This window comes from Hyla sarda, chromosome 7 (assembly GCF_029499605.1).
Source record: "Hyla sarda isolate aHylSar1 chromosome 7, aHylSar1.hap1, whole genome shotgun sequence".
Lineage (NCBI taxonomy): Eukaryota > Metazoa > Chordata > Amphibia > Anura > Hylidae > Hyla > Hyla sarda.
The window spans coordinates 42,499,058-42,571,146 of NC_079195.1; the positions used below are offsets into that span (position 1 = coordinate 42,499,058).

The window sequence follows — 72,089 nt, forward strand, 5'->3', positions numbered from 1 at the left end:
TGGAGATGACTCATTGACTTCTATTAGAGAGCTGTGACCATAACCTGTTAAGAATGGCCTGATCCCATCTTATCTATATACTGTAACCTTTCATTGTAATCTTTGTGGTGATGATAAGGAGACGACTGCTGAGGACTTTCCTCTACAGAACCAGATCTTATTATTAGGCCTAGTGATGAAAATGGCATGATTTAAAAATATAGATAGAAAATGGAAAATAATAATAATTAAAAAAAATCACCATAAATTATTTAGAAATAAGTTTAACAGAAAACTTGATTTAAAGGGCATCTGCCACCCACCGTAGCAGTGCCAAACCCTAAAAATTATGTTTTAGATTGTGAGTGGTTTCCAATGGTTTCAATAGGCGACAGATTCCCTGTAAACAATTGGCCATTTTCTAATGACACTTTACCTTTCCAGTCACAGTAGGGACATTTTCATCAAAACCCCCATTTTTCATTATAATTCCATTACAGGTTACCCGAGTGTAATTTCCTCTGCTGGTGTTGCCCAAATATTAGGAAATCTGAGCAGACTTCAATGTTGTAAATCAATGGGTCAACACTGTATGGCCAACAAAGAGCTATTATCACCAATAATGGATGCTTACCATGATGATCTGTATCAATACCATATAGTAAACCTGCTAAAATCCTATTAAAATATAAAGTATTCATCATTCTGACAAGAGTAATTAATTTTGGAGCAGATGCATCATCGACGTATTCTGTGAGATTAGGGAAATGCTGCAATTTTGGTTAACTAAAAAGTCTCTATTGCGTATCATGAGTGATATGTAACATTATGGCCTACAAATGGCGGAGTGGGAACCTGCGGTCCGGAGATCCTGAGCTTAAAGTGCTATTTGCTGCTGTGGACGATACTAATGAGTAATGTCAGAATATGTGTAGCAAGTAGAATTAGGACATCACATTGATCTGTAGCATGTGCTTCTATTCCTATTACAGTATAGCTTACACAAAAAACCTAATTTACAAAGTCCACTGCATTTAACGGCCATCCCCATCCTCAAGTCGGCTAATGATTTAGCTTAGTGTATTGGTAACATTTTTATTTCATTACATAAAAACGGATCTTTTGATGATGTCATCAGAGGTTTCAGAATTGGCTGCCACCAGAAAGTAAAGCAAATTTAGTACTCACAAGGGCTGTCCAAATCTAGATTGATTCAAATTCTTAATTTGTGAGAAGAACCCTACTGCAATTTTCTTTTTTAGATTTCTAAATTATATTGTGTTATTATTAAAGAGTACCTGTCAACTTTTGACGTGTCGGTCAGACATGTCAAAAGTTGTTGATAGCACCAGGTCCCACTCCGGAGACCTGCTGCAATTGTGAGTTATAGGCTGGAGAAATAAGTGGCATTGTGTTCTGATCGCTGGCCGTCTGAGAGATCTGTACATTTATCTACATGGACATCTAAGTCTACACTCAGGAAGAAGGGGACAGGAGATGCAGTTGAGATGCCTCAGGTACCAGGAAGGCTATTTCTGCACCTCCTATGGCTGCACCACTTTCCCTCTTTACAAGCACAACAGAGCATGATAACACTCAGGGTATGAAATTCAACACAACACGAACCAAGGACAACATCTACATGGAGACTGAATGCTTTCTGTGTATTTGTGAAGGTTTCCACTAGGTTCTACAGTTTCCTCACACACTCCAAAAATACAATGATGGATCAAATTTCACTAATTACCAGCTAAGAACCTCAAATTGGTCTCCAAGGTCTGTTTATTAGAACCTTATACAGATCTCTAAGGTCAGTTCAGTAGAACCTTATACTGATCTCTAAGATCAATTCAGTAGAACCTTATACAGATCTCTAAGGTCAGTTCAGTAGAACCTTATACTGATCTCTAAGATCAATTCAGTAGAACCTTATATAGATCTCTAAGGTGAGTTCAGTAGAACCTTATACTGATCTTTAAGATCAGTTCAGTAGAACCTTATACTGATCTCTAAGATCAGTTCAGTAGAACCTTATACTGATCGCTAAGGTCAGTTGAGTAGAACGTTATACTGATCTCTAAGATCAATTCAGTAGAAACTCATACTGATCTCTAAGATCAGTTCAGTAGAACCTTATACAGATCTTTAAGATCAGTTCAGTAGAACCTTATACTGATCTCTGAGATCAATTCAGTAGAACCTTATACTGATCTCTAAGATCAGTTCAGTAGCACCTTATACTGATCGCTAAGGTCAGTTCAGTAGAACCTTATATATCTCTAAGATCAGTTCAGTAGAACCTTATACTGATCTCTAAGGTCAGTTCAGTAGAACCTTATACAGATCATTATGATCAGTTCAGTAGAACCTTACACTGATCACTAAGGTCAGTCAGTAGAACCTTACACTGATCACTAAGGTCAGTTCAGTAGAACCTTATACTGATCACTAAAGTCAGTTCAGTAGAACCTTATACTGATCGCTAAGGTCAGTTTAGTAGAACCTTATATATCTCTAAGATCAGTTCAGTAGAACCTTATACTGATCTCCAAGGTCAGTTCAGTAGAACCTTATACTGATCACTAAAGTAAGTTCAGTAGAACCTTATACTGATCGCTAAGGTCAGTTTAGTAGAACCTTATATATCTCTAAGATCAGTTCAGTAGAATCTTATACTGATCTCTAAGGTCAGTTCAGTAGAACCTTATACAGATCATTAAGGTCAGTCACGCCCCCTGAAGAAGCGGCATAACAGCGAAACGATCGTTGGGGTTCAGGTGTAGGTATGGTTTGGCACCCTTTATTGCATATTTTTGGCAGGCATCACCCTTGTATCCTACCAGCTATTGTGGCATTTATTCCTTATACTTCTATATTTTGATGTATTTGTGTCCTACCATTGTCCTATACCTTTGTATGTCCACCAGTGCCTATTTATTCCCTCTTTTTTCAATTTTTAATATATTTTTTATTACTAAATTGTATTAATAAAGATTGATTTTGTATATTCTACTATCTTGCTGTTTATTCTGTGGTATGGTTCTCTTTTCGGTGTTATAATTACTATCACATACCTTTACCTACTATATATGTAGGGTTATATGTACCTTTGGTGACAACCTTATATATCTCTAAGATCAGTTCAGTAGAATCTTATACTGATCTCTAAGGTCAGTTCAGTAGAACCTTATACAGATCATTAAGGTCAGTTCAGTAGAACCTTATACTGATCGCTAAGGTCAGTTCAGTAGAACCTTATACTGATCTCTAAGATCAATTCAGTAGAACCTTATACTGATCTCTAAGATCAGTTCAGTAGAACCTTATACTGATCGCTAAGGTCAGTTCAGTAGAACCTTATATATATCTCTAAGATCAATTCAGTAGAACCTTATACTGATCTCTAAGGTCAGTTCAGTAGAACCTTATATATATCTCTAAGATCAGTTCAGTAGAACCTTATACTGATCTCTAAGGTCAGTTCAGTAGAACCTTATACTGATCACTAAGGTCAGTTCAGTAGAACCTTATATATATATATCTAAGATCAATTCAGTAGAACCTAATACTGATCTCTAAGGCCAGTTCAGTAGAACCTTATATATATATCTAAGATCAGTTCAGTAGAACCTTATACTGATCTCTAAGGTCAGTTCAGTAGAACCTTATATATATATCTCTGAGATCAATTCAGTAGAACCTTATACTGATCTCTAAGGTCAGTTCAGTAGAACCTTATACAGATCTCTAAGGTCAGTTCAGTAGAACCTTATACTGATCGCTAAGGTCAGTTCAGTAGAACCTTATACAGATCTCTAAGGTCAGTTCAGTAGAACCTTATACAGATCGCTAAGGTCAGTTCAGTAGAACCTTATACTGATCACTAAGGTCAGTTCAGTAGAACCTTATACATATCACTAAGGTCAGTTCAGTAGAACCTTATATATATATCCCTAAGATCAGTTCAGTAGAACCTTATACTGATCACTAAAGTCAGTTCAATAGAACCTTATACTGATCGCTAAGGTCAGTTTAATAGAACCTTATATATCTCTAAGATCAGTTCAGTAGAACCTTATGCTGATCTCTAAGGTCAGTTCAGTAGAACCTTATACTGATCATTAAGGTCAGTTCAGTAGAACCTTATACTGATCGCTAAGGTCAGTTCAGTAGAACCTTATACATAGCTCTAAGGTCAGTTCAGTAGAACCTTATACAGATCTCTAAGGTCAGTTCAGTAGAACCTTATACTGATCACTAAGGTCAGTTCAGTAGAACCTTATACAGATCTCTAATGTCAGTTCAGTAGAACCTTATACTGATCGCTAAGGTCAGTTCAGTAGAACCTTATACTGATCACTAAGGTCAGTTCAGTAGAACCTTATACTGATCACTAAGGTCAGTTCAGTAGAACCTTATACATAGCTCTAAGGTCAGTTCAGTAGAACCTTATACAGATCTCTAAGGTCAGTTCAGTAGAAGGTCACCCGGCAGATGTCTAGTGGTAGGCCAGTTCTGTCCAGACACCTTCAGCATCTCCTCGGATATGGACTCTACTGTGTCAGTGATGTTTTGTTTCAGGTCGTACAGATCCTGTGGCTGGGGGAATACACTTGATGTAGCCCCCCACAGAAAGAAGCCACAGGGTCTTTGATCTGGAGATGGTGGAGCCCGGCACAACATTGGTGAATTGTTGTTTGCCGCTTGGCCGATCCAACTTTCTGATAGAGTTTCATTCAGGTATCGGCAGACATCCAAATTGAAACGTGGAGGTGACCATCCTGCTGATAGACTATGTTTAGCAGATCTTCCTCTATCTATGGTATAACCATTCCTATAATATGTCTAAGTAGGAGCGGTGATAATATCCTCCGTAAAGAAGAAGGAATCATAGACTTTGCACAGAACATGTTTTCTTTAGTCGAGTCCATCATGTGCTCCATAAGGGCACATTGTCAGGCCCAAGGCCTGATTATTAAAATCCTATATGTGTATTATAAATTATAACTGTGTGTGATACATTATCCAAGACATGGATGAGAGGTCATTCAGACGGTGTATCCTTTGTTTTTTGTGTATTGCATTTTATTGGGGGTCTGGCTGTTTGTCTGTATCTCCTTTGAAGTCATGCACTCTGGTCTCATCATATAATCAAAGAGATAAGGGGGCCAGGAAGAGAGAAGATCCCCTGGTCAGAGGGGAGGGGGGAACGGAGTCTCCCTCCCAAGAAAGCAGATATGATATTTAAAACAATGCTGGACTCAAAGTAGTGTGTTCAATGCTGTGCAACAAGCTGACAAGACCTTCCTAAGAACAGCTGGAACTCACTCTCATGGACGGCTATATCATCATGCTGAAAGAACTTCATCTTTTGTTTTCTGAACTTGCCTTGCTAAACTCTTTTATATATTTTTGTACCTGTATGTCATTTGTTTCTGTATTTTTACATATATAGCACTGTGATACCTTTTATCAGATTAAATGTTTAATTAATCAGCTCTGGTCTTTGATATCGAAATATATGAGCTCACCTTTCTGAAGGCAGCTCTGGTGGAAACACATTTATCTAAGGGTTAATTTGGTGACTTGCTGGGACTAGTAATGGATACCCAGAGGTCTGGCGGCTTTAACCCTTGCACCATCACACTCTCTCTAGTGTTTTAGCTGGACCGATAGGGTGTGATCATGACAACTGGTGGCAGCGTCGGGATATATTTAGAGATTTTTAGTGCTTGCTGGATTTTAGCTGTAAGGAAATCTTAGCACTAAAAAGAAATTGCATACATATTCTTGTGTGTAAATTCCAAAGATGCTGGTTTAAAAGACATACAAAAAGAGTGCAAGACAGTTCTGTCCTCCCCATCTCCTGTTTTACCTCCTCTGTCTCATCTCGGAAATATGGAGGCATATCGCAAGCAGTCCAAGCCTGCACTGGAGCTAATGTGCCAAGAAAAGGACATCCCTACTGCAGTAAAGAACAAGGAACAACTTATTGCTGATCTTGTGGAGTATGATGCCCGTGCAGAAGAGCTGAGTGACATGAGGCAAAGTCCTGCAGCTGGAACTGCCATCCAGGGACTGATATCTCCTGGAGAATATAACATTACTGCCCATCAGGACAGTACTCCCCATGAGGCCTTGGACTCTTATATGCGGACTGCCTTACAACACCTTGGGAATGTGGATGCCAATATGAAACTCCAACTGATTCTCCAGTACCAAACTGCAGAGAGGGAGGCCCAGGCATGAGCCGCAGAGAGAGGGAGGCGGCAGAGAGAGAGAGAGGCCCAGCGGAGGCATGAACTGGAGGTTCTGAGGCTGAGAGGGGATGCTTTATCTGCACGCAGTGATGTGAAGGATCAAGGAGACCATAAACCCTGCTTGGAACATTTCCCCATGTTGGAGAAAGATGGTGATCTGGATGTGTTCCTGAGGGGATTTGAAAAGGTTTGCCGGCAGTTCCATCTACCTAAGGAACAGTGGGGACGATATCTAACCCCACGGCTGCGAGGGAAAGCTCTGGATGTGTTTGCTTCGCTTCCCTCTGAGAGTGACCAGGACTATGAGGCAATAAAATCTGCCCTGCTAAAAAGTTTTAATCTGACTCCAGAGGCTTATCGGAAAAAGTTTCGGACTTTGCAACAAAGTGCCACAGAAAGCTGCACTCAACATGCAGGTCAGCTAAGGACTGCATTCAGGCAATGGACTGGGGGCCTACAAGTCACTACCTATGAGGCCCTGGAGGACTTGATGGTTCTGGATCAGTTTCTCCAAACACAGAGCTTTGAAGCCAGAGAGTGGATTTTGGACCGCAAGCCCAAGACAGCCATGGAAGCAGCAGAACTAGGAGATGACTTTGCCAACAACCGGGCGCCAGCAGCAAAGCGTGGATCTGCACAAGCTGGAGAAAGTTCCTGGAGGGGAGCCACACAACCACAAAGCACCACCAGGTCAGCCGAGAAATTCTTGCCATCATTCCCAAAAGCAACAGGAGCCACATTGGGTCAGGGGGACACCCGCCGATGTTACAGATGCAACAATATTGGGCAACTGAGTGCCACTTGCCCCAACAAAAAGAATTCTCCACCAGTAGCTGGAGGATACACAGACGTTCTTCTGGTGTCCGGAGAGGCGGAGAAAAGAGTGGATAACCTGCGGAGTGTAACTGTGGGTGACCGGGTGACAGTGGGTTTGCGAGATTCTGGAGCCTCCTTTACCTTGATGCGGCCTGAAGTGGTGGATACAGAGGACATCATCCCTGGAAGAACCATGGCTTTAAAAGGAATTGGAGGTGTGCGACCTGCTGTGCCCATGGCCCATGTGTACCTGGATCTGGGTACAGGCAAAGGTTTGCAGGAGGTGGGGGTCTCTGAGGACATCCCTGTTAATGTCCTGCTGGGGAATGATTTGGGTCGGATGCTCTGTCATTATGCTCCAGAGGACACTACCTGCACACCGGATGGGCTAGGAGAGAGCCCTGTTCATTCTGAGGTACTGTGCAAGACTTTGGGAGACACTGCAATATGTGGTAACTGGGAGGGGTGCAGGGGATTGATAATTGTTTACCTGTGACTGAACCAGTAATGTTTTCCAAAAGTGGAATGGGGTGTATTGTGAAACGTGGTAACTGGGAGGGAGTGCAGGGGATTTATAATTGTTTACCTGTGACTGAACCAGTAATGTTTTCCAAAAGTGGAATGGGGTGTATTTTAAAATGTGGTGACAATGCATTACCAATGCCAAAACCTAGTGGAGATGGGCTAGGGGGAGGGGTTGGTGTGCCCCTGGTGACATGTAAGGATGAGGGACCAGCAGTGAGTGATATGTCCCAATCCTGTGAGCCTAAGGAGGAGGAGGGAAGGAGTGATAGCCCTGTGTATGATGCCTGTATTGTTATGTCTGGAACTGAGGGGGAGGAAGGTAAACACCAGGGAGGCATACCAATGGTGGCATTGGTAACGCGTCAGCAGCATGCCAGGGCTGCAGCTTTAAAAGGAAGGGAGGATGGTGATGCAAGGTGCAAGCTGTGTGACTTGCAAGCCCCAGCAGAGGAAGGAGGAGATGCTAGTTCACCTGGAGAAATGTGCTCCCTGATGCCCCAAGATTGGGGAGGGAAATTAGCATTTCCGGGAAGCTCTGCGCAGTGACCCTTCCCTTGAAGGGCTGAGACAACGTGCTGAGCATACAGATGTTGACACAGAGGAGCATTGGGTATATTGGTTATTGGAATATTGGCCGTTATTGGTCCCTAGGCAGTACAGGAAAGAGCTCCTGAGGTTGGCCCATGAGACCCCCCTGGCAGGACATTTGGGAGTGGCTTATGCGGTCATAGAGAAGGAATGTCTAGCTGTAGTTTGGGCTTTGCAAAAATTACAGCCATACCTGTATGGCAGGGATTTTACTGTCATAAATGATCACAACCCTCTACATTGGTTGGACAGAGTGTCCGGTAACAATGGCACCTTGAAACAAATGCTAAAAACATTTGAAGAATCGGAGGGCAGAGACTGGGAAAATAATTTACCCCATCTGTTATTTGCTTACAGGGAGGTACCCCAAGAGCCTACAGGTTTCTCGCCCTTTGAGTTATTATATGGTCACAAAGTGCAGGGACCCCGAGATTTAGTTAGGGAAGAATGGGAAGGGGGGCTACATGCCCCTGAGACTTCTGTGGTGGAGTATGCTCTGAGATTCAGGTACAGGATGCAGACATTGACTGGGCTGGCACATGACAACTTTAAAACAGGGTTAGATACATTCCTGGAACAAAATAACATTAATGCTTATGCAGAATTATAAAACTACATCCCTTTCCCTTATCCCCTTACACCCTTCCCTTCAATCCCCTGGCTGGACTTGATGGACGTATGTCTTTTTTCAACCATACTAACTATGTAACTATGTAACTTCACAGCAGCACAGTTCAGGCAGAAGTACTGGTACGATCGCAATGCAAGGGACCGGGTCTATGAAGTGGGACAGAAGGGAATGATTCTGAACCCCATCAGGCAGAATAAGTTGCAGGCTGCCTGGGAGGGTCCCTTCCCCATTCTGCAGCTCCTAGAACCCACCATATATGTAGTAGCCCTTGATGAGAAAAGTCAGAGGCAGAGACAGTACCACATTAATATGGCATTCTATGACCCTGAGAAGGTGGTACTCAGTGTATGCAGTGCACCAGAGGAAGGGCTGGGTAGTGATCCCTTACTAGACCTAGTGGAGGAAGCTAAGAGCCAGGGATCCCTTCAGGGTGTGGAGATCAATCCACAGCTCTTAGCTGCAAAGAAAAGGCAGCTAAATGAGGAAATAGGCCCCTTCAGTGCCATATTTGCCTGGGAATGCAGGGCCTGTGGTGTCAAGAAAAGAAATAGATCTTTAAGGGAGACAGATCTATCAGCCTGGAGAGGCAAGATCTCTCTGTCCCCATCTTAAGGGGGAGGTGTCAGGCCCAAGGCCTGATTATTAAAATCCTATATGTGTATTATAAATTATAACTGTGTGTGATGTATTATCCAAGACATGGGTAAGAGGTCATTCAGACGGTGTGTCCTTTGTTGTTTGTGTATTGCATTTTATTGGGGGTCTGGCTGTTTGTCTGTATCTCCTTTGAAGTCATGCACTCTGGTCTCATCATATAATCAAAGAGATAAGGGGGCCAGGAAGAGAGAAGATCCCCTGGTCAGAGGGGAGGGGGGAACGGAGTCTCCCTCCCAAGAAAGCAGATATGATATTTAAAACAATGCTGGAACTCACTCTCATGGACGGCTATTTCATCATGCTGAAAGAACTTCATCTTTTGTTTTCTGAACTTGCCTTGCTAAACTCTTTTATTCATTTTTGTACCTGTATGTCATTTGTTTCTGTATTTTTACATATATAGCACTGTGATACCTTTTATCAGATTAAATGTTTAATTAATCAGCTCTGGTCTTTGATCTCTAAATATATGAGCTCACCTTTCTGAAAGCAGCACTGGTGGAAACAAGTTTATCTAAGGGTTAATTTGGGGACTTGCTGGGACTAGTAGTGGATACCCAGAGGTCTGGCGGCTTGAACCCTTGCACACTCTCTCTAGCGCCTTAGCTGGACCGATAGGGTGTGATAATGACACACATGGTTTTTCTGAACCCCAAATTCTAATGTAGCAATTGACTTTCCCACTAAGGTGAACGGTAGCGTCATTGCTGAACACCGGCCTGTCTGCAAATTTGTCTTCTTTGATGTATTCGTAAGCTACGCCATACCATGGTTTTTGGCAGTATTATGCTAGTCAGTCTGGTTGACTTTCTAGGACCATGTATCGCAGTTCTATTTCTTTTTCTCCTCTATTTGTGGGTACTACATAGCAATTTAGGGACAAAATCTGTTCTTTAGCAGAATCCTAATGCTGCTTGTTCTTGTTCTTGAGACATTGGTGGTATGGGGACTGGGGACATGCCAGGATTAGAGGCAGGGCTGCCATCAGAAATTTCAGGGCCCCTTACACCTCTGATTCCCCCGACTAGGGCCAGTTCCAACTCCACCCCCAAGACCTCCACAACCCTAGGACCTATATATATATATATTTTTTAACTACAAAGAAAGTAAAACTTTAGTATTAAAGGGGTATTCCAGGAAAAAACTTTTTTATTTCTTATATCAACTGGCTCCAGAAAGTTAAACAGATTTGTAAATGACTTCTATTAAAAAATCTTAATCCTTTCAATATTTATCAGCTGCTTTAGTTGAGTTGTTGTTTTCTGTCCGGCAACAGTGCTCTCTGCTGACATCTCTGCTTGTCACGGGAACTGCACAGAGTAGAAGGGGTTTGCTATGGGCATTTGCGTCTACACTGGGCAGTTCCCGAGACACGTGTCATCAGAGAGCACTTAAACAGAAATGAACAACTCAACTTCAGCAGCTCATAAGTACTGAAAGGATTAAGATTTTTTAATAGAAGTAATTTACAAATCTGTTTAACTTTCTGAAGCCACTTGATATATATAAAAAATGTTTTTTCCTGGATAACCCCTTTAATTGGATACCATTTTAATCGTATGGACCCCCAGTAGTTGCAAAATAATGTTTTTTATTAAATTTTACTAGTGTTGAGCGTGAATATACGCATTTTGAATTTTTATCGCGAATATTAGAGATGAGCGAACTTACAGTAAGTTCGATTCGTCACGAACTTCTGCTCCACAGGAAATTCTTTTTTTTTTTAATTTCTTTTCTGTCTGACCACAGTGCTCTCTGTCCATGTCAGGAACTGTCCAGAGTAGGATCAAATCCCCATAGCAAACCTCTCCTGCTCTGGACAGTTTCTGACATGGACGGAGGTGTCAGTAGAGAGCACTGTGTTCAGACAGAAAGTAAATTCAAAAAGAAAAGAACTTCCTGTGGAGCAGACAGCAGCTGATGAGTACGGGAAGGATTAAGATTTTTAAATAGAAAGTAATTTGCAAAATACTTCTAAAGCAGTGTAGAGCAGTGTTTTTCAAACAGTGTGTCTCCAGCTGTTGCAAAACTGCAACTCCCAGCATGCCCGGACAGCCGAAGGCTGTCCGGGCATGCTGGGAGTTGTAGTTTTGCAACAGCTGGAGAAACACTTTGTGGAAAATACTGGTGTAGAGAGTCTATGAGTTGAGTCAGTGGTGGCATTGGTGCACTATAGGAGGAGGGGTGATGTACGTTACTTGGGATATCAGTTCGTGTTTGCACAGGACTCCTGAAATAGTTACAATTGTGGCTGTTTCTGGCAGTTTCTGTATTGTTAGCGCATTTCCTGCTCCGATCCTGTTGTCTGGCGTCACTGAGGCCTGCCGTGCAGTGAAAGGTGAGCACATCCCTTAATGCACAGGGCGAGCCCACCACCATACATCACCGGGGAGGGTTTTATTGTCCCCCACAGGACAAAAAGCATCTGTGTCTGCCCATACCTTTGTAAAGAGAAGGCGCTGCATGTAAGATTTGCGCTGTTTGTTTTTAGTCCCGATTCTTTGAAAACAATAATTCCTCAACACACCTTTACGTCTCAGACATTTTCTACTTTCAATTGACTCGTGCGCAGAGCGGAAGCTGCAACATATCACCCACGAACGAAATGTTGTATGCAGTGACAGCTAGAAAGAAAAAAAAGGACTGTGAGTTATGATGGAGTCCGGGCAGGTGTTACACTGTCACAAACAATCAGGTGTGCGCTGTAATCGTACAGCTAAGGGGGGGGGGGGGGGTGTATCCTTGATCGTCCTGACCCTGTTGGTTCATGAAAGATTATCTGAATTAGGGTTATTTAGTTTCGAAAAAAGACGGCTGAGGGACGACCTAATAAATATATATATATATATATATATATATAAAAGGGTGTGGTAACAAGGTGTGATGAGGGCAGATGTTGTTACCTTAGAGGCCAATGGAATCAACTCCTTGTATTCGTGATGCCAGAGCATGGTATACCTACCGAAGGTATACCGCCAGATCCTGGGCTAGGCACGGGGGGGGGCAATAATGACTCCGATGGCAAGTTACAGATTACGATAGCTTTACTGAGGGTAGACAGATGGTAAAGTCTACACAGTCACCCACGCAGGTGACCAGTGACTCAGAGACCTAAAAGGGGTACTCTGTTGCTCAGCGTTTGGAACAAACTGTTCCAAACGCTGCGGCCGGCGCCGGGATCTTGTGACGTCATAGCCCCACCCCCTCATGAAATCATGACCCACCTCCTCAATTTAGTCTATGGGAGGGGGCGTGACAGCAGACCATAGACTTGCATTGAGAGGGCGGGGTGTCACGTCATGTGGGGGCGGGGCTTTCTGGCACAAACTTTATTTGCATCGACATGCGATTTTTGCAGACAGTACTGGACACAGTTCAGACTGGGGGGAGGACTTGTGGCATAAGGTGCATCGCATATCCTGTTCGTGAAGGCAAAAGTTGTGGTGGCATGGTGTGTGGTGCAGGGCAGATGTTGTTACCCTAGGGGCAGATGGTATTTGTGACGCCAGGGCATGGTTTATCCTCGATACCACCAAAAGGTATACCGCTGGATCCTGGGCTAGGCACGGGTGCAATAATGACTCCAACGCCAAGTTACGGATAATAGTAGCTTTACTGAGGGTAGACAGATGGTAAAGTCTATACAGTTCAGCCAGGGCCCACCGAGGTGACCAGTGACTCAGAGACCTTAAGGGCTTGCTGGAACTTGTAGTAGGACTGGAAAATTTTGATGCAGGCCACGCTGACTTGACAGTTGCTGACAGGGACTGACTTGACTGACGACTAACAAAACTATGACTGTAGCTTACTTGCAAATGACTGTGGCTGCAGACTTGACTCACCCCTTGGATCACCTGGTAACAATTACATGGTACATTTCTTAAAGCAACAACACATTATATATTATTATACATAGCAAAACATATATACAGGTGGGAAACAAGTACAAGGGGTCCAGGGGACACTGAAGGGAGGCTGCCGGACATGGCAGCAAGGATACAGGGTAACACCTCCCGTACTGGGACACCACAAACTCCCCCTCTTAAATACAGTCGTCCTCGATGCCCAGTCTTGGAGGGCGGATGACCGATGTGGCCACTGGGGGCCTAGTGACAGTTCCTGGGGCATTATGCAAAATGACATTTACAGGTCTGGTTATGAAAATCAAAACAGGGGCGAGTCCATGTAGCACTTGTAAATGTCCTTACAGGCTCTAATATTTTATGGCAATAAACATGTGGGGGAAACGGACCTTGTAAGTGCATTAGTAACACATTTAAGACACCAATACACATAAGTTTCAGATTGAGCTGCCGGAGGCTATCTTCCCTCGGCTGCTGGGGCCCTTCGGTTCTCAACACTTCTCCCCATAACTCAACATACATTGTTATTCTATACAGTTTTACATTTATATATTAGACTCTGTCTCTATACGTGCTTTTACCTATATCTCAGGGGAACCATCTGGCCAGAAGAGTACCCTGTACACATGGACAGGAGAGAAAACATTAGACATATATATGCATACAATGAAGACTTGTGGACTGGGACTACAAATTATGTTACAGTCCTAACTTAGATATTTACATGTATGAGGACTATTTTGATGATGTATTGACTAACTATGTGTGGTACATAACTTTACACATTATATTGGGAGCTAAACTTTGTACCTTGCAGGAATATGTCCTTGTGTTGACCTTGCGTAGGGACCTACGCAACACCACTTTGGGGGAATCTGGACCTCTTGCGTCTTTTGGAGCTCTTGGAACCTCTGAAGCAGCAGCTAACTCCTCCTCGACGAATTCAAGAGCGGGTATTGGTCCAGGTCTAGCGGGACCCAGAGTCACTGGTGTCCGCACTGGAGAGGCTGGAGACGAAGTTGGTACTCTAGAGACTGGTGTATAGGCCGGAGCCAATGATGACAAGACTGGGACTGGTGTAGAGACTAGAGTAGGTTAAACCAGCCCTGGTGCTGTGAGACACAGAAGAGACGCAGACTGGGTTGGAGAAAACATGGGGAAATCCATGGATGGGTGGATTCCCTCGCCTGGAACATACTCTCTCGCAGGTCTGACAGCTGGAGGAGGTGGTGCTGGAAGCACTGGTAGATCTTCTTTCAGACATAACTTGATTTGTTTTGATGAACAACTTGAGGCTTGTACCCAGGCTTTTGTACTTCGTATACATCAGATTCCGGATAGAGTATCTCCGTCACCGTGTATGGTTCTGTCTCCCAGATAGAGTCTAACTTGTGGGTCCTTGGAAACTTCCGCAGCCAGACTTTATCGCCCAATTGAAGTAGTTTGGCAGAAGCATGACGGTTATAGTCCTCCTGTTATCTCTGCTGGGCCTAGTCCATCTTCTTGCTGACAATTTCTTTGGCCCCTTGGTTTCTTCTCTGGTGGTCAGAGAGCCACTCCAGGGAGGCTTGCGGAGAGTTGTTGAACAGGGCTTGGAGCCCAAATGTTAGGTCTTTAGTCATCTGCCTATGTCGCCCCATCATCAAGTAGAAAGTGGTGTACCCCGTAGAACAGTGGACTGTGTTATTATAGATATACCATAGTTCGGGCAGCAGTCAGGGCTACTGTTCTTGTCTTGACACAGAGGCTGCTTGCAACTTGTAGTTAAAGACTTGGTTGATGCGCTCACAAAGCCCGTTTCCCTGGGGGTGATAAGCAGTAGTCCGGAGTTTCTTGCAGGCATGGAATTGACACCCAATTGGAGTAGAACATCTGGGCCACTGTCTTTGCTGTGAGATCTTGGACGGTGACAATGACAACCCATTAAGAGTAGTGATCGACCATGGTGAGAGCATAAGTGTAATCGAACCGGGTAGGAGACAACTTGACATGGTCTAGCATGACCAACTGGTTAGGCCTTTCACTCTGGATGGAATGGAGGGGTGCTCTTGCGTCCTTGCGTACGTTCTTGGTGAAGTTACAGACAGCACATTCACTGCAACATTTCTCAATGTTGCTCCGCATTTTGATCCAATAGAATCTTCGCCTGACAGTAGCTTCGGACTTGTGGACACCAAAGTGTACCAACTGATCATGGTATGCATTGAGGACCATCAACGCATCTCTTTGGGGGACCAGAATCTGATGAAGTCAATCACCAGAGAACGGATCCAAAGAATTTCGGGAACAACAATCCTTTGTGCACAAACAGTTGCTTCCTCTGTTGCCACAGACGTTTTAGCTCGTAGTCACACTGGGCCCGGCGTAGATGGGTTGGTACCTTTTTCGCCAGAAGGTAGTCGAACAAATCCCCCATGACTCAACTTTCTTCCTGAAGAGTCTTCCAGGTGTATAGGTCTTCTTTAGCCTTTTCGGACCTGGGTTCACCGTCCATGAGGGCAGTCACAACATTCTGGTTCACGAACCGTTGGTAGAATGGGGCCATCTCCACGTCTTTCCACACGTTCTTGACAGGGGGTTCTTCACTGGGGGTCATCCTAGATAGTACGTCGGCATTGACATTTGACTTGCCGCTTCTGTACTTGATGGTGAAACTATAATTGGCTAATCTTGAAGCCCAGCGCTGCTCGATGGCACCCAACTTGGTAGTGTTCAGGTGAGCCAATGGGTTATTGTCCCTGTAGACAGTAAATGGCGTGACAGCCAAGTAGTCTTTGAACTTTTCGGTCACGGCCCACACCAGGGCGAGGAGTTCCAACTTGAATGAGCTGTAATTTGCATAGTTCTTCTCTGCTCCTCACAGGTTTCTACTGGCATAGGCAATTACTCGCTCTTACCCTTCCTGGACTTGGGACAGGACAGGTCCCAGACCTTCAAAACTGGCATCAGTATACAGCTGGAATGACTGACTGTAGTCTGTATATGCCAAGATGGGTGGTTCTGACAGCAGATGTTTGAGAGCTCGGAACGCCGTCTCTTGCTCTTCGGCCCATTCAACAGGAAGTCTTCCATTCTAGTTCTCCTTCACCGTACCCCATAAGAGAGCTGTGAGGGATTCTGCAATCTGGGCGAAGTGGGGAATGAAACGGCGGTAGTAGCCGGCAAACCACAGGAAGCTCCTGACATCTTTCACTGTGCGCGGGTTTGGCCAGTTCTTGACAACTTCCACTTTTTCAGTATTGGGCTGGACTCCTTCTACACTGACAACATGACCCAAGTAGTATACCTGAGGTTTGAGCAAGTGACACTTTGATGGTTTGATCTTCAGCCCATGCTTGACTTAGAAGACGTCTAACAGGTGGCCAAGGTGTTCCTTGTAGGACTTGGAATACACAATGACATCGTCCAGGTACAATAGGACACTTAGAAAATTTAGATGGCCCAGTCACCATTCCATCAGAAGCTGAAATGTAGCAGGGGCATTACATAGCCCAAATGGCATACTTTAAAACTTGAACAGTCCCATGGGTGTCACAAAGGTGGTCTTCTCCAATATCCACTGGTTAAGTCAAGGGTGGAGAAGTAAGTAGCTGACCCAAGGGTGGGGAGTGACTCCTCGATCCTTGGCAATGGAAAAGCGTCCTTGTTTGTGACATTGTTCAATTTCCTGTGTCGGCACAGAAGCGGATGGTTCAGTCCTTTTTCTTGACTAGGACAAGTGGCGCCGCCCAAGGGCTCTGACTTTCCTGGATTAAGTCTGCTTCTTTCATGTCGACCAGGATCTTCTTGACAGTCTGATACATGCCAGGTGCGACCGGACGGTGTCTTTTCTTGATAGGTGGGCTGTCATCTGTGAGGATTCGGTGCTAAATCATTGAAGTCTGCCTGAAGTCTGTGGGGTGCTTGCTGAAAGCCTCTCTTGGCAACATTGATGATTCTCTTGACTTGGTCCCTTGGGGTAGTGTCTTCTAACCGCACCGGGACCCTCCCGTTAGTGACAGTGACAAAGTTTCTTGCAGATCGAACAAGAGGATGATCTTCCAATTGCATGGGTTCCAACAAGGCTTGATAATCCTTATACTTGCCTCCGGGAAGTGCACGACACCAGATGATGGTCTCCGTGTTGGGTTGTAAGGTCACCGACCTAATGTCTTGAACTCGCTTGTTGGCAAACTTCTGCTGCGCCTATAGAACTTACAAGTTGTGCTGTGCAGCCCTGGCCTGAAGGTGATAGATTATGAAGAGAGGCATGCAAGGCATCTAATATTTCAGCAAAACAATTTCATAATGTTCATCCCCCAATATAAATTCAGCAGACCCCTTATCTGTCACATTAGTTACAATCACTCCCTGCCCGGTAAGTACATGCTTTCCCAACTGAATGGTTGGCTCTCAGTATCCATGTCTGGATTGGTTGCCCATTACCCGCTACTACTCGGAAGTTAACATCATCATACTCACACATTAAACTAAGATCCCAATGCTGATAGAAAACACTTTTAGGTATAGTAGACACTTGCGACCCTGTATCTATCAACGCCTCCAACAGTACACCTTCTACAACAATTTTTACATAGGGGCAGGAGGTGACATAAAGTGAGAGTCCTGACTGAGGTCATTCGGGGTTTGGACATGGTGACTGTTTTCCTGACCCCAGGGGAAATCATTTAAATCCCAGCACTGCATTTTTCAATGTCCTGACTTATTACAATAAGTGCAAAAGGGTCTTTGAGTCACCGAGGGTCTATAGGGCAGAGGATTGCGGTAATTGAAATTGCGGGGAGCAGGAGCAGGGGCAGGTTCTCTAGGCAGGGACGGTTTACGGTCAGTTAGAGCAGCCCGTGTGGCAAGTTCCTTCACAGCCTTAGTCAGTTGTTCAATGTCCTGCCTAACACTCCGTAAATCTGAGGCTGCAGTCGCTGGCAAAGTAGAGGACACAGAGGCGGGGGCTGGGGACGGTGGTGGTATAGGTCTGGCTACCGCCCCTAGTGGCTCTTGAATGCGTGTACAAACTTTCTCTAACTCAGTCCTGGACTCAATCACTTGAATAGCAAGTCTTTTGAAAGCGGTGAATGACATGTTGGGGTTTTGGACTACTAACATTCTCAGCTGGGCTTTGTCCCACTTATTATGAGCCCCATCAATAAATCTGTCCATTAACACCTTGTTGCCCTGCTTGGGAGTTATACCATCTAATTTTTGGATAGTCTCTACGGCATTCTGTAGGGCTACGTTGCCTTTCATACAGCCGGAGACATACCTCTGACAGAGAGTGTGACTCAAATACCTAGCACAGTCCCTCAAAGATTTGCTCTCCAGTCGCCTTCTCAGAGGCTGGCCAGGTACGGACTTCCTCCAACGCTGGTCCCTGGAGTTGTCCTGTGAGCAATTGCACCTGTTGGTAGGAGGTAAAGAGTAAAAGACAAGGTGCTTTCCCCGTTAAGATGATTGCTAAAGTGCTGCAGCGGCTTGGACTTGGCTAATGGGGATACTGTAATGGATGCTCCCCCTCTATTTTGCAGGCACCCTGTTGTAAATAGTCTTGCGACCAGACTTGCACGCACTATTGGGTTAATGATAACAGGTACTGACACCGGAGACTTAATACTGACATTCGTTGGTGTTTGCAGAGTCTGCGCTGCAGCGGGTGCTTGATGCGAGGCGGACGCAGCAATCGGAACCTCCAATATGGCTGCGCCAAGTTAACTTCCTGTTTTGGTCCGGTCGGCAAAGTCTTCCCCTGTGCAACACAGGGCGGCTCTTTGGTTCCTCCTCTCTGTGCTGAAGAGGCGTCACCTCTGGGACTGACAGGGCGGAGCTGCGACTGCTTGCGCGCTCGGGAAACACCGGACCACGTTAACAATTTCAGGTATCGACTCTCTACAATCCACAATGGCAAATAACAGTCTTTTCTTCACCTCCCCCTCTATTTCACAAGCGCCACGAGTAAAACACTTTCCTCTGACAAAGTCCCATACCCTTTCTGGCACAAACTTTATTCGCATTTTTTTTTTTGCAGACAATATTGAACACACTTCAGACTAGGGGGGAGTACTAGTGGCATAAGGCGCAACCCGTATACTGTTTGTGAAGCCAAAGTTGTGGTGGCGGGGTGTGTGGTGCAGGGCAGATTTTGTTGCCCTAGGGGCAGATGGAATTAACCCCTTGTATTCTTGACGCCAGGGCGTGGTTTATCCTCGATGCCACCCAAAGGTATACCGCTGGATCCTGGGCTAGGCACGGGGGCAATAATGACTCCAACGCCAAGTTACGGATAACGGTAGCTTTACTGAGGGTAGACAGATGGTAAAGTCTATACAGTCCAGCCAGGGGCCAAATGTTGATGCAGGCCACGCTGACTTGACAGTTGCTGACAGGGACTGACGACTGACAAAGCTATGACTGTGGCTTACTTGCAATTGACTGTGGCTGCAGGACCTGATTTGAGGCCTCCAATGACTCTGGGCACACAGACTAGGCACGACTGCACTGGACCTCAGCTTAGCAGAAGAGCAGAGCTCAAAGAGAGTGAGCTAGCTCCACCCAGGGAAACTAGCAGGGAGCCCATAGGTCACCCCTGGGATCACCTGGTCACTGGTACCTCCTGGGTAACAATCACATGGTACATTTCTTATAGCGACAACACATTATATATTATAATATATAGCAAAACATTTATACGGGGGGAAACAAGTACAAGGGGCCCCTAGGACACTGAAGGGAGGCTGCTGGACAGGGCAGCAAGGGTACGTGGTAACACTGCCTGTACTGGGCCACCATAGGGGGCAGTACAGAGATCTCTTCCATGATCTTTTCATACCCAGGACTGTATTTATAACAAGGGGGCATCTTCTACGTCTAAAGGGTTTCTACACCAGCACAGAAGGGGGTTATTTACTGTAAGAGCAGCAGTGAGACTATCACCCTTGTACACTCCTCTACACCCCTCTGTCACCCATGTACACTCCTCTACACCCCTCTGTCACCCATGTACACTCCTCTAGACCCCTCTGTCACCCATGTACACCCATCTGTCACCCATGTACACTCATCTACACCCCTCTGTCCACTCCTCTACACCTCTCTGTCCACTCCTCTACACCCATCTGTCCACTCCTGTACACCCCTCTGTCCACTCCCCTATACCCCTGTCACCAATGTACGCTCCTCTACACCCCTTTGTACACTCCTCAACACCACTCTGTACACTCCTCTACACCCCTGTCACCCATGTATGCTCCTCTACACCCCTCTGTACATTCCTCTACACCCCTTTCACCCATGTATGCTCCTCTACACCCCTGTCACCCATGTACACTCCTCTACACCCGTGTCACCCATGTACACTCTTCTGCACCCCTATGTCACCCAAATGGAGAAGAGAAGGCAATGATGCAAATTAGAGAAGACGTCATTGGTGAGTTGCTGTATAAAGCAGCACTTTAAACTACATACCCACTGATAAATAGATATAGTGCATTGCGTTTTTAACCGTTTTTCCTTTTTTTTTTTTCCTGCTCGTCAACCTCGGTAGCGGTGCCCTGTGGAAAAAAAAATTTCCGAGGTGTGCCCCGACCAAAAGGTTTGGAAACACTGGTATACACACACAGTATACACACACAGTATACACACACAGTATGCACACACAGTAGACACACACAGTAGACATACACAGTATACACACAGTATACACACACAGTATACATACACAGTATACACACACAGTATACACACACAGTATACACACACAGTATACATACACAGTATACACACAGTATACATACACAGTAGACACACACAGTAGACACACACAGTATACACACAGTATACACATACAGTATACACATACAGTATACATACACAGTATACATACACAGTAGACACACACAGTATACATACACAGTATACATACACAGTATACATACACAGTATACACATACAGTATACATACACAGTATACATACACAGTAGACACACACAGTATACATACACAGTAGACACACACAGTAGACACACACAGTATACACACAGTATACATACACAGTAGACACACACAGTATACACACAGTATACACACACAGTATACACAAAGTATACACACACAGTATACATACACAGTATACACACACAGTATACATACACAGTATACACACAGTATACACACAGTATACATACACAGTAGACACACACAGTATACACACAGTATACACACACAGTATACATACACAGTATACACACAGTATACATACACAGTAGACACACACAGTATACACACAGTATACATACACAGTATACACACAGTATACACACACAGTAGACACACACAGTATACATGCACAGTATACATACACAGTATAAATACACAGTATACACACACAGTATACACACAGTAGACATACACAGTACACACACAGTATACACACACAGTATACACACACAGTATACACACAGTAGACATACACAGTACACACACAGTAGACATACACAGTACACACACACAGTATACACACAGTAGACATACACAGTATACACACAGTATACACACACAGTATACATACACAGTATACACACAGTATACACACACAGTATACACACACAGTATACATACACAGTATACACACACAGTATACACACACAGTATACACACAGTAGACATACACAGTATACACACAGTATACACACACAGTATACATACACAGTATACACACAGTATACACACACAGTATACATACACAGTATACACACACAGTATACATACACAGTATACATACACAGTATACACACACAGTATACACACACAGTATACATACACAGTATACACACACAGTATACACACACAGTATACACACACAGTATACATACACAGTATACACACACAGTATACATACACAGTATACACACACAGTACACACACAGTATACATACACAGTATACACACAGTAGACATACACAGTACACACACAGTATACACACACAGTATACACACAGTATACATACACAGTACACACACAGTAGACATACACAGTACACACACAGTATACACACAGTATACACACACAGTATACATACACAGTATACACACAGTATACACACACAGTAGACATATGCTTTGAACAAGCCCTCGATTAGGCTCAGCATGATCAGGTTATTTAGACAAGAGCTCTCCATACTAATGTTCTACAGGGTTAGAGTCTCTAAAGATACATTCATGTGGGAGAAGACCACCCAGGCTTCCTTCTATGTTCTTCTGAATGCAGGAATAACAGACTGATCCGTACCCACTGTGCGCAGAGCCTGTTACACCAGGTCCCCCCCCCCCAGTATATCTCCGAGCTGCCACTTCCATCCACTTAGGGAGTGACAGATGAATACAATCCGTGTCTCACCAGAGTCCACCTGGTACCATTGAGGCAGGAGACGGGCTCAGCGATTCCGACACTGATCCACTTAGCAGTAAAATAAAGCAGCCACGTTAAAGTGTACCTGTCATGTTTATATAAGGTATATAAGGTAGATAACATCATGGCCGGAGGAAGCACGATCACCGTGCGAAACGGAGCTTGGTCGCCATCCTGTGTCCCCCCACTACCCTCTTCCCATGTAACATATTTGTGAGTATGAAATAAAAGAAGATTTATTCAGCTGGTTGCGGTGAGTTGCCGATTATTTTCCTGCTTCTCTTAAATATCACAGCGATGTCCCGCCTTGGCCGGTGATAGGCTGAGCGCACTGTCATGTAAGGAGCTCTGGCCGGGCACCACTAATCACTGTCCTTGCCCTGTAATCACACTCTGTAGGTGTAATTGACAGGTAAAGAGGCTTCTACGTCCTGATAGCAAGTGACATACACCTGCAGAGTGTGATTACAGGGCAAGGACAGTGACTACCATCTCCTTGCCCTGATGCCTACTTGGGGCTAAGTTGCATACAGCGCATGCATTAATAAAACTATTATTTCCGCCATTTTGGATAACTAAAACAACCCTACAAGACATGGTAAGGAAGCTTGTCATTACACCTATAATGCTGTTCCAGTGGTTTCATATGCTAATGTATTTTTTTAAAAATCCATAAAAAATTCAAAACATTCCCTATTTCCCCCCCCCTTTTTTTTTTTTTTATTAAAAAGTTCACGCACAGAAATGTCTGTACTATTAAAATGTAGTGTTATATAGCCTGCATGGTGAACGCTATCAATAAAAGTACAAAATGCAAAACAAACAAAAAAATATATATATATATATTTTATATATATATATATATATATATATGTATATATATATATATATATATATATATATATATATGAGTTTTGAAGACTTGTATTTTGTTTTGGTTTCCTTTTTTCAATTTCATCCCAGAAATTGTATTCTTTTATTCATTTCCTTTTGCTTTCCATTTTTTGGGTAAAATGAAAGAGGACATTAAAAAGCACAATTGGTCCTGCACAAAACAAGCCTCATATGGGTTCATTGATAGAACAAATAGTTATGGCCCCAACTGATCATAAAGTGGCATCAGTTGTCTAGGATCCAGCGCTCATCATTTGGGCAAGGGAACACAGAAAGATGGGTCCCCCCCCCGTCCGAAGTGTCCAACCATCTGGTGTCCAAGTTGAGGCACTGGATGACTGTGATCAGTTCTATCATCCATTTTCTTCCGACACTGTTTCTACAGGACCATAGGGAAGCGCAGCCAGATTGCCGGATATATGTGAAGGGGCCTTAGAGAGCGGGGATTAAAAAACAAAAGTGGAAAAATGAACATTTTCCTAGTCCATAGAAGGTTTAGATCATGGAGCTGCAGTCTCCTATCCCAGCCAAGCATGTTCATACAAACTCTATTGGCATATGCTTAGAGAATTTAGTGAATTTCTTTCCAATATTTGATGCCAGGAGTAGAGATGAGCGAACTTACAGTAAATTTGATTCGTCACGAACTTCTCGGCTCGGCAGTTGATGACTTTTCCTGTATAAATTAGTTCAGCCTTCGGGTGCTCCGGTGGGCTGGAAAAGGTGAATACAGTCCTAGGAAAGAGTCTCCTAGGACTGTATTCACCTTTTCCAGCCCACCGGAGCACCAGAAAGCTGAACTAATTTATACAGGAAAAGTCATCAACTGCCGAGCCGAGAAGTTCGTGACGAATCGAATTAAGTTCGCTCATCTCTAGCCAGGAGCATGGAGCAGATTTAATAGCTGATCCTGCTCCATACATAGAGAATATTGGATGATAACTGTAGGTTATGCCCATTGCCAACAGCAGGGATCAGAGATAACTCTAATACCAGCCCTTTAACCAACTACATGCTGAGGTCAATTGCACTATAGCATTTAGGGGGCTAGATGACATTTTCTGGTCCCTTCTGGCCTTTGGTTGCAAAATATGTAAAACAAACCGCTCAGCAGTGAGAGATGGGGTCACTATGATCTTGTGATAGGTACAAGTCCCACAGCTGGGAACCACATCTTTTAGACAATTGTCGCATATGTGCTGTAGATAAAATGTCCAGATTCTGTAGATATCCCATAAATGTCCAGATTCTGTAGATATCCCATAAATGTCCAGATTCTGTAGATATCCCGTAAATGTTCAGATTCTGTAGATATCCCATAAATGTCCAGATTCTGTAGATATCCCATAAATGTCCAGATTCTGTAGATATCCCATAAATGTTCAGATTCTGTAGATATCCCATAAATGTCCAGATTCTGTAGATATCCCATAAGTGTCCAGATTCTGTAGATATCCCATAAATGTCCAGATTCTGTAGATATCCCATAAATGTCCAGATTCTGTAGATATCCCATAAATGTCCAGATTCTGTAGATATCCCATAAATGTCCAGATTCTGTAGATATCCCATAAATGTCCAGATTCTGTAGATATCCCATAAATGTTCAGATTCTGTAGATATCCCATAAATGTCCAGATTCTGTAGATATCCCGTAAATGTCCAGATTCTGTAGATATCCCATAAATGTCCAGATTCTGTAGATATCCCATAAATGTTCAGATTCTGTAGATATGCCAGAAATGTCCAGATTCTGTAGATATCCCATAAATGTTCAGATTCTGTAGATATCCCATAAATGTCCAGATTCTGTAGATATCCCATAAATGTCCAGATTCTGTAGATATCCCATAAATGTCCAGATTCTGTAGATATCCCATAAATGTTCAGATTCTGTAGATATCCCATAAATGTTCAGATTCTGTAGATATGCCAGAAATGTCCAGATTCTGTAGATATCCCATAAATGTCCAGATTCTGTAGATATCCCATAAATGTCCAGATTCTGTAGATATCCCATAAATGTTCAGATTCTGTAGATATCCCATAAATGTTCAGATTCTGTAGATATCCCATAAATGTCCAGATTCTGTAGATATCCCATAAATGTCCAGATTCTGTAGATATCCCGTAAATGTCCAGATTCTGTAGATATCCCGTAAATGTCCAGATTCTGTAGATATCCCATAAATGTTCAGATTCTGTAGATATCCCATAAATGTCCAGATTCTGTAGATATCCCATAAATGTTCAGATTCTGTAGATATCCCATAAATGTCCAGATTCTGTAGATATCCCGTAAATGTCCAGATTCTGTAGATATCCCATAAAGGTTCAGATTCTGTAGATATCCCATAAATGTTCAGATTCTGTAGATATCCCATAAATGTCCAGATTCTGTAGATATCCCATAAATGTCTAGATTCTGTAGATATCCCATAAATGTCTAGATTCTGTAGATATCCCATAAATGTCTAGATTCTGTAGATATCCCATAAATGTCCAGATTCTGTAGATATCCCATAAATGTCCAGATTCTGTAGATATCCCATAAATGTTCAGATTCTGTAGATATCCCATAAATGTCCAGATTCTGTAGATATCCCATAAATGTCCAGATTCTGTAGATATCCCATAAATGTCCAGATTCTGTAGATATCCCATAAATGTCCAGATTCTGTAGATATCCCATAAATGTCTAGATTCTGTAGATATCCCATAAATGTCTAGATTCTGTAGATATCCCATAAATGTCCAGATTCTGTAGATATCCCATAAATGTCCAGATTCTGTAGATATCCCATAAATGTCTAGATTCTGTAGATATCCCATAAATGTCCAGATTCTGTAGATATCCCATAAATGTCCAGATTCTGTAGATATCCCATAAATGTCCAGATTCTGTAGATATCCCATAAGTGTTCAGATTCTGTAGATATCCCATAAATGTCCAGATTCTGTAGATATCCCATAAATGTTCAGATTCTGTAGATATCCCATAAATGTTCAGATTCTGTAGATATCCCATAAATGTCCAGATTCTGTAGATATCCCATAAATGTCCAGATTCTGTAGATATCCCATAAATGTCTAGATTCTGTAGATATCCCATAAATGTCCAGATTCTGTAGATATCCCATAAATGTTCAGATTCTGTAGATATCCCATAAATGTCCAGATTCTGTAGATATCCCATAAATGTCCAGATTCTGTAGATATCCCATAAATGTCCAGATTCTGTAGATATCCCATAAATGGCCAGATTCTGTAGATATCCCATAAATGTCCAGATTCTGTAGGTATCCCATAAATGTCCAGATTCTGTAGATATCCCATAAATGTCCAGATTCTGTAGATATCCCATAAATGTCCAGATTCTGTAGATATCCCATAAATGTCCAGATTCTGTAGATATCCCATAAATGTCCAGATTCTGTAGATATCCCATAAATGTCCAGATTCTGTAGATATCCCATAAATGTTCAGATTCTGTAAATTTCCCATAAATGTTCAGATTCTGTAGATATGCCAGAAATGTCCAGATTCTGTAGATATCCCATAAATGTCTAGATTCTGTAGATATCCCATAAATGTCCAGATTCTGTAGATATCCCATAAATGTCCAGATTCTGTAGATATCCCATAAATGTTCAGATTCTGTAGATATCCCATAAATGTTCAGATTCTGTAGATATCCCATAAATGTCCAGATTCTGTAGATATCCCGTAAATGTCCAGATTCTGTAGATATCCCATAAAGGTTCAGATTCTGTAGATATCCCATAAATGTTCAGATTCTGTAGATATCCCATAAATGTCCAGATTCTGTAGATATCCCATAAATGTCTAGATTCTGTAGATATCCCATAAATGTCTAGATTCTGTAGATATCCCATAAATGTCTAGATTCTGTAGATATCCCATAAATGTCCAGATTCTGTAGATATCCCATAAATGTCCAGATTCTGTAGATATCCCATAAATGTTCAGATTCTGTAGATATCCCATAAATGTCCAGATTCTGTAGATATCCCAGAAATGTCCAGATTCTGTAGATATCCCAGAAATGTCCAGATTCTGTAGATATCCCATAAATGTCCAGATTCTGTAGATATCCCATAAATGTCCAGATTCTGTAGATATCCCATAAATGTCTAGATTCTGTAGATATCCCATAAATGTCCAGATTCTGTAGATATCCCATAAATGTCTAGATTCTGTAGATATCCCATAAATGTCCAGATTCTGTAGATATCCCATAAGTGTCCAGATTCTGTAGATATCCCAGAAATGTCCAGATTCTGTAGATATCCCATAAATGTCCAGATTCTGTAGATATCCCAGAAATGTCCAGATTCTGTAGATATCCCATAAATGTCCAGATTCTGTAGATATCCCATAAATGTACAGATTCTGTAGATATGCCAGAAATGTTTAATTTTTTTATGTCAGAGCTAAATTTTCCTTCACCCAGGTAAAAGATTCCAATTGCTGCCCTAACCCTGTATTTATCCTGACATGCACATGCCTCAGTACAGGGCCAACTCCACCTATAGGCAAAATAGGCAGCCGCCTAGAGCGCCCTCTTGATGGGGGTGCCGTTCTGCCCTCCGCAAGAGACTTATTTCTCCAGGTCCTAACAGCCGCAAAGATGTCACCCTAGTATTAAGGAGATTACATGGGGAGGAGGTTTGTTACAATGTGTCATCCCAGTCAGTAGTAAGGAGATTATATAAGGAGGAGGTTTGTTACAGTGTGTCACCCCAGTAGTATGGTGATTAGATGATGACGAGGTTTGTTACAGTGTGTCATCCCAGTAGTAAGGTAATTACATGAGGAGGAGGTTTGTTACAATGTGTCATCCCAGTAGTAAGGAGATTACATGAGGAGGAGGTTTGTTACAGTGTGTCACCCCAGTAGTAAGGTAATTACATGAGGAGGAGGTTTGTTACAGTGTGTTACCCCAGTAGTAAGGAGATTACATGAGAAGGAGGTTTGTTACAGTGTGTCATCCCAGTAGTAAGGAGATTACATGAGGAGAAGGTTTTTTACAGTGTGTCACCCCAATAGTAAGGTGATTACATGAGGAGGAGGTTTGTTACAATGTGTCACCCCAGTAGTAAGGTAATTACATGAGGAGGAGGTTTGTTACAGTGTGTTACCCCAGTAGTAAGGAGATTACATAAGAAGGAGGTTTGTTACAGTGTGTCATCCCAGTAGTAAGGAAATTACATGAGAAGGTTTTTTTTACAGTGTGTCATGAGTAAGGAGATTATATGAGGAGGAGGTTTGTTACATTGTGTCATCCCAGTAGTAAGGTAATTACATGAGGAGGATGTTTGTTACAGTGTGTCACCCCAGTAGTAAGGAGATTATATGAGGAGGAGGTTTGTTACAGTGTGTCACCCCAGTAGTAAGGAGATTACATGAGGAGGAGGTTTGTTACAGTGTGTCACCGCAGTAGTAAGGAGATTACATGAGGAGAAGGTTTGTTACAGTGTGTCATCCCAGTAGTAAGGAGATTACATGAGGAGAAGGTTTGTTACAGTGTGTCTCAGCAGTAGTAAGGAGATTACATGAGGAGGAGGTTTGTTACAGTGTGTCACCCCAGTAGTAAGGAGATGACATGAGGAGGGGGTTTGTTACAATGTGTCACCCCAGTAGTAAGGAGATTACACGAGGAGAAGGTTTGTTACAATGTGTCACCCCAGTAGTAAGGAGATTACATGAGGAGGAGGTTTGTTACAATGTGTCACCCCAGTAGTAAGGAGATTACATAAGGAGGAGGTTTGTTACAATGTGTCACCCCAGTAGTAAGGAGATTACATGAGGAGGAGGTTTGTTACAATGTGGCACCCCAGTAGTAAGGAGATTACATAAGGAGGAGGTTTGTTACAATGTGTCACCCCAGTATTAAGGTGAATACATGAGGAGGAGGTTTGTTACAATGTGTCACCCCATTAGTAAGGTGATTACATGAGGAGGAGGTTTGTTACAATGTGTCACCCCATTAGTAAGGTGATTACATGAGGAGGAGGTTTGTTACAATGTGTCACCCCAGTAGTAAGGTGGGGCGTGTCAATGGGAGGAGTCAAGGGGGTGATAAAATTAGCTTTTGCCTAGGGTGGCAAAAATTATTTCACCAGTCCTGCCTCAGTAGCTACCCAGCAATGACCCTGTCCTATAAACCATAGCCATGTGCCCCTTTTTTCTATTACTTGGTATATATGTCATAGGCGTACAGAGGTTGTTCACTTTGGACAATCCCTTTTTCTAAGGAGGGTCTCTCCTGTAACCTTGGCACATGGTCTTCTGCAGATGACATTCCCAATGGTTCCGCTGTATTTAGTGGTAGAATCTTGTAGCAACTGTTCAACTCCCCAACAGCGCCACCACAGAGAAAGTGGAAAAAGGATGCATTACACAGTTACATTGAAGGGCAGAAAGTGATGCTCTTTGTAGCTGTTCTCCCCTCTAGATTCTGATCAGTGGACCTCCATAGAATTAGCAGCTTATCTAATGTCTATGGTAGTGTTGCAAAACTATAACTCCCAGCATGCCCGCACAGCCAAAGGCTGTCCGGCCATGCCGGGAGTTGTAGTTTTGCAACAGCTGGAGGCACCCTGGTTGGGAAACACTCATAACCCGTGTGGTTAGTGGTTGCCTCCAAAAGTCAACCCCAAATGGGACTGACCTATACTTGATCAGATTTGGAGCATGCTGGGAGTTGTAGTTTTTCTAGAGCTGGACACCCCCTGGTTGGGAAACACTCTATCACCTATGATGATAAGAAAGCTGAAGGTGACTATGGTGCAGGACTATGGATCACATGGTTTTTTTGTATGCCTCAAAGATAACCAGTCCCTGACAACTGTCCACTGGAGTACCCTATATCTATGGTCACCTATGGACATACTCCATATCTATGGTCACCTATGGACATACTCCATATCTATGGTCACCTATGGACATACCCTATATGTATGGTTACCTATTAACATACCCTATATGTATGGTCACCTATGGACATACTCCATATCTATGGTCACCTATGGACATACTCCATATCTATGGTCACCTATGGACATACTCCATATCTATGGTCACCTATGGACATACTCCATATCTATGGTCACCTATGGACATACTCCATATCTATGGTCACCTATGGACATACCCTATATGTATGGTCACCTATTAACATACCCTATATGTATGGTCACCTATGGACATACTCCATATCTATGGTCACCTATGGACATACCCTATATCTATGTCACCTATGGACATACTCCATATCTATGGTCACCTATGGACATACCCTATATCTATGTCACCTATGGACATACCCTATATGTATGGTCACCTATGGACATACCCTATATCTATGTCACCTATGGACATACTCCATATCTATGGTCACCTATGGACATACCCTATATCTATGTCACCTATGGACATACTCCATATCTATGGTCACCTATGGACATACCCTATATCTATGTCACCTATGGACATACTCCATATCTATGGTCACCTATGGACATACCCTATATCTATGGTCACCTATGGACATACCCTATATGTATGGTCACCGATGGACATAATATTATCTGTCTTTATTACAGACCAGGAATGATGGAGATATAGATATATAGATCAGTGCAGGGGTCAAGTCCTGGGGGAAAAAAGTGCAGGAACTAGCCCAAGATTTCCACTCAAGGGCTGGTCCTGCAGAACTACTGCTAATGGGAACTGTGTTCCTACTGTGGAAAAAGTACAGGAACTCAGTTCCCACGCGTTCCTGCAGGACCTGAGCCCTGGATCAATGTTTCATTAATTGTTGGACTGAGGTTTCTTTGGACCACCAAGGAAGATGGTTTCTGAGCCCCTCTTTTTATTTACAGAACATGTTATCAGTAAGGTCTAAAACAGTGGTCTTCAACCTGCGGACCTCCAGATGTTGCAAAACTACAACTCCCAGCATGCCCGGACAGCCAACGGCTGGCCGGGCATGCTGGGAGTTGTAGTTTTGCAACATCTGGAGGTCCGCAGGTTGGAGACCACTGGTCTAAAATAGAGATGAGCGAATTTACAGTAAATTCGATTCGTCACGAACTTCTCGGCTCGGCGGTTGATGGCTTATCCTGCATAAATTACTTCAGCTTTCAGGTGCTCCCGTTGGCTGGAAAAGGTGGATACAGTCCTAGGAATGTATCCACCTTTTCCAGCCCACCGGAGCACCTGAAAGCTGAACTAATTTACGCAGGATAAGTCATCAACTGCCGAGCCGAGAAGTCCGTGACGAATCGAATTTACAGTAAATTCGCTCATCTCTAGTCTAAAAGGTTATATTGTAAATCCATCAGTCATAAACAGACCTGTGTTTCGCAATTACCGAGCATCCAGCTGTTGCAAAACTACAACTCCCAGCATGCCCGGACAGCCGAAGGCTGTCCGGGCATGCTGGGAGTTGTAGTTTTGCAACAGCTGGATGCACAGTGGTTGCGAAACACTGAAGACCCAGCTTTGATATCACCATAGTTTAGTGTTTCCCAACCAGTAGGCGTCCAGCTCTTGCAAAACTACAACTCCCAGCATGCTCTGATACTCTGTCTGGGCATGCTGGGAGTTGTAATTTTGCAACAGCTGGAGACACCATGATTAAGAAACTACCCTTGGCCCCAAAAGTTAACACCAAGTGGGGCTGACCTCCCAATTGGTTCTGGCTACTGGATCAGAGATAGGACCCATTGGGGGGTTCCCTGGTGGGCCAGTCCATGTAAATTACATATAAATAAATAAATAAAATACTCTTTTTTTTACATATTATAAAGAGTTTTAAGGCCCCACCTGATCACTGTCATAGGGACACATTGGGATCCTATGGTGAAATGTTTAGATTCTAGCTCTGGTTTGGGATGTGGGGGCAGCAGATGAGGAGGAGCCCCCCCACTATAAGCCCTGCCTGCCTCCTTGCAGGGACTGGAGCAGTGTAAAGGACTGGCTTCCTGCTATGGGAGTCCCAGCCCAGCATTACATTACACATCTGCCTGCAGGGGAGGGGATCTGTCTGTGCTCGGCTTCTGCACCAGTCACCTCCTGCTCCAGGCACGTTTCGGATCGTACAAGCATCGGCTGCTGGGTGAATGAATGCCCGACCATGTCGCACAGGAGCGTCCACCCCACATCGTTCACAATCCGGGATATATTAAACATGGGCTGCACTGATTGTAGCAAAGACAGAAGCTCAGACTCCGGTGATCCGGGGCAGCCCAAGGCAGAGACTGACACAGAACACCGCTGCCCGACTGCATCGCCCGACTTATCGGCTGCCGAGACTCCGAGCGATAAAAGGCGGACACCCAGCCCGGAGCAGGGCAGGCAGAGCCGGGGGGAATCGCGATGGTACAGCGACCAAGAGCCGCAGTCAGACGGTGCGTATTGTCCTCTATGTACTGCATTGTATAGAAACAGAGAACCGTCCGAGAATATGTCCGATATTGTTACAATGTGTCAAATATATCGTTATTACTGGATTCATCAGGGAACAGAACATTCTGCGATCTCCTGTACATTATATCAATAGATACATAGTAAGAGAAATGTTCTATGTGACCATAGATTGTATATATATATATATATATATATATATATATATATATATATACTGTATATGTAACTCATACCCCCTAGTCAGATGGAATCGAAGACTCAGCCGAGTCAGTGACCAATGCGACTAATATGATGATGAGAACTTCTAGTATCGGACACATATAGGTCAAAATGATGTATTTGTTCAACGTGGATTAGTGAAAACTAAGAGCAAACGAATGTGATAGATAAGAGAAAGATAGATAGATAGATAGATAGATTATAGATAGATTATAGATATATAGATTATAGATAGATAGATAGATTATAGATAGATTATAGATATATAGATTATAGATAGATAGATAGATTATAGATAGATGTATAGATAGATAGATAAATAGATCGATACATGGCTACATATGAAGTAAAGAGATAAATAAGTAAATTAATAATAAATAGATATAATTAACAAAAATTCTAAATTAGGAATGTAGGTAGAATACAATCAGATATTAGGCAATTCAACAATTCTAGCTCATATTTATTTATCCATTTACGCATCACATATATCTCTGTCTTATCTATTCTATCTAATTACCTACATATTATCTATCTCATATCTATCTATCTCATATCTATCTATCTCATATCTATCTCATATCTATCTATCTCATATCTATCTCATATCTATCTATCTATCTATCTCATATCTATCTATGTATCTATCTCATATCTATCTATCTATCCATCTATCTCATATCTATCTATCTCATATCTATCTATGTATCTATCTCATATCTATCTATCCCATATCTATCTATCTATCTATCTATCTATCTATCTATCTATCTATCTATCTATCCATCTCATATTTATCTATCTATCTATCTATCTATCTATCCATCTATCTATCTATCTCATATCTATCTATCTATCTATCTATCTATCTCATATCTATCTCATATCTATCTATCTATCTATCTATCTCATATCTATCTATCTATCTATCTCATATCTATCTATCTAATATCTATCTATCTATCCATCTCATATCTATCTATCTATCTATCCATCTATCTTTTTACCTTGTATCTATTTCCCTTTGTTCTTCCATGTAACTATCCGATGCCCCTTGACTCTGTAGGGGACTGCCCGGAGCTGTGTGTGTCTGACCGGCTGGAGGATGACCCGAGGTCCGGTAAGAAGAGGACTCGGGCCGCCTTCTCTCATGCCCAGGTGTATGAGCTGGAGAGGAGGTTCAGTCTGCAGAGATACCTGTCTGGACCGGAGCGGGCGGACCTGGCTGCAGCCCTGAAACTCACAGAAACCCAAATCAAGATCTGGTTCCAGAACAGGAGATACAAGACCAAGAGGAAGCTCATAGCCAAGCAGCAGGCGGGGAAGCCCCATGAGGGCCCGGCCAAGCAGGTGGCAGTCAGGGTGCTGGTAAAGGATGATCAGAGACAGTACTGCCCAGAGGATGCCATGTGCCCATCTCTGCTCTCTATATACCAGGCTTACCAGTATTACCCCTTTATCTACCGGCTGCCCGCCTGGTCCCCCCACATATAACCCCCAGGGGGGCAGACATTACAGCACAGGACCAGACTGAGGAGCCACAGCCACCATCAGATTCCTATTTAACCCTTCCACAGCTTCAGAAGACTGGGACTCCAAGCATTTCATGTCTATTCCCTACTGCCGTGGAACTACAGGTCCCAGTTTCCTCGGATTCCATAGGTTGTACTTTCCTGCTGAGTGATATAGGGGGCAGCTGGGAGGGTTCTTTGCTGCTCCCTCCTATATGAACCCCATTATAGACAGAACATGGGGATAGAGTCAGATACGCATCAAACCATTTCTACCATTAGATGTTATAGAACTACAACTCCCAGCAACAACTGACAGATAGAGGGAGAGGGAGTTTGTTAGTAGACGGTGGAGGACCACAGGGTGCATGTACCCCCTGTATACAGGAGGCCTCTGTTCAACACTATATTATATACAGGGGTTCTCAAGTTATATACAGAGGTGCCCACCTTGTATTCAGGGTACAGGGGTGTCCATATACAGAGTACAGGGGTGTCTATATACAGAGTACAGGGGTGTCCATATACAGAGTACAGGGGTGTCCATATACAGAGTACAGGGGTGTCTATATACAGAGTACAGGGGTGTCTATATACAGAGTACAGGGGTGTCAATATACAGAGTACAGGGGTGTCCATATACAGAGTACAGGGTGTCTATATACAGAGTACAGGGGTGTCAATATACAGAGTACAGGGGTGTCCATATACAGAGTACAGGGGTGTCTATATACAGAGTACAGGGGTGTCCATATACAGAGTACAGGGGTGTCTATATACAGAGTACAGGGGTGTCCATATACAGAGTACAGGGGTGTCCATATACAGAGTACAGGGGTGTCCATATACAGAGTACAGGGGTGTCCATATACAGAGTACAGGGGTGTCCATATACAGAGTACAGGGGTGTCTATATACAGAGTACAGGGGTGTCCATATACAGAGTACAGGGGTGTCCATATACAGAGTACAGGGGTGTCCATATACAGAGTACAGGGGTGTCCATATACAGAGTACAGGGGTGTCTATATACAGAGTACAGGGGTGTCCATATACAGAGTACAGGGGTGTCCATATACAGAGTACAGGGGTGTCCATATACAGAGTACAGGGGTGTCCATATACAGAGTACAGGGGTGTCCATATACAGAGTACAGGGGTGTCTATATACAGAGCTGCTCCATGCAGGGCTATTCGTGTTATATAGGGGGATGCTCATGTCCTGTACATAGAAGTCCATGTTATACTGGGGGGAGGTGCTCACATTTTATTAATAGGTGTCCATGCTATATCCAAGGGTTCTCATATACAGTTCTGCGCATTTCATATCTAATGGTGCTCATGTTTTACCCAGAGATATTAATGTATTTTATGTTCAGGGATGTTCATGTTTTCTCTAGGGATGAACATTTTATACTCAGATATATTGTTATATCCAGGGATGATCATGTTATACCCTAGGGCAGTATTTCCCAACCAGGGTGCCTCCAGCTCTTGCAAAACTACAACTCCCAGCATGCCCAGACAGCCTTCGGCTGTCTGGGCATGCTGGGAGTTGTAGTTTTGCAAGAGCTGGAGGCACCCTGGTTGGGAAACACTGCTCTAGGATGTTCATGTTACACCTAGAGATATTCATGTTATATCCAGAAATGTTTGTGTTACATTCAGGGACACTCATGTTATATCCAGGGGTTCTCATTATATATAAAGGACTGTCCATGTGATATAAAGAGGTTCTCATTATATATATAAAGGACTGTCCTGTGATATGAAGGGGTTCTCATTATATATAAAGGACTTTCCTGTGATATAAAGGGGTTCTCATTATATAAAAAGGGCTGTCTATGTGATATAAAGGGGTTCTCATTATATATAAAGGACTGTCCATGTGATATAAAGGGGTTCTCATTATATATAAAGGACTGTCCTGTGATATAAAGAGGTTCTCATTATATATATAAAGGGCTGTCTATGTGATATAAAGGGGTTCTCATTGTATATAAAGGACTTTCCTGTGATATAAAGGGGTTCTCATTATATATAAAGGACTGTCCTGTGATATAAAGGGGTTCTCATTATATATAAAGGACTGTCCAGGTGATATAAAGAGGTTCTCATTATATATAAAGGACTGTCCATGCAATATAAAGAGGTTCTCATTATATATAAAGGACTGTCCATGTGATATAAAGGGGTTCTCATTATATATAAAGGACTGTCCTGTGATATAAAGAGGTTCTCATTATATATAAAGGACTGTCCATGTGATATAAAGGGGTTCTCATTATATATAAAGTACTGTCCATGTGATTTAAAGGGCTTCTCATTATATATAAAGGACTGTCCATGTGATATAAAGGGGTTCTCATTATATATAAAGGACTGTCCATGTGATATAAAGGGGTTCTCATTATATATAAAGGACTGTCCATGTGATATAAAGGGGTTCTCATTATATATAAAGGACTGTCCATGTGATATAAAAGGGTTCTCATTATATATAAAGGACTGTCCTGTGATATAAAGAGGTTCTCATTATATATAAGGACTGTCCATGGAATATAAAGAGGTTCTCATTATATATAAAGGACTGTCCATGTGATATAAAAGGGTTCTCATTATATATAAAGGACTGTCCATGTGATATAAAGGGGTTCTCATTATATATAAAGGACTGTCCATGTGATATAAAGGGGTTCTCATTATATATAAAGGACTGTCCTGTGATATAAAGAGGTTCTCATTATATATAAAGGACTGTCCATGTGATATAAAGGGGTTCTCATTATATATAAAGGACTGTCCTGTGATATAAAGAGGTTCTCATTATATATAAAGGACTGTCCATGTGATATAAAGGGGTTCTCATTATATATAAAGGACTGTCCATGTGATTTAAAGGGCTTCTCATTATATATAAAGGACTGTCCATGTGATATAAAGGGGTTCTCATTATATATAAAGGACTGTCCATGTGATATAAAGGGGTTCTCATTATATATAAAGGACTGTCCATGTGATATAAAGGGGTTCTCATTATATATAAAGGACTGTCCATGTGATATAAAAGGGTTCTCATTATATATAAAGGACTGTCCTGTGATATAAAGAGGTTCTCATTATATATAAGGACTGTCCATGGAATATAAAGAGGTTCTCATTATATATAAAGGACTGTCCATGTGATATAAAAGGGTTCTCATTATATATAAAGGACTGTCCATGTGATATAAAGGGGTTCTCATTATATATAAAGGACTGTCCATGTGATATAAAGGGGTTCTCATTATATATAAAGGACTGTCCATGTGATATAAAAGGGTTCTCATTATATATAAAGGACTGTCCATGTGATATAAAGGGGTTCTCATTGTATATAAAGGACTGTCCATGTGATATAAAGGGGTTCTCATTATATATAAAGGACTGTCCATGTGATATAAAGGGGTTCTCATTATATATAAAGTACTGTCCATGCTACAGTATATACAGAGATGCCCAGAGTGCTCATGTTATACACAGATATTTCCCATGTTATATATAATGATGTTGTTTAAATACATAGGTGCTTGTGTTATATACAGAGATTTCCATTATATATACAGGAGAATCCATGTTATCTATCGTGACATTTGTACAAGATCGTCCGTGCTATATACAGAAGTCTCCATGTTATATACAGGGGTGTATATGTTATATACAGGGGTGTATATGTTATATACAGGGGTGTATATGTTATATACAGGGGTGTATATGTTATATACAGGGGTGTATATGTTATATACAGGGATGTCCATGATATTCCTTGGTAACCACAGGCGTTCATGTTTTTATACACCATGTAATATACAGGAGTATCCATCCAGTATACAGGAGGGGTCATGTCATATACAGGAGGGGTCCATGTCATATACAGGAGGGGTCCATGTCATATACAGGAGGGGTCCATGTCATATACAGGAGGGGTCCATGTCATATACAGGAGGGGTCCATGTCATATACAGGAGGGGTCCATGCCATATACAGGAGGGGTCCATGTCATATACAGGAGTATCCATCCAGTATACAGGAGGGGTCATGTCATATACAGGAGGGGTCCATGTCATATACAGGAGGGGTCCATGTCATATACAGGAGGGGTCCATGTCATATACAGGAGGGGTCCATGTCATATACAGGAGGGGTCCATGTCATATACAGGAGGGGTCCATGTCATATACAGGAGGGGTCCATGTCATATACAGGAGGGGTCCATGTCATATACAGGAGGGGTCCAGGCCATATACAGGAGGGGTCCATGTCATATACAGGAGGGGTCCATGTCATATACAGGAGGGGTCCATGTCATATACAGGAGGGGTCCATGTCATATACAGGAGGGGTCCATGTCATATACAGGAGGGGTCCAGGCCATATACAGGAGGGGTCCATGTCATATACAGGAGGGGTCCATGTCATATACAGGAGGGGTCCATGTCATATACAGGAGGGGTCCATGCCATATACAGGAAGGGTCCATGTCATATACAGGAGGGGTCCATGTCATATACAGGAGGGGTCCATGTCATATACAGGAGGGGTCCATGTCATATACAGGAGGGGTCCATGTCATATACAGGAGGGGTCCATGCCATATACAGGAGGGGTCCATGTCATATACAGGAGGGGTCCATGTCATATACAGGAGGGGTCCATGCCATATACAGGAGGGGTCCATGTCATATACAGGAGGGGTCCATGTCATATACAGGAGGGGTCCAGGCCATATACAGGAGGGGTCCAGGCCATATACAGGAGGGGTCCATGTCATATACAGGAGGGGTCCATGTCATATACAGGAGGGGTCCATGTCATATACAGGAGGGGTCCATGTCATATACAGGAGGGGTCCATGTCATATACAGGAGGGGTCCATGTCATATACAGGAGGGGTCCATGCCATATACAGGAGGGGTCCAGGCCATATACAGGAGGGGTCCATGTCATATACAGGAGGGGTCCAGGCCATATACAGGAGGGGTCCATGTCATATACAGGAGGGGTCCATGTCATATACAGGAGGGGTCCATGTCTTATACAGGAGGGGTCCAGGCCATATACAGGAGGGGTCCATGTCATATACAGGAGGGGTCCATGTCATATACAGGAGGGGTCCATGTCATATACAGGAGGGGTCCATGCCATATACAGGAGGGGTCCATGTCATATACAGGAGGGGTCCATGTCATATACAGGAGGGGTCCATGTCATATACAGGAGGGGTCCATGTCATATACAGGAGGGGTCCATGTCATATACAGGAGGGGTCCATGCCATATACAGGAGGGGTCCATGTCATATACAGGAGGGGTCCATGCCATATACAGGAGAGGTCCATGTCATATACAGGAGGGGTCCATGTCATATACAGGAGGGGTCCATGTCATATACAGGAGGGGTCCATGTCATATACAGGAGGGGTCCATGTCATATACAGGAGGGGTCCATGCCATATACAGGAGGGGTCCATGTCATATACAGGAGGGGTCCATGTCATATACAGGAGGGGTCCATGTCATATACAGGAGAGGTCCATGTCATATACAGGAGAGGTCCATGTCATATACAGGAGGGGTCCATGTCATATACAGGAGGGGTCCATGTCATATACAGGAGGGGTCATGTCATATACAGGAGGGGTCATGTCATATACAGGAGGGGTCCATGTCATATACAGGAGGGGTCCAGGCCATATACAGGAGGGGTCCATGTCATATACAGGAGGGGTCCATGCCATATACAGGAGGGGTCCATGCCATATACAGGAGGGGTCCATGTCATATACAGGAGGGGTCCATGTCATATACAGGAGGGGTCCATGTCATATACAGGAGGGGTCCATGTCATATACAGGAGGGGTCCATGTCATATACAGGAGGGGTCCATGCCATATACAGGAGGGGTCCATGCCATATACAGGAGGGGTCCATGTCATATACAGGAGGGGTCCATGTCATATACAGGAGGGGTCCATGTCATATACAGGAGGGGTCCATGTCATATACAGGAGGGGTCCATGTCATATACAGGAGGGGTCCATGTCATATACAGGAGGGGTCCATGTCATATACAGGAGGGGTCCATGCCATATACAGGAGGGGTCCATGTCATATACAGGAGGGGTCCATGTCATATACAGGAGGGGTCCATGTCATATACAGGAGGGGTCCATGTCATATACAGGAGGGGTCCATGTCATATACAGGAGGGGTCCATGCCATATACAAGAGGGGTCCATGCCATATACAGGAGGGGTCCATGCCATATACAGGAGGGGTCCATGTCATATACAGGAGGGGTCCATGCCATATACAGGAGGGGTCCATGCCATATACAGGAGGGGTCCATGTCATATACAGGAGGGGTCCATGTCATATACAGGAGGGGTCCATGCCATATACAGGAGGGGTCCATGTCATATACAGGAGGGGTCCATGCCATATACAGGAGGGGTCCATGTCATATACAGGAGAGGTCCATGTCATATACAGGAGGGGTCCATGCCATATACAGGAGGGGTCCATGTCATATACAGGAGGGGTCCATGTCATATACAGGAGGGGTCCATGCCATATACAGGAGGGGTCCATGTCATATACAGGAGGGGTCCATGTCATATACAGGAGGGGTCCATGCCATATACAGGAGGGGTCCATGTCATATACAGGAGGGGTCCATGCCATATACAGGAGGGGTCCATGTCATATACAGGAGGGGTCCATGTCATATACAGGAGGGGTCCATGCCATATACAGGAGGGGTCCATGTCATATACAGGAGGGGTCCATGCCATATACAGGAGGGGTCCATGTCATATATCGGGGGCTCAGCTCTTCTGACCTCATTCACTGTGTAAATATCTGTGTGAATTTTCTAAATTAGAAAATCTCTTGTTAATAATAATAATAATAATAATAATAGTATAATACTAATATAATAATATTCCGATAAGTAACATTTTGTAGCATTTGTTTGAAGTCAGGATTTTGCCCCTGATTTGTAGGAATAGATCGAACTGTGAACTGTGTCCGGATCTGAAGGTGGAGGCGACTATCGCCAGATCCCTTTGCACTTATTGTTCTCTGTAAATATCGCGACATTGTTATTATTATTATATAGACTGATCATGATTGTAATTTATTTAGAGAAATAAAAAAATATATTGCTTTGTTATTTGAACTGAAGAAATTCGTGCGATCTGTTCACTGTACATCTGTTTTTATAGAAAGATAAATAGATAGATATGAGATAGATAGATCGATATTAGATAGATAGATAGATATGAGATAGATAAATAGATAGATATGTGATAGATAGATAGATAGGAGATAGATAGATATGAGATAGATAGATAATAGATAGATATGAGATAGATAGATAGATATGAGACAGATAGATATGAGATAGATAGATATGAGACAGATAGATATGAGATAGATAGATAGATAGATATGAGATAGATAGATATGAGATAGATAGATAGATATGAGACAGATAGATATGAGATAGATAGATAGATATGAGATAGATAGATAGATAGATAGATATGAGATAGATAGATATGAGATAGATAGATATGAGATAGATAGATATGAGATGGATAAATAGATATGAGATAGATAGATAGATAGATATGAGATAGATAGATAGATAGATATGAGATCAGATAGATAGATAGATAGATATGAGATAGATAGATATGAGATAGATAGATAGATAGATAGATATGAGATAGATAGATAGATAGATATGAGATAGATAGATATGAGACAGATATGAGATAGATAGATATGAGATAGATAGAAACATGAGAAATAGATTAGATAAATGAATTGATAGATAAAGAAATAAACAGGAGATAGATATTAAGTCAATAGACGGACAGTTAAATAGATACGAGGTGGATAAAGAAATAGATAGATATGAGATAGATAGATGGATAGATAGATAGAAAGATATGAGATAGATAGATATGAGATAGATATGAGATAGATAGATATGAGATAGATAGATAGATAGATAGAAAGATATGAGATAGATAGATATGAGATAGATATGAGATAGATAGATATGAGATAGATAGATAGATAGATATGAGATTGATAGATAGATATGAGATAGATAGATAGATAGATAGATATGAGATAGATCGATAGATAGATAGATAGATAGATATGAGATAGATAGATATGAGATAGATAGATAGATAGATATGAGATAGATAGATAGATATGAGATAGATAGATCGATAGATAGATAGACAGATAGATAGATATTAGATAGATAGATAGATAGATACGACATAGGTCAACGTTTTCCAAATAGTATGTGTCCAGCTGTTGCAAAACTACATTTCCCAACAGCTGGAGGCACACGATTTGGAAAACACTGAGTCAAAAAGATTATATATAAATAAATAAATAAATAAATAGATATATACATATCGATATTAAGGAAAGTATTTAATACAAAATAAAAATAAATAAAAAAAATAAAAAAAGATCTTCTCCAGATGAACAGCTCAGATGCGGTGAATTATATTTTGCTCTTTACAAATTCTTCACTAAATCAACTTTGCTTTATCCGCTTCCCTGATCCTGTGCAGTACAGACATGTCTCCATATAAATCCGCTTTCAATGTAAATAAATACATAACGAAATTGTCTGAATATCATCATATTAACCAAACTGCCGTGCGAGTATTTGTGTTTATATAGCTCTTATTTTATTTTATTTTTTTCGTTTTTTATTTGTCAGTTAATACAGTGCAGTTAATGGTAGTAATTAAACGAAATATATTAGCTAAAAATGAATGAATATGAATAAAGTACTATTAGAATGCAGAAAAATAAAGCAATAATAGAATGCTGAAAAATAAAGTAATAATAGAATGCTAAAAAATAAATAATAGAATGCTGAAAAATAAATAATAGAATGCTGAAAAATAAATAATAGAATGCTGAAAAATAAATAATAGAATGCTGAAAAATAAAGCACTAATAGAATGCTGAAAAATAAAGTAATAATAGAATGCTAAAAAATAAATAATAGAATGCTGAAAAATAAATAATAGAATGCTGAAAAATAAATAATAGAATGCTGAAAAATAAATAATAGAATGCTGAAAAATAAAGTAATAATAGAATGCTAAAAAATAAATAATAGAATGCTAAAAAATAAATAATAGAATGCTGAAAAATAAATAATAGAATGCTGAAAAATAAAGCACTAATAGAATGCTGAAAAATAAAGAAACAATAGAATACTGAAAAATAAAGAAACAATAGAATACTGAAAAATAAAGAAACAATAGAATGCTGAAAAATAAAGCACTAATAGAATACTGAAAAATAAAGAAACAATAGAATACTGAAAAATAAAGTAATAATAGAATGCTGAAAAATAAAGTAATAATAGAATACTGAAAAATAAAGTAATAATAGAATACTGAAAAATAAAGTAATAGAATACTGAAAAATAAAGAAACAATAGAATACTGAAAAATAAAGTAATAATAGAATACTGAAAAATAAAGTAATAGAATACTGAAAAATAAAGAAACAATAGAATACTGAAAAATAAAGTAATAATAGAATACTGAAAAATAAAGTAATAGAATACAGAAAAATAAAGAAACAATAGAATACTGAAAAATAAAGTTATAATAGAATACTGAAAAATAAAGTTATAATAGAATGCTGAAAAATAAAGTTATAATAGAATGCTGAAAAATAAAGTTATAATAGAATGCTGAAAAATAAAGTAATAATAGAATACTGAAAAATAAAGTGATAATAGAATGCTGAAAAATAAAATATTAATAGAATGCTGAAAAATAAAGTAATAATAGAATGTTGAAAAATAAAGTAATAATAGAATGTTGAAAAAATAAAGAAATAATAGAATGCTGAAAAATAAAGAAATACTAGAATGCTGAAAACAAAATACATACATAAATAAATACAATAAATAAAAAAATAACACTAACTAATAAAATACTGAATAATCTTCAACATAAAGAATGAATACATAACAAAGAAATAAAAATCATTCATTATTTCTAAATAATAAATATTGCATATAAAAATAATCTTAAACTGCAAGCAGTTAATTTGGGTATGTCACCACGTTATATATATATATATATATATATATATATATATACTGCATATATATATTTCAGCAGGGTCTGTTGCAGAGGAAAATCCGCAGCACATAAAGTATGTCCATATAAATACATATTTTGTTCCGTTATTGTTTTGTATTTTCAAACTATACTGAAAATATCTACCAAAGGGTGATTTTTTAAAATACTTTTTTCATGGATAACATTACAAATGACAAGAACAATAATTATCTATCTCATATCTATCTATCTTTCTATATGTATATATGTCTAATATCTATCTATCTCATATTTATCTATCTATCTATCTATATGCATATATGTCTAATATCTATCTATCTATCTCATATCTATCTATCTATCTCATATCTATCTATCTATCTATCTATCTATCTCTCTCATATCTATCTATCTATCTATCTCATATCTATCGATCTATCTATCTATCTATCTATCTATCTATCTCTCATATCTATCTATCTATCTATCTATCTATCCATCTATCTCATATCTATCTATCTCATATCTATCTATCTATCTATCTATCTCATATCAATCTATCTATCTCATATCAATCTATCTATCTCATATCTATCTATCTATCTATCTATCTATCTCATATCTATCTCTCATATCTATCTATCTATCTATCTATCTATCTCATATCTATCTATCTATCTCATATCTATCTATCTATCTATCTATCTATCTATCTATCTATCTATCTATCTCATATCTATCTATTTCATATCTATCTATCTATCTATCTATCTATCTATCTATCTATCCAAATCTACAAAAAGGTCCAACAGCACTCCAAAATTGTGCAAACAAACGTGCTTTATTAACCCATGTTGTGGTGGATGCAACGTTTCAGCATCATCACACTGGATTTTTCAAGCATGAGAAAGACTGTGTGATGCTGTTGAAACGTTGCCTCCACCACACCATGGGTTAATAAAGCACATTTGTTTGCACAATTTGCTGTTGGACCTTTTTGTGGCTTTGGGTTTACTGGGCTGAGTCTATGGTCCATTTGCACCCTGCATTTTGATGACTGCTTTGCTTGTGCTGCTTCCACCATTTCTGTTATCTATCTACAGTTTTGACATCAAATTATAGAGGCAGCAATAATCTGCAATAATGTATATAGGTCAATTTGAAAAAAAAAATAAGTGAAATACTGCCAAATTTAAGTGCCCATATAACACCCTTCTGCACTGTTCATACTCTGTAGCAGAACATGTTTATTTTTTTTTTTGCCGGTAAACGCTGTTAGGGGTTAGGATTAAAGGGGTACTCCCCTGGAAAACTTTTTTTTTTTTTATCAAAGTTAAAGTTAAACAGATTTGTAAATTACTTCTATTAAAAATCTTAATCCTTACAGTACTTATTAGCTGCTGAATACTACAGAGGAAATGGGTTTTCTTTTTGGAACACAGAGCTCTCTGCTAACATCACGAGCACAGTGCTCTCTGCTGACACCTCTGTCCATTTTAAGAAGTGTCCAGAGTAGGAGAAAATCCCCATAGCAAACATATGCTGCTCTGGACAGTTCCTAAAATGGACAGAGATGTCAGCAGAGAGCACTGTGCTCGTGATGTCAGCAGAGAGCTCTGTGTTCCAAAAAGAAAACCATTTCCCCTGTAGTATACAGACCCTAAAAAGTACTGGAAAGATTAAGATTTTTTTAATAGAAGTAATTTACAAATCTGTTTAACTTTCTGGCACCAGTTGATTTAAACAAAAAAGTTTTCCACGGGAGTACCCCTTTAAGGTTAGAGGCTAGGATTAGGGTTGGGGGTTAGGATTAGGATTGGGGGTTAGGATTAGGGGTTAGGATTAGGAGTTAGGGTTATGATGAGGAGTTAGGGTTATGATTAGGGGTTAGGGTTAGGACTAGGGGTTAGGATTAGGAGTTAGGATTAGGGGTTAGGGTTAGGATTAGGGGTTAGGATTAGGAGTTAGGGGTTAGGATTAGGGTTAGGGGTTAGGACTAGGGGTTAGGATTAGGAGTTAGGGTTATGATTAGGGGTTAGGGTTAGGATTAGGGGTTAGGATTAGGAGTTAGGGTTATGATTAGGGGTTAGGGTTAGGATTAGGAGTTAGGGGTTAGGATTAGGGTTAGGATTAGGGGTTAGGATTAGGAGTTAGGGTTATGATTAGGGGTTAGGGTTAGGATTAGGGGTTAGGGTTAGGATTAGGAGTTAGGGTTATGATTAGGGGTTAGGGTTATGATTAGGGGTTAGGGTTAGGATTAGGGGTTAGGATTAGGAGTTAGGGTTATTATTAGGGGTTAGGGTTAGGATTAGGAGTTAGGGGTTAGGATTAGGGTTAGGATTAGGGGTTAGGATTAGGAGTTAGGGTTATGATTAGGGGTTAGGGTTAGGATTAGGGGTTAGGATTAGGAGTTAGGGTTATGATTAGGGGTTAGGATTAGGGTTAAAGAACAATTCTCATGCCCGACAGTACAGAAAAACGTATCCCCTAATAATAAGTAACAAGTAATGCATTTTAGATCGTGGCGGTGGTGGTGGAGGTGGTTGTGGGGGGGGGGTCCAAGTGCCATGGCCCCCCCGCGATCATCTGTACGGAGCCCCAGCTCTCCCACAGAGTGACACGTCATGACCCCTGCCTCCACACCTCCTCCATATATCTCTACGGGAGAGCTGAAGATTGCTGAACGGCTCCCCCATAGAGCTATATGTAGGGGGCGTGGCACTCTGTGGGAGACTCGGGGCTCCGTACAGATGATCGCCGGGGGCCACATTGCTCGGACCCCCCACGATCTGCAGATAGGGGATAATTTTTCTGTAGTGTTGGGCATGAGATTTATCCATTAAGCATTAGGGGTTAGGATTAGTGGTAAGGGTTATGGGTTAGGATTAGTGGTAAGGGTTAGGGGTTAGGATTAGTGGTAAGGGTTAGGGGTTAGGATTAGTGGTAAGGGTTAGGGGTTAGGATTAGTGGTAAGGGGTTAGGGGTTAGGATTAGTGGTAAGGGTTATGGGTTAGGATTAGTGGTAAGGGTTAGGGGTTAGGATTAGTGGTAAGGGTTAGGGGTTAGGATTAGTGGTAAGGGTTATGGGTTAGGATTAGGGCTAAGGGTTATGGGTTAGGATTAGTGGTAAGGGTTAGGGGTTAGGATTAGTGGTAAGGGTTAGGATTAGTGGTAAGGGTTATGGGTTAGGATTAGTGGTAAGGGTTAGGATTAGTGGTAAGGGTTAGGGGTTAGGATTAGTGGTAAGGGTTATGGGTTAGGATTAGTGTTAAGGGTTATGGGTTAGGATTAGTGGTAAGGGTTATGGGTTAGGATTAGTGTTAAGGGTTATGGGTTAGGATTAGTGGTAAGGGTTAGGGGTTAGGATTAGTGGTAAGGGTTATGGGTTGGGATTAGTGGTAAGGGTTAGGGGTTAGGATTAGTGTAAGGGTTATGGGTTAGGATTAGTGGTAAGGGATAGGGGTTAGGATTAGTGGTAAGGGTTAGGGGTTAGGATTAGTGGTAAGGATTAGGGGTTAGGATTAGTGGTAAGGATTAGGGGTTAGGATTAGTGGTAAGGATTAGGGGTTAGGATTAGTGGTAAGGGATAGGGGTTAGGATTAGTGGTAAGGGTTAGGGGTTAGGATTAGTGGTAAGGATTAGGGGTTAGGATTAGTGGTAAGGGTTAGGATTAGTGGTAAGGGTTATGGGTTAGGATTAGTGGTAAGGGTTATGGGTTAGGATTAGTGGTAAGGGATAGGGGTTAGGATTAGTGGTAAGGGTTAGGATTTGTGGTAAGGGTTAGGGGTTAGGATTAGTCGTAAGGGTTAGGGGTGAGGATTAGTGGTAAGGGATAGGGGTTAGGATTAGTGGTAAGGGTTAGGGGTTAGGGGTTAGGATTAGTGGTAAGGGTTAGGGGTGAGGATTAGTGGTAAGGGATAGGGGTTAGGATTAGTGGTAAGGGTTAGGGGTTAGGATTAGTGGTAAGGGATAGGGGTTAGGATTAGTGGTAAGGGTTAGGGGTTAGGATTAGTGGTAAGGGTTAGGGGTTAGGATTAGTGGTAAGGGTTATGGGTAAGAATTAGGGATAGGGGTGGGGTTAGTAATAGAGGTTAGGGGTGAGGATTAGGGTTAGGGAGTCGGATGTAAAGTAGAAAAGTATGTCCTTGTGCAGGGGGTCACATTCCACTACAGTTTTCTTCATTGCACCGGAATCTGCCCAGAACTGCATTGTGCGGCCATTAAGCTCCAGTATCGGTGAAGGTTGCTGCAAGCTGAACTGCGCTCTTTTGTGGTGTGCATGGGCCCTTACAGTTACACCAAACCAATATCCCAGTAGAGCTTTACAGTGTTTTAAATTTGCTTGAGTGGAACCATGAGGGAGATGGGTGTCTAGGTGTTGCCACAATAGTTCAGACTGTAAAATGAAGCCATATTTTGCTGAGCAATCCAATAGTATGTGAACCAGACAAACAAGATCATGGAAGCACATATAGTCCTTTCCCGGACAATTCAGATGCAAAAAATGTTCTCACCTGAGTCAACAAACAACCCATTAATGGCCCCTTCTCCTCTCTATTCTCACACCCCTCCCATTCATATAACATTCATCTCCGAAAAAATTCACACTGGCTGGGCAATGTTCAGAAGTCCCATAGACAGTGAATGGAGCTGCGGCCGAGCATATGCAAGATGCCACCTCCAAGCTCTTACCAGTTGGACCTCTCCTGGCCAGCTAATCAACATGTCAGCCCCTTAGCCTATTACTGCTAAGGTTTGTCCTGCACCACCCCTATTCCCAGGATAGGGAGGGGATCCAAAGAGCATATGGTTCCCTTCCCCACCCCCTCGTGACAACCCCTGATATCTTTGGTTACATTGGACTTGAAGAGTACCTCTCATGATCTTGTTACATTTTATAATCCTCCCAGTTCACGGCCCCCATCATGATAAACCACCCTCTGCCTTTATTTTTATTATTTTTTAATTTTCCACCTTGATATTGCTCTGTATTTTCTGCTCAGTCTCAGTGATTTGAAGACGTTTAGAGGCGAACTTCCTCCCTGACTCTGCTACACACAGCCCAGAGGAGTTCAGTGTGAGATGAGCTATGATTGGATAAGGCTGCACACACACCCCACAGCACTCCAGACTGCATTTCCTGATTTTGGACTTCTGCCAGGCCAGCAGGTGTACAAAGTCTGTGCAAAAGATGGAGGGAAATGTGCTCTGGACAAGTAGGGAGACACCTAGCGGCAGCTTTTTTAAACACAAAAAAAATAAAAAAAATTTTAAACAAAGTACATTAGAAAAATTGTATTGATAAAACGATAAATAAACAGTTAAATAAAAAAAAGAAAAATGTCTTATTTACCATAACGAGTGCAATAGCAAAAGTAAATTTTTATGATAGTGCCCATTTAAAGGAAAACTGATAGCCAGTTCACCTGTATTAAACCCAATTACATGGTTTTAGTGCAAAAATACTTGAGTAAAAATGATGTAACAAATACAGTATTTCTCACAGAATAGGATTGCAGTAACACATGTTTTGCTATACACATGTTTATTCCCCTTGTGTGTATTGGAACTAAACCAAAAAAAAGGAAGGAAAAAAAAGCAAATTGGACATAATGTCACCAAACTCCAAAAACGGTCTGGACAAAATTATTGGCACCCTTAACTTAATATTTGGTTGCACACCCTTTGGAAAAAATAACTGAAATCAGTCGCTTCCTATAACAATCAATAAGCTTCTTACACCTCTCAGCCGGGATGTTGGACCACTCTTCCTTTTCAAACTGCTCCAGGTCTCTCTTATTGGAAGGCGCCTTTTCCCAACAGCAATTTTAAGATCTCTCCACATTTTTTCAATGGGATTTAGATCTGGACTCATTGCTGCGACTTCAGAACTCTCCAGCGCTTTGTTACCACCCATTTCTGGGTGCTTTTTGACGTATGTTTGGGGTCATTGTCCTCCTGGAAGACCCAAGATCTTGTACGCAAACTCAGCTTTCTGACACTGGGCTGTACAGTGCGATGCAGATTTTATGATGCCTTGTACACATTCAAGGCCCCCAGTGCCAGAGGCAGCAGAACAACCACAAAACATCATTGACCCGCCACAATTTTTTACTGTAGGTACTGTGGTCTTTTCTTTTTAGGCCTCATTCCATTTTCGGTAAACAGTAGAATGATGTGCTTTACCAAAAAGCTCTATCTTGGTCTCATCTGTCCACAAGACATTTTCCCAGAAGGATTTTGGGTTACTCAAGTTCATTTTGGCAAAATGTAGTCTTGCTTTTTTATGTTTCTGTGTCAGCAGTTGGGTCCTCCTGGGTCTCCTGCCATAGCATTTTACTTCATTTAAATGTTGGCGGATATTTTGCGCTGACACTGATGCTCCCTGAGCCTGCAGGACAGCTTGAATATCTTTGGAACTTGTTTGGGGCTGCTTATCCATCCGGACAATCCTGCATTGACACTTTTCATCAATTTCTCTCTTTCATCCATGCCCAGGGAGATTAGCTACAGTGCCATGGGTTGCAAACTTCTTGATAATGTTGCGCACTGTGGACAAAGGCAAATCTAGATCTCTGGAGATGGACTTGTAACCTTGAGATTGTTGATATTTTTCCACAATTTTGGCTCTCAAGTCCTCAGACAGTTCTCTTCTCCTCTTTCTGTTGTCCATGCTTAGTGTGGCACACACAGTCACACAATGCAAAGACTAAGCGAACTTCTCTCCTTTTTATCTGCTTTCAGGTGTGATATTTATATTGCCCACACCTGTTACTCACCCCAGGTGAGTTTAAAGGAGCATGACATACAATAACAATTTTATTTTTCCACAATTTTTTAAAGGGTGCCAATAATTATGTCCAGACCATTTTTGGAGTTTGGTGACATTATGTCCAATTTGCTTTTTTCAGTTCCATTTTTTGGTTTAGTTCCAATACACACAAAGGGGAAAAACATGTGCATATCCAACCATGTGTTACTGCAATCCTTTTCTGTGAGAAATACTTCAGGGGTGCAAACATTTACGGCCATGACTGTACACTGTTTATTGGATTTAATGTGGGTCAACCGGCTGTGCAATTTGACATTTGCACAGCCTGTTAGATTGCAACCTATACTGTTCATACCGCTGGCACCCACCACAATGGTCTAGAGCAGTGGTCTCAAACTGTGGCCCTCCAGCTGTTGCAAAACTTCAACTCCCAGCCGTCCGGGCATGGTGGGAGTTGAAGTTTTGCAACATCTGGAGGGCCACAGTTTGAGACCACTATCTAGACCACGGTCTCCAACCTGCGGACCTCCAGATGTTGCAAGACTACAACTCCCAGCATTCCCGGGCATATAGTTTTGCAGCCTCTGGAGGTCCGCAGGTTCGAGACCACTGGTCTAGAGTAAGAGAAGCACTTTATAGCTAATAGGTTAGGGTCCTAAATGGATGACCCCCCCCCCTTCCAATTAATTTAGGATATCTGAAGATTCAATCTTAAAGGGGTACTCCACTGCAAAACATTTTTTTTTAAATCAACTGGTGCCAGAAAGTTAAAAAGATTTGTAAATTACTTCTATTTAAAAATCTTAATTCTTCCAGTACTTATCAGCTGCTGAATAATACACAGGAAGTTCTTTTCTTTTTGAATTTCCTTTCTGTCTGCTCACAGTGCTCTCTGTTGACACCTCTGTCCATGTCAGGAACTGTCCAGAGCAGGATATATTTTCTATGGGGATTTGCTCCTACTCTGGAAAGTTCCTGGCATGAACAGAGGTGTCAGCAGAGAGCACTTCCTGTGGAACACAGCAGCTGTTGGGTGTGTCTGATTTCCAGGGCTTTCCAGAGAGAGGGGATTGAAGCAGATTTTCCTACAGCCTTTTTCCCAGGAGGGTGGCAGCCTCCTTGGGAGAACCTCCTGCTATGGAGCCCCAGACTTCCACCCCTCGAACTAGGCCGGAGGGGGGTGGGAGTGAGAGAGTTACGGCCGATTCTCAGGACGGGGTGAGAAGATCCAGCAGGCTCCGCAGTAATGTGGAGCCCACTCCCCCGTCCGTCGCTGGAAACCGCAAGGCGTCCGGTAAGAAAATTACAGTTATGTCTTCAGGGACTGTTGTTATGGAACCCCAGCAATGGGGGGTGAAGGGACCCAGGGAGTCGCTTGCCACCTTTGGATCCCGCATGCAGGCAAAGCTGGTGGAATATGAGCAGCTGGGAAAGAAGCTGAAGGTGTTAAGGGAAGATCTGAAGTTTGCTCGCTACCAGACAGATAACTCTGCCAAGGCCATGAGGGCTAAGTTTGCTGCCAGGGTGTGTGAACTGAAGGCAGAGGAGCAGGAGGTGGTGAGAGCCCGAATGCAGATCGTAGAGGGAGCGGGTATATTTAAGGAAAAGTTAAAAAATAACGACCGCTATAAAATCATGAAGACCCCTGTGAAGGAGGAAGAGGATAGTCAGGGGGAGGAAGAATGCCTGTTTGATACAGAGGAGAAGATGGAGGAAGGTGGTGAGGGAGATGGCGGCAGTGAGGGTGATGAGAGTGAGGGGGATGTGTGTGATACCCCGTGTACCCCTAAGACCTCTGTCACCCCAAGTGCAGAATATATTAACCCTGCCCAAGTCGCCTTACCAACCACCTCAGAGGAAAGTGACAGCAGTGATGGCGGTGACAGCAGCCCGGTCGGTGGGGGGCTCCTGCGGGCCATAGTGATGCAGGAGTCACCCACCCGTCTGGAAAATTTCAGTTTTGGCCAGGACCTGGGCCCTGAGGAGAATAAAAGGAAGAAAAAGAAGAAGAAAAAGGCTGGGAAGCAAGTGAAGTTTGTTTTCTCTCCTATCCAGCAGTCTGGGCTACCTGAAAAGTTGGTTCAGGCTGCTGGGCCCCCCACCCTGCCAGATCCCGCTTCTGCTGTGGAACGGGACCAGCACGGGGGGTACAGTGCTGCATCCAACATGGCCGCGGGTGCTACAGTCATGCGTCCTGCTGGTAGGGAAGAGCAGGACGGGCTAATGGTGGGCAGTAGTTATGCGGCAGTGTGCAAGGGGAGCGGTTCCCCGAGTATTGTGGGCAATGTCACCAGCTCTGCAGGGCACTCCCCTGAGAGGGGGGGGAGTGTCCAGGCACCGGGACCTACTGCTGAGCCTGTGCGGTCGGGCGCAGTGTGTAGCGCGGATGCTGCAGGGATCTCCCCTGATAGGGAGGGGAGTCCCTGCACATCAGTGGCAGAAGGAGGGGTGGAGGTGCGCCCGGAGGGGCAGCCTCGGGATTTGACGTCTACGGTGGCGTCTCGTATAGAGGAGGAGTCAGTGTCGGCAGCCGCCGGTGACCTAAGAAGGAGCAAGAAGCCCAAGCTAAAACACATCCAGGCCAGCCCAGAGGTAGTGGGTGAAGCAGCTGCTGATCCCATATATACTGTAAATGAAAGCAATGTAAATACAAAGAGTGTGAATGATGAGAGTGGTAGTGCTGTGGATGAGAGGGGTGTATGTGGGAGTGGTAGTGGTGTAGATGGGAAGAGTGGTAGTGGTGCAGATGGGAGGAGTGGTAGTGGTGCAGATGGGAGGAGTGGTAGTGGTGCAGATGGGAGGAGTGGTAGTGGTGCAGATGGGAGGAGTGGTAGTGGTGCAGATGGGAGGAGCGGTAGTGGTGTAGATGGGAGGAGTGGTAGTGGTGCAGATGGGAGGAGTGGTAGTGGTGTAGATGGGAGGAGTGGTAGCGGTGTGAATGGGTGGAGTGGTAGTGGAGTGAATGGGAGGAGTGGTAGTGGAGTGAATGGAAGGAGTGGTAGTGGTGTGAATGAGAGGAGTGGTAGTGGTGCAGATGGGAGGAGTGGTAGTGGCTTTTGTGGCAGTACAGGTGGCCTAGGCAGGGACATAGGGACGGTGTCTGGTCCGGCTGCCCCGCCGGTCGCCAGGAGTTATGCGAGTGTGGCGGCTGGGGGTTCAGTGGGATCTTTACCTCCTGCATCTGGTGACGGTCAGTTGCAACGGCGCCTCCTGGAGGCACTGAAGAGAGGAGAAAGGACGCTCCAGGTAGAGGGAAAGGAGATGGACCTGTCTTTTTGGGTGGAGAGACATGGTCTGGGAGCGTTCCGAGAGAGGAATGGGGAGACCGTATGGTCCCTCCAGACACCCGGGCAGGAGATAGGTCGCAGGAATGTGGCCCGTCTGGTCTGGAAAGGCGAAGATGCGTGCCCCCAAAGGGGCAAGGTGGTGGAGCTTCTTTTCCAGATGGGTTTCAGGGCTAGGGACATCTTTGCCCTGATTCACCCCTTCGGCTCCTCCGAGTTTGACGTCAGCTTTGTTAGGCCGGAGGGACTAGATCTCTTTTGGTCTAATTATGAGCTGATGAAAAACGAGCCCGGATGGCGAGATTTCGCTGTAAAAGCGGTATCTCGCCAGAGTATGGTAAAGAAAGTGACCGTTTTGACACGTAACGAGTCACTTTCTTGTTATGACATTATGACCTGGTTGGGCAGGTACGGGGAGGTGACGGACATCCCCCGGAAGAACTTTGATGAGCACAATATATGGTCAGGGGCCTGGACGTTTTCCGTCCGTCTCAGGCGTTCAGGGAACACGGTCACCCACATCCCTTCGGCCGCCTTCCTGGGACGCGACAGGATTCAGATCTTCTACCAGGGGCAGCCGAAGCTGTGCCACAGGTGTGGTGACCCAAACCACTTTAGTGCCAACTGCACTCAGCAGATATGCGCCCTCTGCTGTGGGGTGGGTCACCTGGCGGCCACCTGTGGACAAATTCGGTGTAACTTGTGTGGTGACTTAGGTCACCCGTTCAGCCGGTGTCCGCGCTCGTTCTCTAATGCTGTGACCGCCCCGGCTGGGGAAAGCCTAACGGTTGCCCCGGCGGGGGAAGGGACCAGTGGAGGAGAGGGGGCACCAAAGCCAGTGAAGGAAAAACATAAGACCCCCTCTATGCGGAGGCGAGAGGAGAAGCGCAGGTTGGAGAGGGCCCTTGAGAATGCCCAGGTGCCAGGGGTAGCTCGGGGTCCCACTCCAGACACTGGCTCAGAAGGAGGTCAGAATAACTCTGAGGCTTTGGGTGAGGCCAAACTGGACGAGGAGATGGGGAGACTGCGTAGGGAAGAAGGTCAAGATGCTCCTTCCTCCAGTCATGCCTCTGAATCCGAAACTGTGGATGAGGAGGAGGAGGAGGGGCAGACAGTAAATGGTGGCCAGAAAAAGAAGAGGAGGAAAAAGGGTAAGAGTAAGGTGGCGCCATCCTCCTCTTCAGTTGTAGCCTCAGACCATAGAAGGAACAATTCAGTCTCCGACCCTCTGATCGTCCATTCAAATCGGTATGAGGCCCTCGGGGATACTACCTTCCCTCCTCCTCTTGAGGTTCAGGAAGCAGTGCGGCCTCCAGGAGGTGCCGAGCCTCCTTCCTCTGGGACAGTTTCCTCAGGGGTGGAGGTAACACCAGATGCCAGAGGTAAAGATCCTGGGATGGATATGTCTCTGAGCCTAAAAAGGGGTAAAGGGTCTTCCTCTGATTCAGATGGGGATAGAGGGAAGGAGAGGAAGAAGGTATAAGGGGTGAGGCCATCTAACTCAATCACCCAGGATGGCGGCACTCACCCCACTGACGCTGGCATCTATTAACTGCGCCAGCATTAAGTCGGATACGGCTAGATTCGCAGCCTTTGATTTTCTCGGCCGTGTTGAAGCCGACATTTTCTTTTTACAAGAGACCAGGTTGTCAGATCTAGCCTCTCTGGTAAAAGCCAGAAGAGAGTGGAGGCGCGGTCCCTCCCACTGGTCTCTTGCGGCTGAGCCGTATAGTGGGGTGGCGGTCCTTTTTACCGCTCCAGTTGAATGCAGACGGGTTATTGAGTTAGAAATGGGGAGGTGCCTGATCTTAGATGTCCTCATGAAGGGACAAGAGCTCCGGCTCATTAACATCTACGCCCCACAAACCAAGTGGGGCCGCAAAGATCTCTTTATGAGGATTAAGCCCTTTCTTTTTACGAGTCGGCAAGTGATCTTTGGAGGGGACTTCAATAATGTCACGAGGTCCCAAGATAGGAGAGGCTCCAATGGTCCGCTGACTTGCGATAGTGTGGCACTGATTAGCATAGCTAGAGAAGCTCGCCTAGAGGACGCCCACATCCGGAGCCCCTCGGGCCACGCGGGTTTCACCTATCATCAAGGTAGTCGCAGGTCTAGGATAGATAGGTTTTATTTAAAGGAGGAAGCCGTCTCTTCCGCAGTGTCCGTGGTTGAGGTGGAGTTCTCCGATCACTGTATGATTTTGTTTTCCCTGAATGTTTCAGAGACCCCCCGGATGGGTAAAGGTTATTGGAAGCTGAATTCGTCCCTCCTGGAGGAAGCAGAGGTGAGACAGTCCTTTGAGGATTTTCTTCAGAGTCAGGTACCTTTACTGGGCCTCTGTAGTAATAAGCTGGAGTGGTGGGAGATATTCAAGAAGCGGGTTGCGGGGTTCTTCCGCCAGCTCTCGAGCCTCAGGTCCCTGAACAGGTATCGCCTGTATCAGGGTCTGAGGAGGAAACTCGAGCTCCTTGTCTCGACTGGAGGTAGCCGAGAGGATATCTCCAGAGTGAAATCCTTGCTGATGAGGTGTCAGTACGATAGGCACGCATCTTTGGTTTTTGAGAGGGATTTCGGGAAGTACCGCTCGCCCGACCCTTACAGAAACTGTAAGATGTCAGTGAGTAGTAAAGTCATTTCAGGACTGATTGATAGTACAGGATCTCTGAATCGGTCCAGATCAGGGATCTTGGAGGTTGTCAGATCCTTCTACTCGCACCTCTTGGGGAGGAAGGATCTGGATCGAGACAAGATGTCGGTTTTCCTGGCTGAAACCATTCCTGAGCCAGGGGTAGACCCTTCTCTTGATGTTTTGGCAGTAGAAATCAGGGAAGAGGAAGTGAGACTGGCGATCGAGGGGCTCGCCCCTAAGAAGTCGCCAGGTCCGGATGGCTTAACATCCGAGTGGTACAGGACCTTTAAGGAGTCTTTAGCTCCCCTCTTGACTGAGGTATTCAATGAGTGTCTCTCCTCGGGCACTCTGCCGAAGTCAATGAGGAGGTCAGCCCTGATTCTCCTGTCAAAGGGTAAAGATCCCAGCCGTATTGAGAATTGGAGGCCCATAGCTCTTCTCAATACGGACAGGAAACTTCTGGCCAAGATACTGTTTAATCGGCTGGTGAAGTTTGCACCCCGGCTCCTTTCGGGGGCCCAGCACTGCTCTGTTCCAGGCCGAAGCACCTTAAGTGCGGTCCTTAGTGTCAGGGAGGCAGTGGAGCGGAGTAGTGCAGGTCTCTGGAAGGGGTACTTGCTGTCCTTGGATCAGTCCAAAGCATTTGATCGGGTGAACCACGAGTACCTCTGGTCCGTCCTCCTGAGATATGGCTTACCGAGTACTTTTGTTAATTGGCTTAAGATCTTGTATGCAGGGGCAGAGAGTTTCCCGCTAGTGAACGGGTGGTCTGGCCGCTCTTTTGAGGTGGGGTCCGGAGTCCGTCAGGGTTGTCCTTTGAGCCCGCTTTTATACGTGTTCGCAATCGATCCCTTCGTCAGGAGGGTAGATTGTGGGCCGTTGGCGGGAGTCGGGATGAGTCTGGTGGAGCTGGATGTCCCCCAGAGAGTAGTGGCGTACGCTGATGATGTCACCATTTTCGTGTCCTTGAGAGAGGAGGTCGATGTGGTGATGTCAGAAGTGGACCGCTACTCGGAGGCATCCGGGTCTAAGATCAACCGGGATAAGTGTGAGAGTCTCTGGCTGGGAGGGGGAGATCCCACGTTTGATCTCCCGGACACCCTTCCAGGGCCCCAAGAGTCAGCAAAAGTTTTGGGCATCACATTCGGTCAGGATGATTATTCCACCAAAAACTGGGATGGTAAGCTCCAGGATGCCACTCAGAAGGTGAACCAGTGGAAGGGTTGGTCTATGACCCTCAGGGAAAGGGTACACCTGATCAAATCGTACCTGCTCCCCTTGTTTATCTATCTGGGCAGCGTATGTATCTTGCCAGAGGCTTACTACACTAAGATCTACAGCCTGTTTTTCCAACTGTTATGGGGAAACAGGATGAACCTAGTCAAGAGGGAGGTTACGTACCGCACGAGGAGACTAGGGGGTTTATCTATGGTAAACCCTGTGGTGTTCTTAACAAACACCTTCTTGAAAGCTAACATCTCAAACCTCTGGTCAGAGAGGGCTCCTCCGTGGGTACTCTCCTGCAGGGAATGGTTTCGGCCTTTCTTCCAGGAATGGGAGAGAGGAGGGCGAGTGAAGGACCTCCGTACGCCACACGGATATCTTCCGGCTTATGCTACCCCGACTCTGAAGGCGATACGTCGGTGGGGTCTGGGAGTGTGGGAGATCAGGACCCAGTCAAGGCAGTTCCTTGACAAACGGGTTCTGTTGACCCACTTCCAGAAGCCTCTGGCGCTCAGGGACTGCCCAGGTCGGGATCTGAGGGTGGGGTTGTACCTTTTAAACATGAAAAGGATCCCCCAGAAGTTTTGGGACTTGGCCTGGCGCTGCTTTCAGGGGAAGCTATATGTAAAGGACAATTTGAAGTGTAGGAGCTCTGATGACCGGGGATGTCCCCGAGAAGAGTGCGGGGACACGCTGGAAAGCATGGACCATTTCCTGCTTCATTGTCCTTTTAATGTAGGGGTCTACAACCGGGTGGGCGCTTCCATTGGCTGGAGTCACCTTGCTGGCCTTACCTATCCGGAGTGGGCTTATGGGGCATTCAGGAACCTGGGTGGCCGAGACCGGGGCACTTTATTTGTAGTCAGTTTAGTGGTTAGGTACTACACGTGGAATGCACGGTGTCTAGTATCTACACAGCGGAAAGTCCTCTCCGAGGTGGAGGTCTGTAGGAACATCACCGGTGACCTCGGGAAGATCAGGTCTTTGGAGTATGGCAGTCTTGGTAACAGTAGGGCTTCTCTCCTGTGGAGAGGTTTTTCATTTGATGTGCCCTAGGTACTAGACCTCTTGGGTAGAGTACCCCTGTTTCTGGTTAGGGATAGCAATATAGGGACAGAGAGAGGGTGAGTGCAGGGTCAGTTTGTTGAAGGGATAACGGTAGGGTGAGTCGAAGGGAAACGTTAGTGGAGAGAGTTTAAAAAAGTAATATCAGGATTGCCATCCTTCTTCCTGGTGGTGGGCTATGCATGTACACCCTAGTCTTTTTGTTTTGTTTTCAGAATATGTATTGCCTAAAGGGCTTACAGGCGACCGAACTTGGGCCTAAGGTGGGTTGTATTGTTTTGTATTTGTATATGATGTTATGTTGTGTTTTGAAGTTGTATTTGTATAGTTGGTTTGGGTATAGATTAGGTTGGGTGGGGGAATTGGTGGGTTGGTGGATGTTTGGAGGGGCTTGCATGGGTCAGTTATGGACTGGACTGGATATCCATGGACTATGGACTCTGACCCATGTCAAGGTGGGTGGTTGTGTGGGTGATGGGTTAGACTAGTGTAGGATGTCATGTGTTTTGTAGATGTATAGTTTGGTTTTTGGTGTATATGGTTTATGTATATATTTGCATTTAGGTTATGTATTTGTATTTTTATATTTGTATTGTATATATTATTATATAGTATGGATTGATTATTTTATTTTATGAGGGGATGGGGATAGGCAGTCGGATCAGATTTAGTTAGCATTTTTATATTACTTTAAATATTGGTTATATTATGGTAGTGTAGATAAAAAAAAAAAAGTATATGTATGTATATGTATGTGTAGATGTGTGTATGTATATATATATATATATATATATATATATGTGTATGAATAAAATAAAAAAGTAAAAAAAAATAAAAAAAATTATAAAAAAAAAAAAAAGTGTGTATGTATGTATATATATATATGTAGATATGTGTATGTATATATATATATATATATATATATATATATGTGTATGAATAAAATAAAAAAGTAAAAAAAAAAAAAAATTATATAAAAAAAAAAAAAAAAAAAAGGGTGGATGTTAGTTGTGAATGTAATGTGCAGTTGAGTTTTTACCAAGTTTGGTTGTTTAGTTTAAAGCTAAGTAAAGCTATTTTTATGTTTATGTAAAGAATGCGTGGGTATGTGTGTGTGTGTGTGATAGTATTTTTCATAATTTATATGTAGGTAATTTATATGTAGGTATAATGTTATGTGTTTTGTTAGATTAGCTAAGCTGGGCTGGCCGGTTAGGCAGGTTTTGTTGTGTTGTGCTTTGTTATTGCTAGTTAAGCCTGTTTTTCGGTTTTGTTAAGTTTTATATATTTATAATAAAAAGAGTGTCAGCAGAGAGCACTGTGGTCAGACAGAAAAGAAATTCAAAAAGAAAACTTCCTGTGGATCAAACAGCAGCTGATACAGTACTGGAAGGATTAAGATTTTTTTTAATAGAAGTAATTTACAAATCTGTTTAACTTACTGGCACCAGTTGATTTAAAGGGAGTACCCCTTTAAGCCACTTTGCACTTTACCCTGAGAAAGCTAAATTTAAATGGGCACTGTCACCAACTTTATTTTTGATATGTTGTAGTACTTATGTACTACAACATATCTCTAATATACTTTTATTATTTATTTTTTTCCATTAAAAAGGTTTAATTTACATTTAACCCCTTAAGGACCGGAGGTTTTTCCGTTTTTGCATTTTCGTTTTTTGCTCCTTGCCTTTAAAATATCATAACTCTTTCAAATTTACACCTAAAAATCCATATGATGGCTTATTCTTTGCGCCACCAATTCTACTTTGTAATGACATCAGTCATTTTGCCCAAAAATCTATGGTGAAGCGGGAAAAAAAATCATTGTGCGACAAAATTGAAAAAAAAACGCTGTTTTGTAACTTTTGGGGGCTTCCGTTTCTACGTAGTAAATTTTTCGGTAAAAATGACACCTGATATGTATTCTGTAGGTCCATACGATTAAAATGATACCCTACTTATATAGGTTTGATTTTGTCGGACTTCTGGAAAAAATCATAACTACATGCAGGAAAATTAATACGTTTAAAATTGTCATCTTCTGACCCCTATAACTTTTTTATTTTTCCGTGTATGGGGCGGTATGAGGGCTCATTTTTTGCGCCGTGATCTGAAGTTTTTAACGGTACCATTTTTGCATTGATGGGACTTATTGATCACTTTTTATTCATTTTTAAATGATATAAAAAGTGACCAAAAATGCACTATTTTGGACCTTGGAATTTTTTTGCGCGCACGCCATTGACCGAGCGGTTTAATTAATGATATATTTTTATAATTCGGACATTTCCGCACGCGGTGATACCACATATGTTTATTTTTATTTACACTGTGTTTTGGAAAAGGGGGGTGATTCAAACTTTTAATAGGGGAGGAGTTAAATGATCTTTATTCACTTTTTTTTTTCACTTTTTTTTGCAGTGTTATAGGTCCCATAGGGACCTATAACACTGCACACACTGATCTTCTATGTTGATCACTGGTTTCTCATAAGAAACCAGTGATCAACGATTCTGCCGCATGACTGCTCAGGCCTGGATCTCAGGCACTGAGCAGTCATTCGGCGATCGGACAGCGAGGAGGCAGGTAGGGGCCCTCCCGCTGTCCTGTCAGCTGTTCGGGATGCCGCGATTAGCCGCGGCTATCCCGAACAGCACGACTGAGCTAGTCGGGAACTTTCACTTTCACTTTTAGCCGCGCGGCTCAGCTCTGAGCGCGCGGCTAAAGGGTTAATAGCGCGCGGCGCCGCGATCGGCGCTGCGCGCTATTAGAGGCGGGTCCCGGCTTCACTATGACGCCGGGCCCGCCATGATATGACGCGGGGTTACTGTGTAACCCCGCGTTATATCAGAAGAGCAGGACCAAGGACGTACCGGTACGTCCTTGGTCCTTAAGGGGTTAAAAAACGGCCACTGAAAAAGGACTGATTTTGGAGTGGCAATCAGTCCTTTTTCAGTTAGGCTGCACTCGCTCCCTGCCTGTCAATCAGACAGGCGGGAGCGAGCGCATTGGCTCCCCGGCCACTGACTGGGAGGCCACTCCTCCCGCACATCGCCGCCGCCGCCTCGTTGCCGCCACTGTCCCTGCACGCCTGCTGCCGGTCTCTGCAGTAACTGCAAGCGTAATGAGGGAACGGGGTATGCGGGGCGGGGGGAGGAGGGAACGGGCTAGTGCCGTAGCGGGGGGGGGGGGGGGGGGGTAACGGGCTAGCAAAAAAAAATAAAAAACAGGATGGTGGGAGCTACCCTTTAACAGATTTCTTAAAACCGGGCTTGTTCAACTAGATGCTTCACGGGTTGAAAGCTTCAGCTGTGAATGAAGAATTTTAGAAATAAAATCCACTTGCTGGCCATCATAGTTAATCTATCTAAACATTTCGTGGCAAGTGTCCAAAACGTGAATTAAGGGGATGATGTGCGATGATGGCTGACATTACTCAGGCTCTGCCGGCAGAAAGCTCTACTGTGCTACACTGAAATGTTTACTAAATACATGAGCGCTGCCGAGCGCAAGATTAATCACAGGATCCTCCAGAGAACCCGATGTTTAATGTCTGGAATCAACGCCTCTAGTATCGCCTCCCGGAGGTGCCAACATGAGGTGCGAAGTGGCTAACATGGTGTCCGAGCGAATCTTCCTTTATACTCAAGAAGAAAGAGGCAATAGAAATATTATGAAATGCATTTAAAGGGCATACACCGATCAGCCATAACAATAAAACAGCCTCTTCTCAGCCTCAGACTGTTGAGACCCAATTAGATCCTATCAGGCTATAACTACCCCTCCCCCTACTACAATAAATAATTAAAGAATAACGGACACAACAACAATTTAACTTTTCTGTGGGTGGGGATCGGCCACAGCTTTATTTATAAAATTACTTACCATATTTTTCGCCGTATAAGACGCACTTTTTCTTCCCCAAAACTGTCTTATACGGCGAATACACCCCTATCGCGGCGGTCCCTGTGGCCATCAACGGTCGGGACCCGCGGCTAATACCGAACATCACCGATCGCGGTGATGCCCTGTATTAACCCTTCAGACGCGGCGATCAAAGCTGACCGCTGCGTCTGAAGGGAAAGTGACACTAACCCGGCTGTTCAGTAGGGCTGTTCTGGACCACCGCGATTTCACCGCGACGGTCCTGAACAGCCCGACTGAATAGCCGGGTTAGTGGTTACAGGACACCGGGAGGGACCTTACCTGCCTCCTCGGTGTCTTCTCCGTTCAGGGATCCCCTGTATGGCTGGCGCTCTCCTTTCTCGTCATCACGTCGTCGCGTACGTGCGTCGGCGTGCGTAACGACGTGATGGCGGCAACGGAGAGCAAGGATACCCGACCGGCAACAGAGACGTTCCGGAGCGACGGGGACACGGCGACAGCGATGGAGCGACATCCAGGGCAGCGGTGACGGGTCCGGAGCGGCGGGGACACGTGAGTATTACCTCCTATGCAGTGGTCTTCAATCTGTGGACCTCCAGATGTTGCAAAACTACAACTCCCAGCATGCCCAGACAGCCAACGGCTGTCCGGGCATGCAGGGAGTTGTAGTTTTGCAACATCTGGAGGTCCACAGATTGAAGACCACTATTGGGTTCAAAATCTTTAATTTTTTAGATTTTGCACCTAAAAATAGGGTGCGTCTTATACGCCGGTGCGTCCTATAGGGCGAAAAATACGGTATATAAATAACAATTTAACTGTAACAAAGACACCGATTGGCTTCTTACCAACCCGAGAGGTGCTGCCACACTGTCCTGTGTGGAGGTCTACCCCGGGTTGACCCCCCTTTCACCGTCTTCTTACCGCCAAACTGTGACTTACAATAAACAGAGATACAAAAAAGGGAGGGAGGGCAAAACTCCGGGTCCAGGGCAGATTGAGGGGGGAAGGGAGGCACCACAGCTATAAATACCCAGGGGAGGGCCCCTGAAAGCCCGGGAAACTATTACACCCCTGATTGGTGCACTCCTTCCCCCCCACCCATGGGACATACCACTATAGCCACTGGCAAGTTTTACAGGCGGGGGAGGGGGCTGAAAACCTTGCCTGTATATTTCTTAACCTCTTATTGCTTACCAGTCAGGGGGCAAGCTAGTTATGCACAGCTTGCCCCTCCATGCTGCCAAAAGGCCCCTGAGCCATCAAGGCATGAACTCCATAAGGTCTCTGAAGGTGTGGTTGGGCGTAGCGGCAGAGGGGCATCGCGTACCTCGCGCCACGCTTATCTGACCGTCAGTGGCTATGAATAAAAGCATTTTTTGCCGTCATGTAAGCCTGCAAATTTCAGGAAAATATATTGCTATACATACCACCTGCACACAGTACAAAGGCTGTGTGCAGGTTATTGCACCAAAATTTCATGACAGTTGCGCTTTAATCCTTTCAGTACCTATCAGCTGCTGTATGCTACAGAGGAAGTTCTTTTCTTTTTGAATTTATTTTCTGTCAGACCACAGTGCTCTCTGCTGACACCTTTGTCCATGTGAGGAACTGTCCAGAGTAGGAGCAAATCCCCATAGGAAGCCTCTCCTGTTCTGGACAGTTCCTGACATGGACAGAGGTGTCAGCAGAGAGCACTGTAGTCAGACAGAAAAGAAATTCAAAAAGAAAAGAACTTCCTCTGTAGTATACTGCAGCTGATAAGTACTGGAAGAATTAAGATTTTTAAATAAAAGTCATTTACAAATCTGTTTAACTTTCTGGCACCATTTGATTTAAAAAAAAAATTGTTTTCCACCGGAGTACCCCTTTAACACCAAGGCCTTTGGAAAATATATTTTAAAGGAGTACTGCAATGTAGAAAATGTATCCCTTATCCATAGGATAGGGGATAAGTCTGTGATGGCAGGGGTTACGAATGATAGGACCCCCCACGACCTCCTGCATGGTGCCCCGGCTCTCCTGAGTGGGGGTCAGCATGCGCCCTCCATTCATTTCTATTGAATAGCTGGAGATACCTGACTACTGTACTCGTGTATCTCTGGCTCTCTCATAGAGATGAATAGAGGATGCATACCGATCCCTGCTCTGTTCGTGGAGAGAGCCAGTGTACCATCCAGTAGATCGCAGGGGGTAAATATTCCTACACTGCAGTATCCCATTAAGTCCTGTAAGGTGTGAGGTGCGGCCTTCATGGATCGGACTTTTTATTTCCAGTACATCCGACAGATGAACAATCATATTGATATCTGGGAAATAAGAAGGCCAAGTCAACATCTTGAACTCTTGCTCATTCTTAAACAATGTTTGCAGTGTGGATGGGGCATTATTTTACTGAAAGAGGGCACTGCCATATGGGAATCCCACTGCCATGAAGGGTGGACTTGGTCTGTACAATGGTTAGGTTGGTGGCACATGTCACAGTCACATCCACATGATCCAAGGTTTCCCAGGACATTGCCAAGATCATCACACTGTCTCCACTGGCTTGTCTTCTTCCCAAAGTGCCTTCTGGTTCCATGTCTTCCTCAGGTAAGTGATGCACATGCACCCAGCGGTCCACAAGATGTAAAAGAAAACATGATCCTTCAGGCCAGGCCACCTTTTTCCATTGCCATTTTCCAGTCCTGAGTTTCACGTGCCCATTGTAGACTGTTTTGGTGGAGGACAGGGGTTGGCATTGGCACTCAGTCTCTGGCTGTGCAGCCCCATACACAGCAAGCTGCAATGCCCTTTGCATTCTGACCCCTTTCATCAAAGACATTGGTAACGCAGTACATTTTTAAAGAATTTTGTGCTATAGCAGCTCCTCTGTGGAATCAGACCAGACAGGCTAGACTTTACTTACCACCCACATAATTGAGCATTGGGTGTCTTTGACCATGTTGTTGATTCCAGGGTTGTCCTTCCTAATTTTGGAAGGTAACAAACCCCTGCATACTGAGAACACCCTACAAGACTGCCCGTTTTGGACATGCTCTGACCCAGCTTTCTAGTGATCCCAATTTGGCGCTTGTCAGTGTCGCTCACACTCATGCGCCTGCCCTGTCAACCTTTCTAAAACTTTCCTAGTTTTTAAAAAATTACATTAAGCCATTTTCGTTTTATGTGCAGCCGGGAAAGTTACACCATGTTTACCAGCTTGACTGAATAATCGATCAAAATTGTTATGTAGTGATATTCTTCTTGCCCTGAGATCATTGGATAACTAGGACCTATTTGTAGGGGATTTTTATTTTATTTTTATTTTTATAACTACTAGCTGAGTATCCAGCATGCCCAGTTTTCCAACCTAAACCTTTTGGGAGAGGGAAAGCAACAATGATAAAGAACAGCCTAACAATGCAGGGACTTCAGGAAACTGGGAAAGCTGAGTATGATGCACACTGTGTGCCACCAATCTTTCCCAGTCTCCTGAAGCCCCAGCAGTGATAGGCTGCTCATCCTCCCTGCACTCCTCACTGCAGCAGCCCTGCCATGCCTTCCCCCCGTCCCAGCATTGATGTCTTCTTTCCCCCTAACTTTTCTCTCAGCCTGCAATAAATCTTCTGTCCCACCATCCTACCCATTGTCTCTCCCTGTCCCTGCACTAACTATTCTCTGCACCTGCCTGCCAGACAGTTAAATCATATTTTATGTTTTTAAACTCCCGGGCAATCTCAGCAGCCTGAAAGTAACACAATTAGGATATGTACTTGAAGTCCCATAGACTTGCATCTCTAAACTAGATTTTTACTTGACTTATGAGTAACATGTGTACCAGGTTTAAAGGGGTTCTCCTCCCCTAGACATCTTATCCCCTATCCAAAGGATAGGGGATAAGATGTCTGCTTGTGGGGGTCCCGCAGCTGGCATCATGACCACGCCCCCTCATGATGTCACACCACTCCCCCTCAATGCAAGTCTATGGGGGTCTCCACTCCCCCTCCCATAGACTTGCATTGAGGGGGCGTGGTGTGACGACACAAGGGGCATGGTCGTGATGTCACGACCCCCGCATCCCACTCCAAGCATTCGGAACAAAATGTTCCAAACGATGGGGAAGCGGAGTACCCCTTTAATCTAAATCTCTTCAGCCCTTTGGATGTTCTGCAAAAACATACATATACACACACAAATACGTTGAGTTTTATATATTTAGATATATTATACACAAAGAAAAAGCGTATGTAGACCAAGTTATATCAAGCATAACACATTTTATTAATACATAAATGCAGAAAATCACATACATCTAAAATCATTTAAAAGACACATAATGAATATGTGAACAGAGATACTACTCCGTAGTACAGAGGCAAAAAAAAAGGGGATCTGGAGTGGACTCAAATTGCTTCACCAGTGCGGTACAACTATGGAGGATGTAAGCAAGGGGGAACCTCCTATAACAGCCCAAATTATAATACATAAGGTGAACTAAGGGAAAAATAAAATAGCCCAAGCAAAGTGAAATAAGAAAGTATATACTAGGTAGTTCCCAGGAAAACAAATGAATTACCAGAAACAAGGAGCCATATACTGACGTAGTGTACAAGGGGTAATTACTTTCATGGCGAGCGCTCCGGTCCCGCACCCCGACCATGTGCCCTAGTCGTCTTGTTCTCCCCGCGGGACTGCGATTGGCATTGTGGGACGTACCCGCATGTGAACAGCGGCCCGTTCATTACCTGCTGCTGCCCGGCTCTCTGCTTCTCTGTGCAAATGCCCCCACCTCCTAGGGCGCACACGCGTCACCTTCTCTAGATTTAAAGGGCCAGCGCACCACTAAATGGTGTCTGGTCCATCCCTTACCTTATTTAAGCCAGCTCCTCCTCCACTTCTCTGCCGGATCTTCAATGCCCCTAGCCTGAGATTAAGCGTTCCTTATTGCCTGTTGGCCTTACCCATGTATCCAGACCTTCCTGCTACGTTATTTGACTGCGCACCTTTGCCGCCTGCCTTGACCTTCTGCTAAGTTTGAGTACGCTTCTGCCTCATCCTCTGGTACCTCGTCTTGCCCAGCTACCTGTGTGGTCGAGCCATGTCGGGTGTAGCGGCCCTGCCTTGCGGCGGGCTCTGGGGAAGAACAGCGGCACCTTAGATTCTGCTCTCTGATAAGTTCCGAGTCCTCTGCCACACAGATTAGAGGATCCACATCCAGCATCGGAACAATTACCAAGTGAACCAGAGGAAAAAAACAGACCTCCGTCACCCGACGTTTCACCACTGAAGGCTTCTTCAGGGGTGTTATATAACTTGGTCTACATACGCTTTATCTTTGTGTATACTTTTGCTGATGGCGTAGGATCCCTTTAATATTATTTGGGGGGACCTCAGCGTATTATATAGTTAGATATAGTGTAGTTTTCATTCAACACACGGCCATGAACATGGGCTGGGCATCAGTGTAGTTGTAGCCTTAGGCCAGAGAATACATAATCTTACATCATAAGTGCCACTCGTTATCTAATCTTGAGATTATCCAGATCTGTGGCGGCCATTGTTGGATTTAGTGGATTTTTACCACAAAAGCCTAAACATAAGGTGCCCAATAATCATCGGTTTATTCCAGAAGATCCCCCATTGTTGTAGTAAAGCAGAAGCAGAGCGCTTTATCCCTCACCTGCTCCGACAAATAATATAATGGGTTTACTTTCTCTGAGTATTTATACAGAGCAATGATTCAAGTGACTGCTTGGGATGTGCTAGGATAGGAGAAATTCCATTCATACAAGCATAAAGCAAAAAGCTGCAGTATAAAAGACTCTTTCTCCCTGTAAATTGTTGTGCATTGCTCCTGTACAATAGGATTAGCCCCGAATGACCATTATGGTTGCTTCCTCTGTAACTTTATGTTCTCCTAGATATACATAGAGGAGCAGAGGAGCCGATCAACAGAATAATAGACGCCAATGACATTCTGCCATCAAGACATTTGTTTGCTTTTTGCCTATATTTGCATGCGCTTAAAGACATACATTACAGCGAGGAGCACTTGCAACTGGACACCAGTAAAACACAGGAAAATCCTGGAAAAACAAAAATAAAAGTGGGAAGGCGTATTTACACACTGCAGAATGGTCACCATCACTTCACCATGGCAAATTCACATTTTTCTAAAAACATTACTGCATTTTGGTAACATTTTTAATTTTGTAACATTTTATGTAGGTGCTTTAAATGTTCTATACAGAAACCAATGAAGTAGATGGGAGAAGCGATAGACAGAGAGCCGCCACTGTAGTGGGTTCGGGCTATCCCGTGTATTGCTGAAGCTGGGCTGTATGTGAATGGACGGGTGGTGCGGCAGTGATGTCAGGGGTGCGAGTGTAGCGTAATACAGCCGAAGAGACAGTACCTAAAACGCACTCACACGGTTTCTGCCAAAGAAGAGGGAACTTTATTCCAGGAGTTGCATGGAATACAGGAGTACGGGTCGGGAGGAGAAAGGAAGGTGAGCTCAGCCAAGCTTGTGGAACGACGGTCCCGTTTCGCGGGTTCTCTGCTTGGTCACGGATGGGAGAAGCAGGACTCACAGGCTTTATCTATGTGTGGGCAGTAGTATCAGGACTCACAGGCTTTCTCTACATGTGGGTGGGGGAAGTAGGACTCACAGACTTTTTCAATGACTGGGGGGATATGACATACCAGCTATCTCTATGAGTGGGCTGGAGAAGAAGGACTCACAAGTTTTGACAGGGAACCAGGGCTCACAGGCTTTCTTTATGAGTAAGCAGAAGCAGGGCTCACATGCTTTCTCTATGCGTGGGCGGGAGAATCAGGACTCACAGGCTTTCTCTATGTGTGGGCGGGAGAATCAGGACTCACAGGCTTTCTCTATGCGTGGGCGGGAGAATCAGGACTCACAGGCTTTCTCTATGTGTGGGCGGGAGAATCAGGACTCACAGGCTTTCTCTATGTGTGGGTGGTTGTATCAGGACTCACAGGCTTTCTCTATGTGTGGGTGGGAGAATCAGGACTCACAGGCTTTCTCTATGTGTGAGTGGAGGAAGTAGGACTCACAGGCTTTCTCTATGGGGGACATTCATCGATGTTGGTGTAGGTAGAAGTATTTTGTAGATCATTATGGTTGGTCTTTACCATACTTGTGCTTGTGATAAATGTTGTGCAAAGTTCTAAATCTCCACATAGTTCTATTTGTACACCTGAGCTGCACCTCACAGGAAAAGTGAACCCAAGGATTTTGTTCTATTGCTTTGAGGCTCGGATTCCATTGAGGTTTTTTTGTCCACCAGCAAAAACGCTAGAAAACTGTCACAGCTTTTTCCTGCGTTTTGTCAGTTTTTCTTGCATTTTTTCTTTCGTTTTTTTCTCACACAGAGTGTAAGGAGGTGAGGAGTGATGTATCGCATATACATATACAGGGTGCAGAGACTCACTACTTACCTCCGTCGGCTGTATAGTATACAGGGGTGCATACAGGGGACAGGTGTACCCATGTATACTCTACAGGAGCCCAGCAAGGAAAGAGTTAACCCATGCTGCTGCTGAGCAGTTCTGGGTTAAGTCTTTGTGCACTATCCTGTGTATACAGCTGTCTATAGATGACTGTATATACAGGATACAGTAGGCAAACGTCAACAATTGGAGGAACACACTGCATTATGGGTGCTCTCCCCAGGGGAGAGCGCCAAAAATGTACTAACCTTTTCTTTTTTTTTTCTTTTCTTCTCATTTCAGATACCTGAATGGGGAGGACTATGTTAGATTCGGTGGATTGCGACAATGACCAGTGTTTTTTTTAATGTCAATAAAGGGGTTAACGAGGGCTGTCGGGGAGTGTTTTTTAAAATAAAAATATGTTTTTGAATGTGTCGTGTTTTTTTTTATAATTGAATTTTCAGGCTTAGTGGAAACCGTCTTATAAATGGAGTCAATTACTAAGCTAGTGCTAACCTCCAGTTATTACCCTGGTACCCACCACCACAGGGGTGCAGCCGGTACCAACAGGCCCGAAGCGTCAAAAATGGTGCTCCTGGGCCTACGCGATAACAGGCTGGCGTTATTTAGACTGGGGAGGGCCAGGAACAATGGTCCTCACCCACACTGGTAATGTCAGGCAGTTGCTGCTTGGTTGGTATCTGGCTGATACAAAAAATATGGGAAACCACACAAATTTTTTCATTCATTTATTTAAAAAAAATAAAACAACGCATAGGGCTCCCCTATTTTCAGTATCAGACAGATACCAACCAAGCAGCAGCAGC

General features: G+C 43.5%; 2 protein-coding genes across 2 annotated transcripts; both read left to right on the forward strand.

Moving 5' to 3' along the window:
• The first annotated feature begins 32,552 nt into the window (after positions 1-32,552).
• LOC130283253 (homeobox protein zampogna-like) lies at positions 32,553-36,289 on the forward strand. Its single transcript, XM_056532478.1, has 2 exons — positions 32,553-33,048; positions 34,353-36,289. The coding sequence occupies exons 1-2, from the start codon at positions 32,628-32,630 to the stop codon at positions 34,778-34,780; spliced, it is 849 nt and encodes a 282-aa protein (XP_056388453.1). The 5' UTR covers positions 32,553-32,627; the 3' UTR covers positions 34,781-36,289.
• Positions 36,290-36,322: 33 nt separating this feature from the next.
• LOC130283248 (uncharacterized) lies at positions 36,323-42,143 on the forward strand. Its single transcript, XM_056532471.1, has 2 exons — positions 36,323-40,350; positions 40,525-42,143. The coding sequence occupies exons 1-2, from the start codon at positions 38,723-38,725 to the stop codon at positions 41,690-41,692; spliced, it is 2,796 nt and encodes a 931-aa protein (XP_056388446.1). The 5' UTR covers positions 36,323-38,722; the 3' UTR covers positions 41,693-42,143.
• The last annotated feature ends 29,946 nt before the right edge of the window (positions 42,144-72,089 follow it).

What these genes read in the sequence shown, in the direction of transcription:
- LOC130283253 (XM_056532478.1), top strand. Translation starts at nt 32,628, where the DNA reads ATGGGAGTCCCAGCCCAGCATTACATTACACATCTGCCTGCAGGGGAG. An exon ending in CCAAGAGCCGCAGTCAGACG is followed by an intron (nt 33,049 to 34,352) that starts GTGCGTATTGTC and finishes TTGACTCTGTAG; the next exon opens with GGGACTGCCCGGAGCTGTGT.
- LOC130283248 (XM_056532471.1), top strand. Translation starts at nt 38,723, where the DNA reads ATGTCATATACAGGAGGGGTCCATGTCATATACAGGAGGGGTCCATGT. An exon ending in CATATACAGGAGGGGTCCAT is followed by an intron (nt 40,351 to 40,524) that starts GTCATATACAGG and finishes GGAGGGGTCCAG; the next exon opens with GCCATATACAGGAGGGGTCC.